Source organism: Staurois parvus, unplaced genomic scaffold, assembly GCF_062004578.1.
Source record: "Staurois parvus isolate SC_StPar_1 unplaced genomic scaffold, SC_StPar_1.0 ptg000415l, whole genome shotgun sequence".
Lineage (NCBI taxonomy): Eukaryota > Metazoa > Chordata > Amphibia > Anura > Ranidae > Staurois > Staurois parvus.
In genome coordinates this window covers 3,533,666-3,598,224 of record NW_028318211.1, presented here as the reverse complement: position 1 = coordinate 3,598,224, position 64,559 = coordinate 3,533,666, and the positions used below count along the sequence as shown (strand labels likewise).

At 41.4% G+C, this 64,559-nt stretch overlaps 1 protein-coding gene across 1 annotated transcript; it reads left to right on the top strand.

The window, feature by feature from the left end:
- Positions 1-7,001: 7,001 nt before the first annotated feature.
- On the top strand, positions 7,002-63,677 carry LOC149454877 (immunoglobulin superfamily member 1-like). Its single transcript, XM_089686955.1, has 9 exons — positions 7,002-7,084; positions 14,891-14,959; positions 21,064-21,099; positions 45,909-46,181; positions 50,613-50,903; positions 52,177-52,458; positions 58,441-58,500; positions 58,780-58,876; positions 63,333-63,677. The coding sequence occupies exons 2-9, from the start codon at positions 14,932-14,934 to the stop codon at positions 63,361-63,363; spliced, it is 1,098 nt and encodes a 365-aa protein (XP_089543081.1). The 5' UTR covers positions 7,002-7,084; positions 14,891-14,931; the 3' UTR covers positions 63,364-63,677.
- The last annotated feature ends 882 nt before the right edge of the window (positions 63,678-64,559 follow it).

Genomic DNA, 64,559 nt, shown 5'->3' with positions numbered 1-64,559 from the left:
GTGCAAAACCTGTCTCTCTGTATACTATGTAATTGCATACAGTGTATAAATTGGGCAGACATATTTACTCATTACATATGGAGATGACAAGGTCAGCCAGGCCATTGAAAACAATTCAGTCATTATCTGGCTTATATCGTATTCCAACAACTGTTGAACAATTAGGTATAGGCATTGTAGTAGCCTTGTCTAGCCAAGTATATCTTGCCTCTATTGACAAATGTACACATCACTAAATTTACAGTGTATGTGTCAGGGAACGAGAAGTTCGCCACGACGCATGACTCTGCACATGCGTAGGATCCCGACAAGACATAGAGGCAGGCGGGCACTAGGACCCAGGCGCGCCTGTCACCAATGACAGTGCTGGCAGGCACTAGGACCCAGGCACGCCTGTCAGTGCCGGGCGGGCTATTTAAACCAGCTCTTGCAATGCTCACATTGCCATATGGTCTTATTCCTGTGTTCCTGTTCCTAGTACCTGAGATTGCCTTTGTTGCCGAACCTGCCTAACCCGGATTATCGTGACTCTCTCCTGCCCTGATCCCTGGCTTGTCTGACCATTCTTCTGCTTTCTCCTGTTTACCTGACCTCCTGTTGCTGAACCTGGCCTGTGACCCGTTTATCCTTTTGCCTGCTGATCTGTACCGTCTGCCTCTGCTGTTACCGACCTGGCCTGTCTGACTACGTTACACACTACCTCTTCGCATCTGGCTCTCACTTGTTACCTACCACTGGCAAATCCACCTCTACCACAGCTGGTTGAACTCGGGGGTCGCGACCTGGTCTCAGGCTGCTTCAAGTCCATCCCCACCATCAGGAGCTCTGGTGAAACAGCAGACTGAGGCTTAGATTCTGCGCCCAGAGGGATTCCGGCCTGTGGGTCGCTAGAGGCTACCGCCAGTCGGTCCATAACAGAATGCCAGAGGAAAATAAAAATATGCCGTACATTTGTTTAATATATGCACATTTCCACATGTATTGTCTCTTTAAAAACTCTGCAAGAACAGAAATTACATGTTGATCGTCCAGAAATTGAGTGTTCCTAACTTACCATATGAGCAGACAACACTTCCTCTACTGTGCAACAAATTCACCCAGAGTTGTCAGCTCTGCCTTATGTTCTTCTCATTGAATAAAAATCTTCTCCATCTCCTCATCTCCATAACATATGGGGAAGTGTTCTGTAATTTAAGGGAAGACGTGGTCAGAAGCAGAGAAAGACAACAGAGAAGAATGATGGAAAGGAACAACTAAGAAGGGTAAAGAGGAGAAAACACAAGATGGACAGTTAAGGAAGTAGGAAAAACAGGTCTGCAAAGAAGAAGAAGAAGGAAGACAAATGACGAGGCATTAGAAAGATTATTGACAAAAATGGAAATACTGTAGTGCTGATCAGAGAACAGGAAAAGCAAGGCAAAAAAAGAGAGAGTAAAAGAGGAATAAAAACGACTACTAACAGGAGGGATAAGAAGAACTACTGACAAAAGGGATAAGAAGAACTGCTGATAGGAAGGAATAAGAAGACCTGCTGACAAGAGGGATAAGAAGAACTACTGACAAGAGGGATAAGAAGGACTACTGACAGGAGGGATAATAACTACTAACAAGAAGGGATAAAAAGAACAACTGACAAGGAAGGATAAGAAGAACTACTGAAAAGAAGAGATAAACAGAACTACTGACAAGAGGGATAAGAAAAACTACTGACAAGAAGGGATAAGAAGAACTATGAAAAGAAGGGATATGAAGAACTACTGACAAGAGGGATAAGAAGAACTACTGATAGGAAGGAATAAGAAGAACTACTGACAAGGAAGGATAAGACGAACTAATGACAAGAATGGATAAGAAGAACTACTGACAAGAGGGATAAGAAGAACTACTGACAGGATGGAATAAGAAGAACTACTGACAGGATGGAATAAGAAGAACTACTGACAAGGAAGGATAAGAAGAACTAATGACAAAAATGGATAAAAAGAACTACTGACAAGAGGGATAAGAAGAACTACTGACAAGGAAGGATAAGAAGAACTAATGACAAGAATGGATAAGAAGAACTACTGACAAGAAGAAATAAGAAGAACTACTGACAAGAGGAATAAGAAGAACTACTGACAAGGAAGGATAAGAAGAACTAATGACAAGGAAGGATAAGAAGAACTAATGACAAGAAGGGATAAGAACTACTGACAAGAAGGGATAAGAAGAACTACTGACAAGAAGGGATAAGAAGAACTACTGACAAGAAGGGATAAGAAGAACTACTGACAAGAAGGGATAAGAAGAACTACTGACAAGAAGGGATAAGAAGAACTACTGACAAGAAGGAATGAGAAGAACTACTGACAAGAAGGAATAAGAAGAACTACTGACAAGAAGGAATAAGAAGAACTACTGACAAGGAAGGAATAAGAAGAACTACTGACAAGGAAGGATAAGAAGAACTAATGACAAGAATGGATAAGAAGAACTACTGACAGGATGGAATAAGAAGAACTACTGACAAGGAAGGATAAGAAGAACTAATGACAAAAATGGTTAAGAAGAACTATTGACAAGAGGGATAAGAAGAACTACTGACAGGATGGAATAAGAAGAACTACTGACAAGGAAGGATAAGAAGAACTAATGACAAGAATGGATAAGAAGAACTACTGACAATAAGGGATAAGAAGAACTACTGACAAGAAGAAATAAGAAGAACTACTGACAAGAAGGAATAAGAAGAACTACTGACAAGGAAGGATAAGAACTAATGACAAGAAGGGATAAGAAGAACTACTGACAAGAAGGAATGAGAAGAACTACTGACAAGAAGGAATAAGAAGAACTAATGACAAGAAGGAATAAGAAGAACCACTGACAAGGAAGGATAAGAAGAACTAATGACAAGAATGGACAAGAAGAACTACTGACAAGGAACGATAAGAACTACTGACAAGAAGGGATAAGAAGAACTACTGACAAACAACAAAGCTATAAATATTAAGAAAAGAGCTTTTATTAAATATAAAAATGAAGGATTGTTATCATCGTTTAAACATTACAAAGAATATAACAGAATATGTAAAAAGAAAAAAAAGGCTGCAAAAATTGAAAATGAGCGACAGATTGCAAAAGAAAGCAGAACAAAGCCCCCAAAATTCTTCAAGTATATTAATAGTAAAAAGGTTCAGTCCAAGCATGTAAGCCCTTTACAAAATAATAGTGGGTGACTGGGGACAAAGAGAAGGCACATTTATTAAATACCTTCTTCAGCTCTGTATATACAAAGGAGCATGGGGGAACTCTTGTCCACAATGGGCATGGTATTGAAACAGCCCCAGATGATCCACATTAGCTCACTATTGATATGATCTAAAAATATTTAGACATAATAAAGGTGAATAAAGCACCTGGACCTGATGGCATACACTCACGGGTCCTTAAGGAATTGAGTTCTGTCCCTTCAAAGCAATTGTTTCTAATTTTTAGGGATGCTTTAATGACTGGCATAGTAGCACTGGATTGGCATAAGGCCAATGTGGTGCCAGTATTTAAAAAGGGATCAAAATCTTTACCAAGTAACAATAGATCAGTTAGTTTAACTTCTTTAGTTGGGAAGATACTGGAGAGTTTAATAAAAGACCACATAGATGAGTTCTTGCTGGAAAAAAATATTTTAAGCAACAGACATCATGAATTCATGAAAGACAGAAGTTGTCAGACAAATCTGATTTCTTTTTATGAAGAGGTGAGAAAACCCTTGGACAGAGGGGTGGCGGTGGACGTGGTATACCTGGATTCTGCTACAGCGTTTGACACAGTTCCTCACACACGGTTAAAGTGTAAGGTAAAGTCTACAGGCTTGGAAAAATCTGTATGTAAATGGATAGAAAACTGGCTAAAAGATCGTATTCAGAGAGTAGTGGTTAATGATTCATACTCTGAATGGTCTAGGGTTGTCAGTGGTGTACCCCGAGGTTCTTCAGTGTTGGGACCCTTATTTTTTAATATATTTATAAATGATATAGAGTCTGGGATTAAAAATCCCATTTCAGTCTTTGCAGATGACACCAAGCTGTGCAGTGGAATAACGTCCTTACAGGATGTCTTCAACTTACAAGCCAACCTCAATGCACTGTTTAATTGGGTAACTATGTGGCAAATGAGGTTTAATGTTGATAAATGTAAGGTTATACACTTGGGGGCTAAGAATATGCATGCATCATACATACTGGGGGGGTACAACTGGGGGAATCAATGGTGGAGAAGGATCTGGGAGTTCTGGTAGATCACAAGCTTAATAATGGCATGCAATGGCAAGCTTCGTTTTCTAAAGCGAGCAAAATCCTCTCTTATATTAAAAGAGGTATAGACTCCAGAGAGAGAGATATCATATTACCCCGGTACAAATCATTAGTAGCACCTCATCTGGAATATGCAGTTCAGTTTTGGGCACCAATTCACAAAAAGAACATTGGGGAACTGGAAAAAGTACAGAGAAGGGCAACCAAACTGATAAGAAGCATGGAGGAGCTCAGCTATGAGGAAAGATTAGAGGAACTGAATTTATTCTCTCTTGAGAAGAGGAGATTAAGGGGGGATATGATCAACATGTATAAACACATCAATGGTTCATATAGTGAACTCGGTGTAGAGGTATTCACCATGAGGTCATCACAGAGGACAAGGGGGCACTCTTTACGTCTGGAGGAAAAAAAATTTAATCTCCAAACATGGAAAGGTTTCTTCACAGTAGGAGCTGTGAAAATGTGGAATAGACTCCCTCAAGAGTTGGTTCTGGCCAGCTCAGTGGATTGCTTAAAAAAAGGCCTGGATTGTTTCCTAGATACACACAATATAACTGGATACTAACATAGGTAAAGTTGATCCAGGGAATATCTGATTGCCTCTTGGGGAATCAGGAAGGATTTTTTTTCCCAGCAGGAGCAAATTGGATCATGTTTTGCTGAGTTCTGGATCAATGGTGGGTATAGGATTATAACTTTTTTTTTTGTTCGAACTGGATGGACTTTTGCAGCCAGACTAACTATGTAACTATGTGACACCGTTAAGCTACAGAGAGGGGCTGCTCTGCCCTGCAGTCCACCCAAATTACCGGATACCAGAGAATGCCACACTATGGACAATGCTTGAGGTGGACTAACATCTTGTAGAGGTATGCCTGCACCATTAGCTTAAAGTGATACTAAACCCAAAACCCTGCATTCACTATATCTTGTCCCTCACACCACACAGAACATTTAAATTCAATTATTGTAGTAAATATAAACTGCTAAATACCTTTTCTCATCAGCAGTTAGAGCAGTCTTGTGACTTCAGCAGAGCACTGGTTAAAGCTTGTAGGAGTTTTTTTTTTCTGCTCTAGGAGGATGTGAAACCTCTGACCCTCTGTCTGGACAGTGCTGATTGGCCCTGTTCTGATCACATGCACCCTCCCAGGAAAAAAAAAAACGCTCTCTAGCAATACACACTAAACTGAGCATGTGCATGTGACCACAGGTTCAGTTTGTATCAGGTGGTCATTTCAACAAGAGGAGGGGCAGAGAAGAAAGGATCAAACAGCCTTTTTACATAATGCAGTGGATTAACCCCTTAGGTTCCACAGTGAGTATAACAAGCATGCTTTACTGCATATACAGACTGATTTTACTGTTGTGGGTTTAGTAACACTTTAATTAATTTAGGGAACATTAACCTTACTGTTGGACTGTGCTGAATTTCGGTATGTAAAAGTTGCATCAACTGCATGCTGGTTTCTGGCGTATAAAAGAACTTGGATGAGTAAAGCACATTGTGATATGAAGCAAGTCCGTTACAGAGGGTTAATTAATTAGACAAGTGGAAGAGGAGTGCAGTTGCTATGAGTATCCTAGTAATGGTGTGAGGTATACAGCAGCCTGTCATGCAGCATGGTACCTGGCAGGGTAGAGGGACTTCCGGTAGCAAGAGGGTTGGTGATCTGGCCAGGGGTGGACTGACAACTCATGGGGCCCCCAGGCAATAGGGGATCATGGGGCCCCTGTGTCCTTGCCCAAACTCAAAAAAGCCTATGAAAAAGGTACCAGGGGCATCTCATGGGGCCCCCTACTGACCCCGGGCCCTCGGGCAGTGCCCGAGTTTCCAAATGGTCAGTCCACCACTGGATCTGGCTTCCTCCTCAGCAGTCAGTATCCCATATCAACCAGGATCGAACTTGCATTACAGAGATCCACAAACAGCCACATGGTACAGGAGAGATTAAAAGAGCTAAGTGAGAGCACTCATGAGGTCTGTGCAGGGGCTTAGCGGGACCCCATTCTGTCACTGGGAACAAGGTGGCAGAGGTACGATGGATGGGTGGAGAAGGCACAGGCTCAGCGGTGTCTCTCCTAAATGTGACATGCTACAAGAAGGTGTGTAATGAAAAGGGATGGTACACGCATATAGGGACTCTAGTAGCCACAGCTGTACACGGTATATGGCTCATCTCTAAGTTGAGTACCACCCTATGGCTGACTTCAGCTGAACACTACCCCTCCTGGTCCCGGGCATTGATGAGCGCGTTCAAATAACCAAAGGTACCCCATGTGCAGAGCGTGCCCACAACCTGGCGAGCCCACCTCAAAAATGGCATAGTCAGATCAGCTCAGCCAGCTATATCCTGGGAGAACAACTGATCTGGGACTATTGTCACGCTGAATCTTTTTCGGCAGCTCTCAAGGTCAGAGACAGATACTGCAAATATGGCTGATCTGAGACATCAGTGTACCATGATATTTAATACATACTGAACATTTGCTGTGAAAAAACATACAGCCATGTTAAAATCTGTTTTAGTGGGGAAAAATATGTCTATTTTTTTTATTAGTGACAATGCCACTGAAGGCTTGATAGCTATATTGCACATCCATGTAAATCTCCCTTTTTTCTTTTATGCTTTGTTTGTCCGGCATTGCACAATGTTGTAAATAGCAGTAGTTTCATCATAGAAAGGCACAAGGAACTTGTAGCAACTGTTCACCTTGCACAAATGTCAGTTTACAAGACAGAAGACGAATCTAGCTGTGAAAACTGGCAAGCAAGATCAAAATCGGTAAGTATGAATAATGCTATCCATTATGAATTTACAAGTATGGTTTTATCTGTTAACTTGTCTGCAAGTATATTGTTAAATGTGATCTGAAAACCTGATCCCTATAAATCATAATATAACCAAACATCATTCTTAATTTATATAGTATATAATGTCACTAGTATTAATGTATTTTGCTTATACTGGTTCTGAATCACATACTTAAAACAATTCATAATTATGTCAATGTTTAAACCCTCGTAAATGTGTTTTATGAAAAAAAAATGTGTGTGTTAATATATTAAATATTGTTTTAGTAATGTGCAAGTTATTTTTAAATAGCTTTTATGGCATTGTACAGAATAAGCAATGTACAGTAATATTCACATATTGAACAACAGGATGCTTTACAATATTTTGGGGCAAAAATGTAGTATATTCTTGCCCTAAAGCCAAATAATCTTGGCAAGTTCTTATCTAATATCAAACCCCAATTTACCGAGGTCAAATTTGCTCTGAACTTGTAATTTAGGCAGTTTATGAAACAAAATAATATTTAGTCTACAAATAACAAAGATGTTACTATGGAATCTTGTGATCACAAAGCTCTGGCACCTCTTTGGAGGGTTGACAACAGGGTTGAATTCCGCAAAAGAGTGACATCACCTGCCAGTGACCATTGCACTAGCTGACACCAGAGGGGGGAGAGTTCCCCCCCAGGAGTGAGATTCGACTTTTGTGATTGCGTGACCACATAAATCTAAAAGGTATTTAAACTACACATGCCAGGTCATGGGGAGAAGAGGGGAGGTAAAATTGAAATGCTTGTTTATTACTTTACCTTTCCTTCTACTTTAGGTTGATATAGAGCAACTCTGTGCAGAGTAGGGTTGCCGCATCATCCCTTTAGGGCTCCATGCACAATAACTCACGTTTTTGCATTAGCGTTTAGCGTTTTTTAGCATTTTTTTAACCAAAAAAATAAACAATTATTGCTAAAGAAACATCCAAATATGCTGGTTTGCCTCATTTTACCACATTTTGTCACATTTTTCAGCATTAGAGTGTTTTTACAGCTAAAAAACTCCTCTAGAAAACCCACTAGTTCTGGGTTTTTTTCCAGCCAAAAAACACCCATGACAAATATAATGATTACAGTCTATGTGTGCATGGACACATAGGATAACATGCTGGGGAGCTTATTGGGTGTAGAAACAAATGCCTAAAGCCAAAAACAGCCGCTGTACAAATGTCCAGTGTGCATGAGGACTTAAACTGAACACATTAATTACACAGGATCTGTGGCTGATTAAGATGGTAATTAAACTCACTTAGTGTCTTATCTGCAATAAATTACAACCTGTGTAATTAATATGCATTCAGTTTTAAAGGGATGAGGTGGCAACCCTAGTGCAGAGCAGCTGGCAGATGCGTGTGCATCCACCTCACAGCAACGTGCAGACAGCCCATAGAAGTGAATGCAAACACATGGCCGACATGGACACAATCACATGTCAACTTCAACATGTACGTGCCACTGCTGAGTGTGCATCCACATCTATGGACTGGCTGCATACAGCTCCGAAGTTAATGCAAATGGATCAGTCAGTGGTTGGGATTAATTATCTATCTAAATGAGCCAATAGTACAACATGTGTACAACAGCTACATGCAGCTAAATACACAGATGACATATAAGGTGTTTTACATATTAGCCACTTGCCTACCGGGCACTTATACCCCCTTCTTTACCAGGACAATTTTCAGCTTTCAGGGCTGTTGCACTTTGATTGACAATTGCGCGGTCATGCAAGATTGTACCCATATGATATTTTTATCATTTTTTTCTCACAAATAGCGCTTTCTTTTGGTGGTATTTAATCACCGCTGGGCGCTTTACTTGTTGCGCTATAAACAAAAAAATTGCAAAAAATTTGAAAAAAAAAAAGTTTCTTTGTTTCTATTATAACATTTTTCAAACAGGTAATTTTTCTCCTTCACTGATGTGCGTTGATGAGGCAGCACTGATGGGCACTGATAGGTGGCACTGATGGGCACTGATAGGCAGCACTGAAGGGCACTGATAGGCAGCACTGATAGGCAGCACTAATGAGGTGGCACGGATAGGCAGCACTGATAAGCGGCACTAATGAGGTGTCACGGATAGGTGGTACTGATAGGCGACACTGATGATGGGTACTGATAGACAGGTTTGATAGGTGGCACTGACTGGCATGACTGCTGGGCACTGACTGGCGGCACTGCTGGGCACTGACTGGCACAACCGCTGGGCACTGACTGGTGCCACTGACTGGCAGCACTGCTGGGCTGCACTGATGGGCACTGGTGGGTGGCACTGGTGGGCACAGGTGGGTGGGCACAGGTGGGTGGCACTGCTGGGCACAGGTAGGTGGCACTTCTGGGCACACTTGTGTGACACTGCTGGGTGGCACAGGTGGGTGCACTGCTGGGCACAGGTGGATGCACTGCTGGGGACAGGTGGGCGGAGTTAGTGGGTGCACTGCTGGGCACAGGTGGGCGGAGTTAGTGGGCGCACTGCTGGGCACAGGTGGGCGGAACTTGTGGGTGGCACTGCTAGGCACCGATCATCAGTTCCCTGCTCTAAAAACTGCCGGTTCTCGGCAGTACTTTCCTCACGATCTGACAGCATGAGGAAAGTGCAGCCGAGAACCGGCAATTGTATTTCCCGGTGATCAGTGTGTCATTGGACATGGCTGATCACGTGGTAAAAGGCCGCTGTGATTGGCCTTTTACCACATCACGTGATCAGCTGTGTCTGTCGGACACAGCGATTACGGAGATCGCCGGGTGCGTGCCCCCAGGGACGCGCAGGAGAGCGCATTCTGGAAGGACGTCATATGACGTCCACCCAGAACTGGCCGGCTGCAGTGCAGCCGTCATTCGGCTATTTGCGGTCGGCAAGTAGTTAAAGGATTTATATCCTTTCTAAGATTTGCACTGCTATGCCACACAGTACAGTCCTGTTTGGCAGGAAAAAAGACCTGATTTTTCTCTGATGTAGTTCAATAACACTTACAGATCTGCTCATTACAACCAGCTTGTGATTGGATAGTCAAAGGAGAAGCATCAGATCTATGAGCTCATCCTTCTTTCACTCTGCACTCTCCTCTTATAAGTCTGCTCCTTGCAGTACAGTACTACAAACTGACTTTTTGTGATGCTTCTTCTTCTCCTAGTCCTCTTCTTTGAGCTTTGTTGTACAGGAACTGTAATTAAATGGCCGTTAAAATGTCAAAATGAGATATTTACACTGCTTCCATTAAATATAGACCTGCATTCATTTGTGTCTTTTATATCACCCTGAAGTTTAGCTGTAAGAATTCCAGAATATTTAATCACTTTCTCGATGTCTTCAAGTGGATGTCACAACTTTAAATGAAAATATCGGGTTATTACCTGTCTAATAAAATTCATCTTCTGCCTTCTTCTGGGTGTAGACCCTAATATACCTGAACAAATAATGCCACCAAAGAGATCTCTCCCTGTATAGCTATGTTTATTTTATTCAGTTGACCGCTTTAAGTTTGTGTGCTACATGGTTGGAGGATATTACTGCATAGGAGGACAATATGGGGCCTCCCATGCGTTTCTTATATGCTAGATGGCTCTGTGTTGGTCTCCCTGAATTCCACCACTTACCCAGATCTGCTAAATCTGAGAAATCACCCCTTCCTTCCACAACATGAGCAGCTTTGGCTTGAACAGTAATAGGAGACATTAAACCTCATGTAACTCTTATCACAGTATATCATTGTGTTGGCATGGGGAAACCACATACTGTCACTTCATTTTGATTACTTGTGTCAAGTATTAACATGATGTTACTGCTTTATGTGTGAATTAGTGCCCCATCATGGCCAGAGCCCAAATTACTTCACTGGGCCACACACTGGAAGGATAACATCTTTTCACCTCCCAGTGACACCTCTCCTAGCACTGACTACAGAGTCATTTTCCTCCACCAGTTCCCTACATACGTTACACTCTAAACTTCAGCCTGAAGGCATTGATGAAAGCTTTTGTATATTTCATAAGGGCTCACACATCTGTGGTCAAGGTCCAGACCATAGGAGGATTCCCATATGCAGGTAGCCCTAACTAAGGGTCAGTTTTTAGGGCTCATACGCTGGGTTAGAACGTGTGCATGTAGCATATCTTTCATGGCACTGATGCACTAATTGGTAAGGTGTGTTGGGGTGCAATTCATGAATTGCAGTGCATGAATGGCACTGCACTGCACCAATGCACATCACCGTGCAATGCGACAACACTCTTGTTATCATAGTGTGATGCTATCAAGCTATTAATGTTATTTTTATCGTGTGTTAGCTACATTTTATATTAGAAATAGACTGGTGCTATTATATGGTGCAGACATGTAACAGTGGAACTGAAACTGTTACAGTTGTAAGGAAACTGGAAAGTTAATCATGTGGTCTGTTGTGGAGGCATCATTACTAACAGTATCCTACAGACTGCAGTAAAACATTGCATCACTTTAACCACTTCCAGACCGGACACTTTTACCCCCTTCCTGACCAGGTCAATTTTCAGCTTTCAGCGCTATCACACTTTAAATGACAATTGCGTGGTCATGCAACACTGTACCCAAATGAATTTTTTACCATTTTTTTGACACAGATAAGCCTTTATTTTGGTGGTATTTATTCACCGCTGGGATTTTTATTTTTTTTGCTATGTAAATGAAAATGTCCAAAAATTTTGAAAAACAGTGTTTTTTTAATACAGTTTTGCAAATAAATAATATTTCATCATAAATCTTTGCCAAAATTTATTCCGTTATCTTTTTAGTAAAAAAAAAAAAATCCAAATTAGTTTATAACCAAAAATTATAATTTTTAAACTTTTTTTTACATTTTTATTTTAATTTTTTATATTATTTTTTTATTTTTTTTTTTAACATACTGCCACCCTAGCAGTACAGTGTCACCATGGTGACACTGTACTACTTGTGGGGGGTGATGAAGATTTTTTATTTTTTTTTTACACTGATTGCTTTTACACCCATATAGGATGTAAAAGCAATCATTTCTCCTTCTCTCTGTCTGCATTCTTGCACTCATTGAGAAGTACTGAGTGAGCTTTGATTGGTCAGAGCTTGTCACATGGTACAAGGCTGTTGTGAATAGCCTTGTACCATGTGACCTCTGTGATCATTCACAGATTTCACACGTAGTAAGCAATGATGTCACAAGTGACATCTTGCTTACTACTTTGCATGTGATCACTGATTGGCCAATCAGTGATCACATGATCGGGACCTCGTACAGAGCTCCCGTCCGACGATCAGTGTTTCACTGTGTCCGGAGGACACAGCGGGCACCGGATCGCGGTACTGCGCGCTCCCAGGGAGCGTGCACATGCAGGGTGCGTGGAGGCCGTTTATAAACGGCTACCCGACCCTGCACTGCCACCGTCCGGCCGTTTATATACAACGGCCGGTCGGGAAGTGGTTAAACAAACATTGCATCACATCCTTAACTGCTTCACGACTGCCCTATAGCAGAAATACAGCTAGAGGGCGGCAAGGTTGTGCAAAGTCATGTGATTTTGCATTTCCGGGTATGGGGCACACGCGCGACCTGCCCGCCCCGCCATTTGCGGCCGTGGCTGTCAATCACTGGGTCCCGTCTGGTTATTACTCGCCTGTGCCTGGAGATTTCCGAGCATCTCCGACGAGGAGTAAAACTGTTTTGTTTACTAACAGTTCTCCCTGTCTGCTTGGGCACACTGCTTTGGATGGCTATACCTCCATTTGTAAACACTATAACTTTCATGTAAACCAATTAATTTACACGTATTGGAATTTTTATTTCGCAAAGACCTGTAGCAGAATGCATTTTTGCCTAAATTTATGCCGAAATTTGATTTTTTAATTTTTTTTTACTGGACATGTTTAATAGCGAAAAGTCCAAAATATTGTTTTTTTCTCAAAATTGACGTTTTTTTTTTAATAGCACAAAAAATAAAAAATGCATAGGCAATCAAATATCAATAGATCAAATAATCAAAAGAAACCTTAATTAATGGGAAAAAAAGAATGTAAATTTAATTTGGGTGCAGCGCTGCATGACCACGCAATTGTCAGTTAAAATAACGCAGCGCCGTAACGCCAAAAATGGCCTGGTCAGGAAGGGGGGTAAATCCTCAGGAGGGCAAGTGGTTAAATGACACAAATATTACAAAAAACATAATTTTTAGTCTCTACATAAAAAAAGCATTAAAAAAAGTTTATCCATTGTCTTTTAAGGTTCTCATTTGTCCAAGGCATGGTACTTCAATAGCTAGTCACATTTAACTAGACTTGTTGCTCAAATTTAGAAGGCATTTCAAAGCTTATTCAAGTTGCTTCTTCAGTTCTAATGAGTGTCAGGAAAGTACCCAAGCTCTAATACCCACACCATTTGTTAACATATGAAGCCTTTCTGACACCATAGATAGTATTGTGTATCTAGAACTGGGTGGTTCCATGACCTTCACGCCTGTCATCTTTAATTTTTGAACAATAATATCTGCCTTTTCATGGTGACTGTTCATGACAAGGTGTTTCTGCTACTCATTAGAAGTGAAGAAATGGCTGGGATAAGCTTTGAAACATCTCCAACAAATCCAGTTGAATGTTACTAACTACCACTAGAGATTGTGCAATGAAAATTTTAAAGGAAATTTGTACTAAGGCTATGTTCACACTAGCCTTGTTTGCAAGCGGCAGACAGGCGTTTGAGAAGCGTTTTTACTGTTTCCCAAACGCCTGTAAAAATTCTGCACGTTGCAGCGTTAGCGCCGCGTTACGTCGCGGCAAAACGGATGCCTCTGGTCAAGTCAGGAGAAGTTGAAGCCTATTCAAGTCTATGGTGCCGCTCCGCAAACGCCCGGCCGGCGTTTGCGGTGCGGTTGTGACGCGTTTGCGACGCGTTTGCGGGGCGTTTGCGGAGCGTTAACACCATTCAAACTTCATTATAGGCGTCTGTGGGGCGTTTTGTAATGCTTGGCAAACACCTAGCAACCGCCGCTAAACAGCACATGCGGCCTTTGCAGTGAGGTTGCGACGCGATTGCGGGGTGTTTGCAGAGCGTTAACACCATTCAAACTTTATTATAGGCGTTTGTGGGGCATTTTTAACGCTCGGCAAACGCCTAGCAACCTCTGCTAAACCACGCATGTGGCGTTTGCGGAGTGTTAAAAAACGCTCTGCAAACGCCGAACCAACACTTGTCAAACGCTATAGGGGCGTTTGGCAAGTGCTGGAAAAACAGTCAAGTGTGAACGAGCCCTAAGAGATATATGGAGCCTCCTATTGCTGACCTCCTTTTGAGAATGTTAGTTATGTGTACAAGATCAAAATTTTCAACGTCACAGACCGAAAACAAACATTCAGCAGGTGAAGTCAGTTAGACTCCTAATCATTATAGCCATTCAGGTAAATGATTTCATGACATTGCTTTAGCATTACCACCAGGAAATTAGCACATTTAGAAGGAGAAGTTAGCAGTGGTAACCTGCATACTTTCCTCAGTGCCAATCTCATGTAGCTATCTTTTTGTTGGGATGTAATTTGTATATGGCTAAGGTTTGATACCCTGGCCATCATGCAATGGTGGTACAATTCAATGAAAGTGTTATAAATTCTATAAAAGTCTATAAATGTAAACAGTGAACTAATAAACGAAAACTGAATGGACTGAATGCATCTTTAAAACTGTAACAAAGGGGGAAACTAACTTGAAAACAATATAATTTTAGTTACTGAACTCTTTCTTACAGGGTAAGGTCTTCAACTGAAGATTCCACTAACTTCAGCTGACATGCCTGGAACCAGAAATTATTTAACGTGTAAGTTGATTTTTATGTTCTATCTTCGACTAGTGGAGATATTAACTAACATTTTTATTCCCAAATGTTCTTTTACTCTGATAATACTTCCACCAAGCACACTACTGATTTAAACCCATAGAGTGGGAACAAACAATGGCAAAATATTATTTTATTATTATTACTATAATTATAGTCATATTATTATTAAATATTATTTCCATTCATTTAATCCATATTATTGATATAATTTATCTATATTATAAGTTCCATGTTTATCTATTTATAGATTTATTTTTAGCATGATTTACATTGAATATAATTCATAGTTTTTATTCAGTTATCATCCTTTTATACAGATATTTTTTTTATACTTATTAAATTTATCATTATTTCTCTTACTTCATATACAGTATACATTACATCATAGTTGTCACCATGCTGCTACTAACACAATTATAATAGTATTACTGATAATATCTATATTTTATTATTATCATTATTTTATGTACACAATTATCACTGTTAAAACACAATCAAAACACTATTATTATGATTAATATTATTAACCAGTATTACAATCTAGTATTCACATTTTTTTTAAATACACTCTTAATGAGTCTGTGCCAATTTTAAATTTATGCACAAAAGATACACTTTAAGTTTCCATACTCTATATTATATCTTTGATATAAAAAAAGATAATACCCACTCTGTGCCAAATGAATTATATATATATATATCCCCACAACCTCACTAACACCCCATTCCCTCTCTCTGACCACAACCTGATTACCTTCTCTATCTCCTCATCCTCCAACGCCTACCCCTCCAAATGTCACACTACTACCAGCCGTAACCTCCGCAACCTCAACCCTGCCCCCCTCCACTCTGCAGCTGATCAACTCCATGACAGCATCCTCCCCCTGTCCTGCCCTGACTTGGCTATGACTGCCTACAACAACACGCTGTCAACAGCCCTTGACTCACTAGCGCCTTTAACCACACACAACATCAGACCCCGACCGCTCCAGCCCTGGCAGACTGATCACACCAAAACCCTCAAACGACACAGTCGTGCCCTGGAGCAACTATGGCGCAAAACAAAATCCCAACAAGCCTTCACCCACTACAAATCTGCCTTCCACACCTACACCTCTTCCCTCCACGCAGCCAAACAAGCCTACTTCCTGACCCTCATCAAGACCCTCTCCTCCAATCCTCGCCGACTCTTCTCCACCTTCAACTCTCTACTCTCGCCACCCCCACCTCCCCCCAGCACCTCACTCACCGCCCTTGAGATTGCCAATCACTTCAAAAACAAGATTGACACAATTCGCAAGGACATCGCCGCAACTCACACGCCCTCTCAACCCGTCCCCTCTCACACAGCTACCCCCTCATCCCCCCTCCCCCTCGACATAACCTGCAGGGACTTCGTCGCTGCTCAAACTCCCTCCAACCCCGTTCCCCCTCACTCAGCTACCCCCTCATCACCCCTCTCCCACGGCCCCACCGCTGCTCTGACCTCCACTTCCACCCCACCCTACATTCCTCATACTGAAGCTCCCCCAACACTCCGCACCTTTGACCTTACTACCATCGAGGAAGTCTCCAAGATCCTCTCGGATGCCCGCCTCACCACCTGCCCCCTCGACCCTATCCCCTCACAACTCCTACGACCTCCCTCCCCCTCCATCCTACTCTCCCTCACCCACATCTTCAATCTCTCCCTCTCCTCTGGCACTTTCCCCTCCCCTCTGAAACATGCACACATCACCCCCATACTTAAAAATCCCTCCCTGGACCCCAATGACCCGAACAACCTCAGACCCATCTCCCTGCTCCCATTTACATCTAAACTCCTCGAGTGCCTCGTCTACACCCACCTATGCTCTCACCTCAACGACAACCACCTCCTCGATCCCCTACAGTCTGGCTTCCATCCCCTACACTCCACCGAAACCGCCTTACTCAAACTCTCCAACGACCTTCTAACCGCCAAAGCTAATGGCCACTATTCAGTGCTCCTACTCCTTGACCTCTCTGCGGCCTTCGACACAGTCGACCACCCCCTCCTCCTCAAAAAACTACACTCCCTCGGACTCAGAGATTCTGCTCTCTCCTGGCTCTCATCCTACCTGTCACAACGCTCCTTCAGCGTTACCTATAATGCTACCACCTCCCCCTCACTCCCCCTCTCTGTTAGGGTCCCTCAAGGCTCTGTCCTTGGGCCCCTTCTCTTCTCCATCTACACCTCCTCCCTTGGCCAACTCATACACTCTCACGGCTTCAACTACCACCTCTATGCCGACGACACACAAATCTATCTCTCAACTCCCCACCTCATCCCCTCGGTCTCTGCCCGAATCACACACCTACTGAGCGACATATCAGATTGAATGTCGCTCCACTTCCTTAAACTGAACCTCTCCAAAACCGAGTTTCTTGTCTTCCCCCCAGCCCGGACCCCACCCCCCATTGACTTCTCCATCACATCCAACAACGCCAATATCAAACCCGCCCTGCAGGCCAGAGTACTTGGTGTCATTCTGGACTCCAACCTATCTTTCCAGCCCCAAGTCCAATCTTTAACAAACTTATGTAGACTCCACCTCCGCAACATTGCCAAAATACACACGTTCCTAACCCCAGAAACCACTAAACAGCTCATCCACTCCCTCATCATATCACGACTCGACTACTGCAACTCCCTCCTCACTGGCCTGCCTCGCCACTGGCTATCCCCGCTTCAGTCGATCCTGAATACGGCTGCCAGACTCATTCACCTTTCCAACCGCTCCGTTTCCGCCACCCCCCTCTGCCAATCCCTCCACTGGCTTCCGCAACGGATCAAATTCAAAATCCTAACTCTGACGTACAAAGCCGTCCACCACACTGCCCCGAACTACATCACTGACCTAATATCAAAGTACCGCCCAGCACGCACACTCCGCTCCTCACAAGACCTCCTTCTCTCTAGTTCCCTGGTCTCCTCCTCCCATGCCCACCTCCAGGACTTCTCCAGGGTGTCACCCATCCTCTGGAACTCCCTGCCCCAACCCATCAGATTATCACCTACTCTTCTCTCCTTTAGGCGCACCCTGAAAACCCATCTCTTCAGGGAAGCCTACCCCACCCCCTGCTAACCGACCTCCTCCACTCTTCCTACCACTCCATCCCCCACAGCTATCTCCTCCTGTGCCAACATCCCCTCCCTCCTAGATTGTAAACTCGAAAGAGCAGGGCCCTCAATACCCTCATGTTTTGCATTGTATTGGTATTCTGTTCTGTCCCCCTTTGTAATGTACAGCGCTGAGCGAACTATTGGCGCTTTATAAATACTGTATAATAATAATAATATACCCTTAATGAATCAAATGATAAAAATATGTAAAACACTATTAACCAAACTTGCTGCTTTACTTAATAAACTCTAACAAATATAAAATAGATTACGTCTTTAAGTCTACAATACCTCATATAGTACAGCATAGTGATATACCTCACAATAAAAACATTTAAAGTGGTCTTAATAACATTAAAGTCAATGAATATGTAAACAAAGATAAAATTACAATGGTCTCCTGAGCTTACATACAAAATGAATCCAATAGTGATACAAAATGTTCAATAAATAGATGTGCACAGAAACAAAGGGGTTGATTTACTAGAGAGTGCAAAATCTGGTGCAGCTCTGCATGGAAACTAATCAGCTTCTAGCATCAGCTTGTTCAGTTACTAACTTGTCCTCCAGAGGATTTACCCCCCTTCCTGACCAGGCCATTTTTTGCAATACGGCGCTACGTTACTTTAACTGACAATTAGGCGGTCATGCAGCGCTGCAAAAAAATGAAATTTTCGTCCTTTTTTCCCACAAATAGAGCTTTCCTTCAGTGGTAATTAATTGCCTGTGCGATTTAAATTTTTGCGCTATAAACAAAAAAAGACCGACAATTTTGAAAAGAAAACAATATTTTTGACTTTTTGCTATAAAACATATCCAGTAAAAAAAATGAAAAAAATCGAATTTTATCTTAAATTTAGGTCAAAATGTATTCTGCTACATGTCTAAAAAAAATCCCAATACATGTAAATTAAATGGTGTACGTGAAAGTTACAGCGACTACAAATGGTGGTAAATACACTGGAATTTTTTTTTTATATATATGCTAGTAATGGTGCCGATCAGTGACTTATAGCAGGAATGCGGCGGGCACTCTAACACTGGGGAGGAACTAACTGCCACTGATATCCCCAGTGATCAGTGCTAATAAAAAGCAGTGACACTGTACTAATGACACTGGGCAGGAAGGAGTTAACATCTGGGGTGGTCAAAGGGTAAACTTTGTGCTGTATGCTGTTTCACAGTATGCTGTGTGTGTGCTTTACACTGTAAGCACACTGCTTTGTATTTCTCTGCTATACAGAGCCATACAAAGCAGTGTGCAAGAGCTCACGGGAGAGAACTGTATTGTTTACATACAGTTCTTTCCCCCCGTCGGTAATACTCGGCAATCACAGGTAGCCGGCGAGTAATCACCGGCCAGGACCCAATGATTGACAGCTGAGGCCGCGAATGGCAGCACGGCTAGGGTGCGGGTAGGGCACATGCATGGCTCATGTGCACACCCAGGGGTGGACTGACAACTCATGGGGCTCCCGGGCAATAGAGGATTATGGGGCCCCTTTGTCCTTGCCCAAACTCAAAAAAGCCTATGAAAAAGGTACCAGGGGCCCTCGGTCAGTGCCCGAGTCTCAAAGGTCTCATGGGGCCCCCTACTGACCCCGAGCCCTCGGGCAGTGCCCGAGTTTCCAAATGGTCAGTCTGCCCCTGTGCACACCCTACCCGGAACTGCAAAGTCTTGTATATATACATGATTTTACGCACCCCTGCCGCCCTGTAGCAGTATTTCTGCTATAGGGCGGAGGGGAAGCAGTTAAGCAGTTAAAAAAAATGGAAACTGATTGGTTTCTGTGCAGAGCTGCAGCACATTTTGCGCACTCCAGTTTTAGTAAATCAACCACAAAGTGTCCAGTTCATTTTTTTATTGCTCTCTTCTGTGAACAAATATCATGCATCTTGCAACAAAAAGACTTTCCACACTGTGATAAATGTCCTCCTCTGCACTGCCCCAAAACATTCCACAGTGGTCCCTTTCACCACAATAATCAGATCCGCACTCACCAGACTAAAATACCTCTCTTTCTCAAAAAAAGGCACACAAGCTCAAACTGTCTCACAAGGAATCAAGGAATCCTCCGCTGTCAGCATGGATGGCTTCTCAGGACTCCAGACCGCAGTGTCTCCCCTCCTCAATAGAGTGAAAACAAGCTTAAGCTGTTTCTCGTGGAATCCATCTCTGCCTATGATATTATATTTGTTCACAGAAGAGAGCAATGAAAGACTGAAGTGGACACTGCTTCTGTTCACATCTGTGTATTGAACATTTTGTATAACTATTGGATTTGTTTTGCATGTAAGCTCAGAACACCATTGCAATTGTATCTTTATTTAGGTTTTCATTGACACTATGCTATTAGGATCACTTTATGTGTTTTTTAATGTGAGGTATATATCACTGCGCTGTATTATATGAAGTAATATAGACTTTTTATAGTATAAGTTTTTTTTTATTTTAGAACTGTGATGCATATAAAAGTTATTTATTAGTGTGATATTTATTTTTTAGTTTCAGTCCTGACGAAGGGGCAGAATGTAGCCTTTGAAATGCGTTGGAATTTATACACAATTTATGTGTAAAGTAAAGCTACCTTTTGGGCTCAATGCATCGATATGGCGCTTCAGTTCTAGGTTTACCTGTCTAAATTATTATCTTATGGTATTATTACATTCAAATTGATAAGTGCTACTAACATAATATGTGAGATGTTCTGTGTAAAGCACACATTAGTGTTTTCATGATGGGCAAAAAAAGTTGTAGTACAACTACTATATCATTTAAGAGCTAACTAATTTGCTAAGAACTGCAAGTATTCAGGTCACAGAAACCAATTCAGATTCTAGCCCATGAATGCCTAGGCAAATTTACTTACATAATTCACAACCACAGGCTTGTCCTTTTTGTTGAAGACCTTTAAGTTTCCTGTTTTATCTCTTGCAGTGCTTTTATTGTGGAGTTTGACTACCTGGTACATAGGTAATGTATGAATGCATTCATAATGAAATAAGGCCCTTTTTTTGCCTTGCTTTCCTTAAAAACAAACAATGGTCTAAATGGGCAAGATATCCACAATTGTGCTTTTTTTTCTTTTCTTCAGTCTTAACAAATCAACTTCTTTGACCATGTAATAAATGATGGATACCATTCAAATTAAAGTGATTCTAAAGGCATATATATTTTTCTAAATAACAAACATGTCTATACTTGCTCTATGTAGTTGTTTTGCACAGAGCAGTCTGGATCCTCCTCTTCTTGGGTCCCCTGCTGACTCTCCTAGCTCCTCCCTCCTGTCAGGTGCCCCCACAGCAAGGAGCTTGCTATGGAGGCACCCGCTGCTCTGTGTGTCCATTCACACACAAAGCCATGGCTCAGCCCCACCCCACCCTCTCTTTCCACATTGGCTCAGTTGCTGTGATTGAAGCCAATGAGATGAAGGAGTCCTAGGATAGCCGAGACTCCAGTGCACATCGCTGGATCGAGAAGGGCCTTAGGTGAGTATTAGTGGGGGCTGGGGAGGATACTGCACACAGAAGGTTTTTTACCTTCATGCATAGAATGCATGAAAGCAAAAAACCTTCAGCCTTTACAACCGCTTTAAGAAAGTCACCTTTCTCTAATACAATTAATTTAAATCAATAAAATTAATAAAATCTCTTCCCTTAATAAAATTGGTAATAAGCTTAATATTATACTTGCAAGGCCTATAAAAAAAAGGGCCAAGAGGTAACCCCAGCAAAAATAGGCATTGCAGCATCAAATTATCAGGATGTTATTTAATATGTGCCAACCTAAAATGTGTTTTCTGTGACTTACATGTTATCAGGTACCTGTGGTGGGCTCAGCCAGCAGGGCACTCAACCTAGGGCTGGGGCTACTCAGGTAATTCAATTTATTTTCTACTGAAAGATTAAACCTCTCATTGACAGTCATCTCACTTAAAACAAACATAAATGGGTAACTTCACTTTCGTGGGGAAAAAAATGTAGCAAAAAAAAAAAATAATAATATAACATATACAGTTGCTACATAAGCCATATTGAAATGTAAGAATTGCCTTTCCTTTTCAATCAGCATTGTTGAATTTTCTGTAAAGTTCAATATCAATGCAATATGCAATATGTCAGCCTGGATGCCTTCTGTACCCAGTTGGTGTACAGATCTTCCTCATAAATGTAATTTTCTGCTTGTGTGATTGGCTCACTGATTTTGCCAGATCTCTGCACTAAGATACAAGTCAGATGTTAGGTATCCTCTGTACCACAAATTTAATTTTTGGTGAGATACTCCCAAAGGATTAATACATTTTAAAGGGATGCCGACACGGTAACTTTTCTCATTTGAGCACTGCAAGTGCATCCCTAGGTTGGGAAGAGCAGTGAGGCAATAACACGCAGGAAAAAATAAATATTATGGGGTAATTGTGCACACATACAGGTTTCCAAGTTGCAAGGAAGAGACATTAATATTGGGCCAGCCTTGTTGCCTGGAATGATTCATATGTAACATCTAGAGCAGGGGTGTCAAACTGGCGACCCTCCAGCTGTTGTGAAACTACAAGTGCCATCATGCCTCTGCCTTTGGGAGTCATGCTTGTAACTGTCAATCTTGCAGTACCTCATGGGACTTGTAGTTTGGCAACAGCTGGAGGGCCACTAGTTTGGATGCTCCAGGAAGAGAAAGACAGAAATGTGTATTTGCTAACTACTCCAGCTAAACTATTTATGATCGGTGATTAGCTAGGATTATCTGTATAATGTTATAATTACCTAGCCTAGGCTTGAAGGTTTAATGATGGCTATTAAAGTGAGACAGGGATGCGTAATGTGTTAATCTCTGCTAAAAGAGAAGTATGGGAAACACTTTTTTTAAAAATCATACTTACCTAGGTGGATGCAGCATTGGTCTGATGCTGCATCTGTCCCCTGACAGCTCTAAGGATGAGAACTCAGCTCATCGGTGAGTTCTCACTGCCTCAGTGAGCAGAGAGCGGTGACTGTCTGCTCTGCCCCCTCCCCATGCTCACTGGAGTGCCGGGCTATGGAGGGGGCGAAAGCGGCTCACTGAGAGGCTGAGAGCCAGGTGCTGCTTCAGACTCTGGGGTGGATACCGACCATATGGTCGCAATTCTTCCCAAGTCTGGACCGGCTCTGCGACATCAGCCTACAGCAAGCTTCAGCCCACTGTCAGCTTAAAACGGGTCACAGGAGTGCAGAACTGCACTCCTGTGCTTCATAGGAGAAGTACTGCCAAAAGAGCTTTGGTTGTACTTCTCCTTTAAGGGGGTTTATGTTGGCTGATCCAAAATTGCTCAGTGAGAATTGTAGATCAATATAGATGTTTGTTAACAGACATGAGCATGACAAGCATATACTGGCATACTATAGTGTTCCATTAACCATAAAACATCAGAGTGCAGCGCTTAGAAAAATAAATATGTGGTTCAAAATAGTAAAGAGTCAATAAAGTATCAATAAAGTATCCACAGTGTTTCACTGGAGAAATGCGAACTTCCATAGGTTAGTAGACTCCTAGTAGACTAACCTATGATTGAAACTGATGATGACTTTGTTGACTTGCCTCGGGGCTACAACTACTTGGTAGATTTCTCAGACCTTTCTTTTCCTACTGAAAGACCAAACCGTGACCATCCTTATGAAGAAGGCTCCTATGTGGAGCTATCATCCCCACAGAGAAAGCACTTTGCCACCCTGAGAGGAGGTTTTTGTGTGGAGCACCTGGCTGACCTTAAGGGGACCCCTGGACCTGACTAAAGAGTCTGTGATGACCCACCGTGAGGGAAATGCCTGCTGCCTAACCTCTGATGTACCCATTACCTGGGATGCTTGATCATACATGCGCATAACCCATGCGTTTCCGGTGAGTACGCATTTCTGTTATTTGAAAGAGTAAAGGCCGTGGAAGTTCGCATTTCTCCAGTGAAACACTGTGGATACTTTATTGATACTTTATTGACTCTTTACTATTTTGAACCACATATTTATTTTTCTAAGCGCTGCACTCTGATGTTTTATGGTTATATTGTTATTTTGGAGGCATTGTGGTTGCCTGAAGTGTTCTAGCTGCTGTTATTTATAAGAGCGCTCACTATCCTTTATGCTGAATTTATAGTGTTCCATTCCAGACCTCCTGTTAAGGCATTTTAATTAGATATTTACAGATTTAGCAAATCCCTGTCTATTAGTTATCTGCTAAGTAGTGGTAAGCAGAATAGTTGATGCTATTCTGAACGTCTTTTGAAGTCTCCAGTCCCTTCGCACCCCATTTTACCAAGTTAAATGACTATGGAAATGCAATCTTGGGATTATATTCTGAAAGAGGAGGTCACAGATGCTCTGTCTCCTATTCTAAAAAATGTCATGGCTGACCTGTGTCCTCTCACCCAGTTTTTGGGGTGCCCAGTTGGCATTATCATCACACCAAATGCTTATGGTTAAGTACAAGCCTAGTCAAAACCTAGCTAAACTTAAGCCTAGGCTAACTACCCTGTAATGGAAAAATGTGTATACTTACTTAATCTTAGTGCGCTCTGGTCCAGTCATGTGATTGGGTCCCAGCACTGGCTTCAATGTGGAGGAGGCACAGCAGCATAATAAGTAGGGGTGACATCACTGCCCAGGCTTTGCAGCCATCGTCACTACCCTCTCCTCTCCCTTGAAGCCGGTCACTGAGGAAACCATGTGACCAGACGTAGATTAGGTAAGTATAGACATCTTTCCTTTACAGGGTAGTTAGCACAGGACTTAGAATGAGGGTGGGACTAGGCTTAGTGGGGTTAAGCATAGTTAGGTTTTGACCAAACTTCTATTTTAATGTTATATGCTGATTGCAGCAGTTTCTCTGCTTTCAATTACTTTTTGAGATTACTGGTTAATTTTCCAGGAAGGGAAAATGGTAGAAAGAAGCGGCAGCGCTGGAATGGAGTGAAGGTAGCAAAAATGGTCTGATTGGGAGTATAGAAAAGTGCTCTTCTCTTGAAGTCACCTTTATTTGAACTTTGCTTTGACTTTAAGACAAGATAAGGGGTTCTTTAAATTTAGAGTGGTGCATGGATTCTTCTCCATGTTTTAAATATGCCCCTATCATAAATGTTAGCAGATCTTTTTCTTACATGGCAAATACTTTGCTGTAAACCAGTTGGATATTCAGCCACTCAAGGATCTAGGTCTTTTTACCACTTTCTAGGAGACTCTGCTGGATACATGGCCTAAATTTACAGGTGCATTGCCTCCTCCATCAGGTTTTGTGTTTTCTTTAACTTCAGCAAGGTTTTGTGAGGTTTGTCAGATATTTTAGGTAAAAAAAAACTGTCATTTTATATAAGCACTTCTTAACCCCTTCACGCCTAAGGGTAAAACAAATCTTAATGCTTAACCACTTGCTGACCACAGATAGCCGAATGACGACTTCACTGCGGCCGGCCACTTCTGGGAGGGCATTATATGACGTTCTCCCAGAACGCGCCCTCCTGCGCGCCCCTGGCGATCTCCGTGATCGTTGTGTCCTACGGACACAGCTGATCACATGAGGTGGTAAAAGGCCAATCACAGCGGCCTTTTACAACGTGATCAGCCATGTCCTTTGACACAGCAGATCACCGGTAAATGCAGTTGCCGGTTATCGACTGCACTTTTTTCATGCTGTCACAGTGTGAGGAAAGTACTGCCAATAACCGGCAATTGTCAGAGGAGGGATGGGGATCGATCATCAGGGCTCTGATGATCAGTGCCCTGATGATTGGTGCCCAGCAGTGCCACCCTCCAGTGCCGCCCACCTGTGCCCAGCAGTGCCACCCACCTGTGCCACCCATCAGTGCTGCCCAGCAGTGCCGCCAGTCAGTGCCCAGCAGTGCTGCCAGTCAGTGCCACCCATCTGTACCCATCAGTGCCGCTTATCAGTGCCCATCATTGTTGCATATCAGTGGCAGCTCATCAGTGCCGCCCATCAGTGCCAGCTCATCAGTGCCAGCTAATCAGTGCTGCCTGTCAGTGCCCATCAGTGCTGCCTATCAGTGCCCATCAGTGCTGCCTATCAGTGCAGCCTCATCAACGCACATCAGTGAAGGAGAAAAATTACCTGTTTGCAAAATGTTATAATAGAAACAAAGAAAAAAATTTTTTTTACAAATGTTTGCTCTTTTTATCTATTTGCAAAAAGTGTTGCATGACTGTGCAATTGTCACTCAAAGTGCAACAGCGCTGAAAGCTGAAAATTGGCCTGGGCAGGAAGGGGGTATAAGTGTCTGGTAGGCAAGTGGTTAAGTAACATTTTGCAACGTTGACATGTGTTAGTAAAACCGTACATATTATCACAACTACTTTGTACATCCAGGTGAATTATACCTTGTTTTTTTCAGGACAAATTGGGCTTTCATTTGGTGGTAAATAATAATGGAGATCTCCTGAACTGGCCCAAAATAGTAAAAAAATATATATATTTGCTTTAATTTAGCTATGTGGTTTTTTTTTTACTACCATAATCTACCACCAAAGAACAACCTGATATAAATTCTCCAGATCCTAGATTGTGCATTGGAATGTGAGAATACAGTGCTAGAGGGAACAAGTTGAATTCCTCATGAGGATGCAAAATATATCTATATTGGAGAAAGTCATGTTTCTAAAATTACCCTTCAAAGAATAACCTACAACTTTATACTAAATAGAACTAAAATTTTAAATAATTGTGTGAAATATTTAATTCGGTAGTATTGGAACTTCTGAGTATTTTGAACAGCCCAAAATCAGCACTAAAATGATTGTAAACCCTTACCTTAAACAACCCATTCAGTTTAAAATGGAAATGAAAGCAACACATATAACATTATGGGGGAGGGGGGGTCAGCAGAAGTCTGATCATCAGAGGAGAGCACACTGAGTTCCCAGCACAGCTAGAGAACTGACCACCCAACACCAGGGATTTCATACAAAGGAAGCAATACATCTTTGAACAGGATACTTTTTCATACATGAAGTGTTGGGATTACATATTCTTTAACCACTTCCTGTCCAGCCCATGTACATAAACGGCCGGATGGGAGCGGTGCAGGAGCGGGTGGCTGTTTATAAATGTCCTCCCCACTTCCCTGCCTGTGCACGCTCCCTGGGAGCGCCCAGCACCGCGATCCAGTGCCCGCTGTGTTCGCTGTACGGGACCTCTGTGTGAGGTCCCGATCATGTGATCACTGATTGGCCAATCAGTGATCACATGAATAGTAGTAAGCAAGATGTCACTTCTGACATCATTTCTTACTACTATTGAAATCTGTGAATGATCACAGAGGTCACATGGTACAAGGCTATTCACAACAGCCTTGTACCATGTGACAAGCTGTGACCAATCAATAGGCAGACTGATTCAAGATGATAGAAAGGCATTAGTAACTCAAATAACCACGTGTTACAAAAAAAGGTATGCAGAATACCATTTCTGAATGCACAAGTCGAACCTTAAAGCAGATGGGCTACAGCAGCAGAAGACCACACCAGGTGCCATTCCTGCCAGCTAAGAACAGGAAACAGAGGCTGCAATTCGCACAGGCTCACCAAAATTGGAAGATTGGAAAATGGTGCCTGTCTGATGAGTCTCGATTTCAGCTGCGACATTTAGATGGTAGGGTCAAAATTTGGAGTAAACAACATGAAAACATGCATCCATCTTGCCTTGCATCAACAGCTGTGGCTGGTGGTGGTGTAATGTTGTGGGGGATATTTTCTTGGCACACTTTGGGTCCCTTAGTTTCAATTGAGCATCGTTTAAAAGCCACGGCCTACCTGAGTATTGTTGCTAACCACATCCATCCATTTATGACCAGAGTGTACCCATCTTCTGATGGCTACTTCCAGCAGGACAATGCACCCTGTCACAAAGCTCTGATCATCTGAAACTGGTTTCTTGAACCTGACAATGACTTCACTGTACTCCAATGGCCTCCACAATCAGGCAACATTATTCTTTCTCTTCAATAGTTCAGATCTTCATCTTTAGAGCTTTGGTTCTAATTGCTGATAAAACAAGATTATTGAAAATCAATATCAGAATTACAATAAGCTGAGAGGCAGTATTTTTTTTAAGTGAGTTATTTTTTTTATACAATACATTATCTGCATGCAAACTGATATTCTGCTTTATTTCCTCCTTTAAAGTTTTGTAACAGCTCACGACTTTATATGGTAGACTGCATAGTGTTAACCGCTTTCTTACTAAAAATGTATTTATACGTCAGCTGCTTTGGAGAGTGTCTCTACATATTCAGTGAATATCTGTTTGCCAAGGCAAAAACCAAGTCATATTTTTGTAGCTGCAGTGGTCTTACCAGAGCAGGTCTTGACAAAACCTCTGTAACACGGATCCAACCCACACGCACACGCCCACAGCGACTAGCTAACCAAGGTACGCACGTGCGTCCGTGACTTGGGGTAAAAGGGAATAAGGGGGACTTAATCTGAATATATATAAGACCAGCTGTGATATACTTTCACAGCCCACACTACCTCTGGCCACCACTAGAGGGAGACTCCACTCCAATCCAGCTGGCCGACCACACACAGGCAGATACGAATCTTATATACAATCTGGTGCACGCTAAGGGTTAAGGAGCAGCCTAGCAATTGGCACACCCTTATAGGATTCCTCCAGCTATCCCACAAGCTAGAACCCCGGTGTTAATCACTCTTCCACTGTCCGCACACCCTCTCACCAGACACACCACAAATGGTAGCTTGCCACCACCCAACAGTTGTATCTGCAGACTGGTCTGCTGGGCCACCACACACACACAGATCTCCATCTTGCAGATCTGTTACCTTTACAATCTGCAAGCAATCTGCCAACACGCAGTGCAATTGCATACAGATTGGCAATGAACTTGACCAAGCATATAAAGACACTGCAATACAATACAATCTAATTTCTCTGGAGATATGAGCCCGAGCTTAAGTACCCAGAAGTCACTTATTAATTTTATGATTTAGTATCCTGAAAGTGGGCAGTGCATAAAATATGTACAAAGTATAAAAAGTTACAGAAAATACAAAAAATACAAGAAGACACACAATTGGCTATTGATTATAAAATAAAAGGGAATAAAAAACAGAAATAAAACTTTTACCAAGAGTTATCCTGCGACTGGAGCAAGTCAGAGAAAGTCCGCGATCCGCCAGTCGATAGAACTGGCTCCGTACGAATCACACCGTCCATATCCCAGGTCCTCAATTTATGCGAATATGGACGTAGGCTGGACATTAGCCCTTGGCCAATCGACTGTGGGGGGTGTTCCTGTACCAGCCCACAGGACGTTCTGGGTACTGAAATGCCCAAAGTTGATTGGAACAGGAACAGTTTGAATCACCAAGTCAGGGATTGAATTTCCGACACCAGTGCATCAGTCCGATTCCGACAGTACCAATCACTGTTCAGCTGTCGCAATCAGGTGCCATATAACCATTTTCTGCATTTCTTTGGATTCTTCATAGGCTACAAATACAGTTTTACATGCAGGTGTAGCCTACACTGTGTCCAATCAGAAGGAAGTATTTTCATCTCTCTGCAACTAATATTTTAGCTTTTATGAGACATGAAATATATTCCTTTGATCTGCTGATATACTTTAGAGCTCCTAGGCAGATCGGAGTCCTCTCTTGGTCTCCCACTGCCTCTGAAGCCGAAATGTCTAGAAGTAGGTGACAAGTCTTATTGGCATCTAGGTGTCACCTCTAGTCTAGAGGAAGCTCTGTCCCTTCAGATGCTAATTGTTGACCATATGTCTCTGACTTAATTCTGAACACATCTTATTATTAACATGGAATGAGCTAAATCTACATTGTCATATGTCTACAGATCACATCTCAGCTACTCAAATCTTTACATTTACGTCACACTCTGACAGTGGTTTTAAGCCAGTTTACGTTTGTACATTGGCTTCATATAGGTACTAGTGTAATTTCTTTATGCAGCACAATTGTTCTGCTTGTGATAACTCATAAGGTGGGGTTGTGAGGGCAATGAAAATCTAGAACACAAAACAGGTGCTTTTGTAATACTACATGCTCTAGCAGAAGTTAACGAATAAGTATTAGAACTACATGAAAAACATTTCTAAATTTTTTTTTTGTTTGCGCTGTGTTGTAGGTCCACTCCAGACAGAGCCCAATTTATGGGAATTCCTATGGGCCAGCAACAGCACAGCCTTAGGCATCACCCACTGACTGATCATTTAATATTGTGATTGCAGCACTTCAGGGTTGTGTGATAGATCTGCTAGCTGCTAGTAAACCAACAGTGCACTGGTAGGTCACAAGCTGATTGTTCATTCAAAATTGTGTAACACCCTGATGCAAGTTGATGCTGGATGTGAAAACAAACACATGATGGCAGTGTCCTGCAGAACAGTGACATTCACACTCTGTAGAACAGCCCCATGGAACCGCATGGACTTTGCTAAGGAACAGTGTAGTAAAGAACTACATTTCCCAGAGGAGCTGGTGTGTGGGTGGAGGTGTGTGTATGTATATATATATATATATATATATATATATATATATATATATATATATATATATATAATATTTGTGTGTGTGTGTGTGTAAGCCTGGGAGATGAGACAGGAAGTGAGAGGGGAGAGATCTGGAAAGAGGAGTGCACTGACTGTGGGAGGACTGGACCAGGTCGTGGACAAAGAGAAAGAGAGGAGGTACAGAGAGTCTGCTGATCGCTGACCTTGCTGCAATGTGGAGAAAGCTAATCTGCCAATAGCAGGACAGTCGGTCCAAAGGCGGAACCACCTTCATTATCATTTTCAATTCACTCAGCTTAGGAGGCCTTTCCCTATTGTGCCAAAATCTTTTGGCCAAAGCAGAGTTACCCTGTGCCAACAATCACTTTTACCAGATTGGCCACTTGTTGCTTTAGATTTGCTAGTGACTAGTGCTTTAAACGAATATTACATCTGTAAAATTGGGGAGTTTTATTCTTCCCTCTCTTTATTACACAGTTTCTCAGTCCCCACTTCTCTTTACCGTACACCAACTGGGCCCCATCAAGCGCACAGAAGTCTCTTCATTGCCTTTAAAGAACATTGGTTGTTTTGGGGTAGAGAGCTCTTTTCTTTATCTCCTTGCCATCAGGTCCTGAAGACCCAAAGTGAGCTAGTCTACCTGTTTGATAGTCCTAGCTGCTCACTGGGGACTGTAAGACCACCTCAGGTTGAAGGTATTGGGTTAGTTTCTGAAAAGCAAGCCTGCTAATACTAATTGAGATTCTGTGATAAGAGTTGTATTTTCTTTCATTTCAAATTGACTCAAGTAACAATTGATTTTACACATTTGAATTTTGTTTATGCTGTGTAACCAAGCCATATTGAACTTTTAGTATAAACCTGTTACTGGTTTACTTCAATCCGTGTGTGAATTCACTTTCTGGTGGTTATTTATTTCAGTTAAGAGTGTACTGCAGTGTTAGCAGGGGTTGGGCTTTCAGAGTGGGGTTCACATCCACAGGGAGCCCGAAAACAATCCAGCAACTTTTAAAGGGGTCCTGCTACAATTGTAAAAGATAAGTCATGCTGCATGGTTGACTGATCTCCGTATGGAAACAGTGGGCTGTCTGCAGATGTCTGACACAGCTCCTGCTGAGTCAGACCTATAACTCTTTAATCAGCAAAGCTCATACTTCTTGCTGATTGGAGAGCTCTAAATCTGACTCAGCAGGAGGCATGTTGAACCTCTGCACAGAGACCACTGCTTCCACACAGAATAAGGGTCAGTCTCTATAGCATGCTGGTAGGGGTCGTGCTTTTTGACTCAGGCTGCTTGTTGGAAAATTAACTTTGCATATATCTTGTACTGATGCACCTAGAATTTATTTAACCTCAGTTTAGCTGGACTTTAAGAATTAACGCTTATAATTAACTCTTTATTCAATAAGGCCTTATAGGGTTACTGGACTTTACTTGGCTATCATTCTATGGCATATTAACAACATAACAAGAAAAGAAACAGTGCTACTAATCATGAAACCACCAGTAAAGCTGACGAGTGCACAATCTTCAGTCACTCATTTGAAAACAATATATCCTTTTAGTTGATCCGCACGGCCATTGTTGCTTATAAAACCTTGAAATTTATTCAGAAAACCACAGTGTACAGTACGCAAAAGCACAGTTTAGTTGATGTGTTTCAGCCTACACAGCTTTCATCATAACTATAAATGAAACATGAAACTGTGGAATATATAGTAGTAAGAATTAAAGGCTCCACCTATCAATCAGTTCAATTAGCAAAAGTAATTGTAAACAAAACAAACAGATTTATGCAATTACAGAGGAGCCCAGAAATAAACCACCAAGAATACCACAAACAAACTTCACACAATAAAATACATATTACTAAATAAAAAGAAAAAATAGAGAAATAAGAGCATGTATATGATTAAATAGCTGTGATAAAGGGAGATGAGAAAGGGAGAAAGAAAAAAAAGAAAGCAGGGGGAGTGAGGCTTAGATAGTTAGTAGATCCAGATCCCACCTCAGGTTTAATTCCCGAATGGTTCTTGTCTGCAGTCTAAAAATCCATCATGCCTCCCTTCCCAGAAGCTTTCTCTCCCTATCACCTCCCTTCAGCAAGTATGAAAGCCTTTGTATTCCCTTGAATCTGAAAGAGGAGAGATCACTACCATGACAGTTTCTGAAATGACAGTGGCTAAATGGTTAGCACTTCTGCCTGGTAATACTAGGGTCATTGGTTTGAATCCCAACCACAGTACCACCTGCCTGGAGTTTGCATTTTCTCCCTGTGCCCCCTTCACACAACAAAGTACATATTATCCGCACAGCGCTGGACTGCAGGCCATCAGGTATTACCTTCAATGATATAGCTCCTATTCATTAGAACTTCAGGAGTTTATTATAACCAGTGTTGAATTTTTATTGACACAATTATTTTTATTTGATGTGCCTTTTTTGTCCAGCACTGTGGGCCATTGAGCAAGATTTTACCCGTCAATTACGAATCTGTATGAGGGTTAGTAGGAGAAACAATTTTTGTTCTCCGCCAATAATCCTTTTGCTAGTCACATTGTTTGGTATGGTCGCTATATCGATGACCTCCTGATGGTGTGGGATGGGGACGTTTCTGGTCTGCATAATTTTATGGAATATATTAATGATAATCGTTAAAATCTATACTTCTCCATTGAGCACAATAATGCAAGTATAAATTTTTTGGACATTACTCTGCAAGGTGATTCGATTACAGGTAATGTCTCTACCAACACCTACAGGAAGTCGTGTTCTTATAATACTACTCTTTTTGAGGCCAGTTGCCACCGATCTTACACCATCAATGCTATTCCTTATGGGGAATTTGTTCGTGCTAGACGGAATTGTTCTATGGATCTTGCTTTTGACACAGAGTGCCAGGTGATTTCTCAATGTTTTCAGGAGAGGGGCTATGATAGCTCTGTGATACAACGGAGTTGGGTGAGAGCCAGAATGAAGAATAGGGAGGAGCTAATGACTGATGTCCCTAAAAATAGAGGGCATACTAAAAACTCTGAATGTACAAAGGGGGCACTCCTGTCATTTTTGTCACTACTTATTCTAAGGCATACCATCAGGTTATTAAGCTAATAAAAAGGAATTTGTCAATATTGTATACAGATAGAAGTTTACATGGTATACTAGAAACTGGTTGCTGTTTTTCTGAGTCGTTGAGCACCAACGTTAGGCAGTCTCTTATCACCAAGTCTTTTTTCCTCATCTAGAAAATGTCAATCCACCTGGCTGTCATACCCACAGAGTTATCCCTATAATACAAAAACCTGTAGGTACTGTCATCTTAGCATGTCAGGTAATTCATTTTCCTCCTTACAAACCGGAGAGGAATTTTTGATGCAGCAGTATATTAATATGTGGTTTACCTAATTACATGTGCTTCCCAACACTTGCAATATGTAGGATGTACCACACGAGCTCTAAGAACACATATAGGAGAGCACTATTGCAATATTTATTATTATTACAGGTACCTATATAGCGCTGTCAATTTATGCAGCGCTTTACATATATATATATATATATATATATATTGTACATTCACATCAGTCCGTAACCCACAAGGGGCGTACAATCTAAGGTCCCTAACTAACATTCATACATACACATATTAGGGGCAATTTAGACAGGAGCCAATTCACCTACCAGCATGTCTTTGGAGTGTGGGAGGAAACCGGAGTACCCGGAGGAAACCCATGCAGGAAAAGAGAGAAAATGCAAACTCCAAGCAGGTGGTGCTGTGGTTGGGATTCAAACTAATGACCCTAGTACTACCAGGCAGAAGTGCTAACCATTTAGCCACTGTGCTGCCCTGTCATTTCAGAGACTGTCACTGTAGTGATCTCTCCTCTTTCAGATTCAAGGGAATAGAAAGGCTTTCTCACTTGCTGAAGGGAGGTGATAGGGAGAGAAAGCTTCTGGGAAGGGAGGTATGGTGGATTTTTAGATTGCAGACAAGACCCATTTGGGGGTTAAACCTGAGGTGGGATCTGGATCTACATTTAAACTAAGCCTCACTCCCCCTGCTTTCTCTTGGTTTTATCTTTCACAATTTCTCATCTCCCTTATCACAGCTTTTTAATCATATACTGTATTTGTTTTATTTCTCCATTTTTTTTTTTATTTGGTAATGTTTTGTTGTGTGAAGTTTGTTTGTGGTATTATTGGTGGCTTATTTCTGGGTTCCTCAGTAATTGCATAAATCTGTTTGTTTTATTTGTAATTACTTTTGCTAATTGAACTGATTGATAGGTGAAGCATTTAATTTTTACCACTATATATTCCACAGTTTCACGTTTCATTTATAGCTATGATTAAAGCCGTGTAGGCTGAAACGCGTCAACTAAACTGTACTTTTTTTTGTTTCCTCTTGCACCAAATTGTATTGTAACTGTAATGTCTACCTTCATTTTGTAAAGCGCTGTGCAAACTGTTGGCGCTATATAAATCCTGTATAATAATAATAATAATACTTTTGTGTACTGTTCACTGTTTTTTTCTGAATAAATTTCAAGATTTTATAAGCAACAATGGCTGTGCAGACAAACTACATGGATATATTATTAACAACATAACAAATGAGTATTAAAAATAACTATTTTTATTTGTTATCTCCTTTCAGTACTTTAGCAAGTCACAATAAAAGTGGCAGAACCAATCATTCCAGTTATTTTTTTTCCCTATGTCCTTCCTTCATCACAATCCTGTATCATAAAGCATAAAAATCAGAACTATCATTAAATATTTTGTTGATTATATATAGTATTTAATACATAATTTATTTTATTTATTTATTTTATTTAATTTCATTAAAAAGTGCTTGAGAGGCAAGAGAGAGATAAAGAAAAGACAAGATAGAGGATGTAATATATTACAATTAAACTGCTTTAGTCCTACTCAGTGTTTTATATATTTTCACTGACTGTGCTGGTAAAACAACTCATACATACTTTACAATACCAGCATGTGTCATCTTTTCCTGTGTGAAACTACTGTATATTGCTAATGCTACAGGGTACAATCTGGTGGTTTTCTGTATTTGGTTTCCACATAATATGAACTGCGTGCTTTACTAGACATACTGACCACTCAGAGTCCTGTGGTGTATGTAATGGTGCAATGTTTAAGCAACAAGTAACATCTTATTCTCATGTTTCCAGCATTAAAAACAGGAACAATGTCTAATTATTATGAAATATCTAAACCTTTGTGATGAATGTATTTGAATTCCTCATTTCCATACAGCAACACATATTACAAAACTTTAAAAAGAGAGCAGCACCTCTCCTTCCACATCCGGCTCATAATAAATAGCCATGGACTGTTTCCTATATAAGCTAGGCAAAATCTGTCCCTTCGGGTTCAGAAACTGCCCTTCTAGTAATATCCCTTTTTTCGTTCTTTGTGGAAATGTACGCTTTGAAATCTTTATAATTGACATTCTTGGATTTGTCCCCTGCTGTGCCCTCTCCAGCTTTGCTCATCTGCTGCATTTGTATCTCTTAATATGCAGATTAAGTCTGCAAAGGAGAATTCACAAAGGTAGAGCAAGTCAAATTATATGCAGTCTCTCAGTGTGTTCACCTCTTTATGGCGCTGGATAATCAAACCTGCCCCACCAAAACGTTCTAGCTGTACTTGGTCTTTAACTGCTTCCCGACCGCCCTATAGCAGAAGTACTGCTACAGGGCAGCAGGGCTGCGCAAAATCATACACATATATGTATATACTGTATATATATATATATATATATTTATACACTGTATATATAGTGATTTTGTATTTCCGGGTAGGGGGCTGCAGCTGTCGATCACGGGGTCCTGGCCAGAGATTCCCCGCCGGCACCCGATGATCGCCAAGGAACACTGACAGAGGAGAGGTCTGTATGTAAACGTTACAGATCTCTCCCCTGTCAGCACCAGCATACTGCTTTGTATTGCTCTGCATAGCAGAGCAATACAAAGCAGTGTGCTTACACAGTAAAGCACACACAGACAACACAGTTAAACAGCACACAGTTAACCCTTTGATTGGCCCAGATGTTAACCCTTCCTGCCCAGTGTCATTAGTACAGTGTCAGTGCTTTTTATTAGCACTGATCACTGTATTAGGGTCACTGGGGATGTCAGTGGCAGTTAGTTCCCCTACAGAGTCAAAATGCCCGCCGCAGTCCTGCTATAAGTCGCTGATCGCCACCATTACTAGTATTAAAATTCCAGTGTATTTACCACCATTTGTAGTCGCTGTAACTTTTACGTAAACCAATTCATTTACATGTATTGGGATGTTTTTAGCAAAGACATGTAGCAGAATACATTTTGACCTAAATGTAAGATAAAATTCGATTTTTTTCAATATTTTTACTGGATATGTTTTATAGCAAAAAGTCAAAAAAATTGTTTTCTTTTCAAAATTGTCAGTCTTTTTATGTTTATAGCACAAAAAATAAACACCGCACAGGCAATCAAATACCAACAAAAGAAAGCTCCATTTGTGGGGAAAAAAGGACATAGATTTAATTTGGGTGCAGCGTTGCATGACCGCGCAATTGTTAAAGTAACAGTGTTGTATTGCAAAAAATGGCCTGGTCAGGAAGGGGGGGGGGGGTAAATCCACTGGAAGGCAAGTGGTTAAACCTGACATCTAGACATAAAATACATAAAGTATGCAGCTCTGTAAACATTAATGCATCAGTGATGCATTTTTATTTGCAAGCAAGGTAAGTACCAGAATTTGACCTGGTATTAGCCTCCTGCAGTCCCTGTACAGTGGAGCTGAAGTGTAAGAGGAAGGTGCTGATAGGTCCAGCAGTTGTTGTAATATAGCCGACAACTCAGTCACTTCTTCATAAATAATCTAAATTATAAGAAATTTAAGATCCATAAAAACCAATTCGTTTCGGCAAAGCGTTCCTCATAGAATACAAAAAAGTATTTAATGACCAGGCCTCTTTTTGCTAGTCGGCGCTGCACTAATTCAACTGATAATTGCGCGGTCATGCAATGCTGCACCCAAACGCAATTTACATCCCTTTTTTCACACAAATAGAGCTTTCTTTCGATGTAATTTGATCACCTGTGCGCTTTTTATTTTTCACGCTATAAACAAAAAAAGGCCAAAAATTTTGAAGAAAAACAATATTTTTTACTTTCAGCAAACTTTTTTTTACTTTTAGTAAACTCAAAGTTGGTTATAAATTTAGGCCAAAATGTATTCTGCTACATGTTTTTGGTAAAAAAAATCCCAATAAGTGTATATTGATTGCTTTGTGTGAAAGTTATCTACAAACTATGGTATAAATACTGCAATTTACGCCATTTTTCTGCTATACAGCGCTGCGCTAGTTTAACGGACAATTGCGCGGTCATGCAATATGGTACATAAATGAATACATTTTATTTTTTGCGCTATAAAAAAAAAAGGCTGACAATTTTGAGGAAAAAAAAACAATATTTTGGACTTTTTGCTATAAAACATGTCTAGTAAAAAAAATGCAAAAATCAAATTTAGTCATAAATTTCTGCCAAAATGTATTCTGCGACATGTCTTTGCTAAAAAAAAAACCCAATACGTGCAAATTAATTGGTTTACGTGAAAGTTATAGCGTTTACAAATGGCGGGAAAGATACTGGGATTTTTAGGGTTTTTTTTATACTAATAATGGCGGCGATCAGCGAATTATGGCGGCGATCAGGGACTTATGGCAGCAACCAGCGACTTATGGCGGGACTGCGGCGGACATTCTGACATTGGGGGGTACTGACTTGGGGTCACTGACATCCCCAAAAACACTAATACAGTGATCAGTGCAAAAAAAAAAACACTGACACTGTACTAATGGCAATGGGGAGGAAGGGGTTAACTTTATTTTGCAGGGAAGGGTTATAGGAGTGAGGGGAGTGTTTTACTAGGGGGCGGAGGTGTGTGCTGCACGGGACAAGGCTGATCGAGAAAGAGAAACTGTTCTTTCTCGATCAGCTCATCCTCGAGCTGACAGGGAAGTGACAGACAGCACAGCTACTGCAGCTGTGCTCTCTGTCACTGTTTGCCACCGATTGCCGGGACATAGCTGCTAAGGAGCGGCTGTGACCCGGCGACTGACATCTGCGGCGGTGATCCGCATGAGGAAAGTGCAGTCAATAACCGGCAACTGTATTTACATTGTGAATCAGCTGTGGCATTGGATACAGCTGATCACATGGTAAAAGGGTGCTATGATTGGCCCTTTACCATGCCACATGACCAGCTGTGTCCAAAGCAATCACAGAGTTCACCGGGTGCGCACCCTAGGTGGAGCAATTTTTGGAAGAAGTCATATGATGCCCTCCCAGAACTAGACAGCCGCACTGTAGTAGTCATTCAGCAATAGCCTGGTCATCAAGTGGTTAATCATTCTGACAATCTGATCATAATGCATAGCATATGTGGTCACAAAATGAACTTTGTTGTTTGATGTAGATTTTTTATATTATTTTATTATGATGACCTAACAATCCATTGATCAGATTGTCCCGATCCTTCTCCATGGCAGCACTTCTCTCTTGATCCACCAGTTGTTCACTGTAACCCCGCACCCTTAATCTGTCAGAAACAATACTAACCTCCCTAAGAAAATCAGATTGTGTAGAGCAATTTCTCTTTGCCCTGACAAATTCACCTATGGGTAGCACTTTGATGGTATGTATGGGGCGACAGCTAGAGGCAAGTAGCAGGGAGTTGCCCGCACATTGTTTTCTGTATGTTTTAGGAGTGATGTTGTCACTCTCTACGTGTCCTGTTAAAGTGTTAATAAACCCACAGCAGTAAAATCAGTCTGTATATGCAATAAAGCATGCTTGTTATACTCACTGTGGGACCTAAGGGGTTAATCCTCTGCATTGTGTTAAAATGCTGTTTCATCCTGACTTCTCTGATCCTCCCCTTCTTCTAGTGTCCCTCTCTTATTTCCTGATAAAACATATCATGTGGAGAAACTCTGCATATGCTCAGTTTGGTGTGTATTGCTAGAGAGGTTTTTTGTTTTTCTTGAGAGAGTGCATGTGATCAGCACAGGGCCAATCAGCACTGTCCAGACAGAGTTCAGGGTTCAACCTCCTAGAGCAGAAAGAAAACTACTCCTAGACGTTTTAATATGTGCTCTGCTGAACACTGATAGAAGTCACAAGACTGCTCTAATGCTGATGAGAAAAGATATTTAACAGTTTATATTTACTAAAATAATGGCACTTTCATGTTCTGTGTACTGTGAGAGACCAGATATAGTGAATGCAGAGTCCTGGGTTTAGTAACACTTTAATGTCAAATCTAGATAGTCTATGCTTTCCGAATGATGATTGTATGTAAATTCGAGGCTTAGATGATTGTTATTTAAACACAAAATAAACTTTTCTGTCTCAGGAACAGAGCCTGTCCACACCAGAATCAAGTCATCAATGAAATGACAGTACCAAGCAATATCGGTATAAAAAGATCTAGTTCAAACAAAAAAAAAAGTTCATTTTGTGACATCATTCCATGCAGTATAATCAGATTTTCAGCATTATTAAACAGTGTTTACCAATCTGAATGCAGATAGAGCTTTATATGATATCTCAAAGCTAGGTTGCAGTTTCTCCAGTAGAAAAGCTCCCACCCTAGGTGCTACTTTATCACCTAATTTATTTTGCTCTAAACACTAAACCTAACCATAAAGCAAAAAGTAAACAGCTGACAGAGCCCCTAACTAAGGTGATATTAGTGCATACCTAGAGAATAACCAAACACAAGTGAATGAAAATATCCAAACAGACTAGATGCCCTGCTGGGCAATACCAAATATGAACAAATCAATAAGTGAAACTTTAACATATGTACAAATAAATAATAATAATAATAATAATGATAAATATAAATACAGGTGAAACTCGAAAAATTAGAATATCGTGCAAAAGTTCATTTATTTCAGTAATGCAACTTAAAAGGTGAAACTAATATATGAGATAGACTCATTACATGCAAAGCAAGATAGTTCAAGCTGTGATTTGTCATAATTGTGATGATTATGGCTTACAGCTCATGAAAACCCCAAATCCACAATCTCAGAAAATTAGAATATTACATACAATCAATAAAACAAGGATTGTACATAGAACAATATCGGACCTCTGAAAAGTATAAGCATGCATATGTACTCAGTACTTGGTTTGGGCCCCTTTTGTGAAAAGGTGCAATATTCTAGGCTCAAAGTGTCCCACTCTAATCAGCTAATTAAGCCATAACACCTGCAACCCAGTGACAGTTTGTGAATCTAGGTATGCACTTATATCACCTTAGTAGGGGGCTCTGTCAGGTGTTTACTTTTTTGCTTTATGGTTAGGTTTAGTGAATAGTGCAGCACTATTTATCTATTCATTTATTTCTTAGTGTTGTAGGAACGCAATTTGGTGTTTGCAACCACTCTTAGTTTATCCTATTAAGTTTGGCACCGCAAGCATTTTTTTATTTTGCTCTAAATCTCCCCGCTGTTCTAGTGAGTGGTTGAGAACTACTGAATCTTATCTGTGCAGTGCCAATATGTGCAAACAGTGCAAAAGGCATAAGAAAAACACTACAGACACCTCTTTTTTTTCATGGAAAAATGTGTCCTTTGAAGTGTTACATCAATTGCAACTCAAAATCAGTTATTTACATTGTTGAGTGTAGTGCCTGTTGTATCCAGTAGGTGGGGTGCACTATTCGCCTCTTATGTATTAGAATATCAGAACACTACAATGACACCAACAGTTTGCATGTACAAAATATCTCAAAATGTTTCTAAACATTTTAGAGAGGAAATCTTGAATCTTTCTTTCCTATTTTGGTCTTGAAAAGATAGAAAAGCCAATAAGAGGGCATGACACATACCACATCCTACTCCATTGCAAGGTGTGATGGATCCACATGCTCAACACGAGGCTTACCCATGGCTTTAATAGAATGGATGTTAACTTTTTTTAGATAAATGAGAAATGCTCTTTGTATCAGTTAACATATCTTGATTTGCTTGCCTGTTGTTTTGTTTGATGACATGTCCACATACATAGCTAGCAAAATATTATTGTAATATTTTATAAGGTTGCTATGTATGTGCTTGATGTTTTTTTGATTAGGATACTTATTAATGTTCATATCCAGACCCATGTCATTTATTTTTGTGGATCAGGATTGCTTTCCTGACCTCTATTGATTAATTCTTACCTATTACTTATTAATTGATGTTTTTAATTACGCTAACAGCGCCCCTCACATTAAGGGGGTTGTTATGTTATATATATATCTAGATGTTTTACTTTTGTGTCTGCTACGAGGAAGGCTTTGGCCGAAACGCATTAGCTTTTATGGATCTTACATTTCCTATTGTGTGCTAATAAAGATTAGTTATGAAGAAGTGACCGTGTTGCCGACTATATTACTACATATTCTGAAGTGGACTCTCCAGGCTGAACATTGGCTTCTCACTCCCATCTGTCTCTCACAGCAGTAGAGCTTGGATGAGTATTTTCCATTCTGGTGGGTCCAGCACTGAGCTCAGATGAAGTGGTTTGAATTATGCTGGCCACCAGACTGATAATATCTACTAGCAGAATAAAGCCCTACAAAGGAATTCTCCGAATTGAACCTTAACCACTTGCCTACCGGGCACTTTTACCTCGTTCCTGCCCAGGCCACTTTTCAGCTTTCAGCGCTGTCGCACTTTGAATGATAATTGCGCTGTCATTGAACACTGTACCCATATGAAATTTTTATAATTTTTGTTTTAGACAGAGCTTTCTTTTGGTGGTATTTAATCACCATTGGGTTTTTTTTTTGCTAAACAAACTAAGACTGAAAATCTTGAAAAAAAAAGTTTTTTCTTAGTTTCTGTTATAAAATTTAGTAAATAAGTAATTTTTCTCCTTCTCTGATGTGCGCTAATGAGGCTACAGTGATGGGCATTGACAGGCATCACTGATGGGCACTGAAAGGCAGCACTTATATATGACACTGATAGGCGGCACTGATCAGCACTTATAGGCAGCAGTGACTGGTACTGATCGGTGGCACTGAAAGGCAGCACTCATATATGGCACTGATAGGCGGCACTGATGGGCACTGATAGGTGGCACTGATTGGCAGTAATAGGTGGCATTGAAAGGCAGCACTCGTATATGGCACTGATAGGCGGCACTGACAGGTGGCACTGAAAGGCAGCACTCATATATGGCACTGATAGGTGGCACTGACGGGGACTGATAGGTGGCACTGACTGGCACTGATAGGTGGCACTGATAGGCGTCACTGACTGGCACTGATAGGTGGCACTGACTGGCACTGATAGTTGGCACTGAAAGCAGCTCTGATGGGCACTGATATGTGGCATTGATGTGCACTGGTAGGCACTGCTATGTGGCATTGATGTGCACTGATGAGCACTGACAGGTGGCATTGATGGGCACTGACAGGTGGCACTGATAGGGCTACACTGATCATCAGGGCATTGATGATCATTGACCTGTTGATCAGTGTAGATGTCCCCTCTGAGGAATGCCGTTTACTGTCTCTCCTTTCCTCACGCGCTGTCAATGTTACATGTGAGTGGTTAGCGCAGTATGTGACCCTGCCTGGAGAAGGAGCCAGTATTGGAGTTCTGATCCCCAGAGGGAGATCTGCACATAGTGGGACCTGTCGTTTGAAGTGATACTAACCTGGAGGATCTGTGAGAGGGATCCTATTAAAACGCTGTGACTCGCAAGGGTCGAGTCTGTAAGGTGAGAGGCTAATCCAGCCGGTGATCGGATGATTTTTTGTATAGTCATCAAACCACGTTTTAACACAGATATCAGCACGAGTGGTTTTGTTCACTGGAGTGTGATTATTGAAAGATTGGACTCTAAAAACGCATGAAAATAGATTATTGTGTGCATACTATGTCACTAATCAGAGTTCACTTTTGCACATGAGGTTGTTTTATCCACTTTATGGGATTTGTGTAGGTGTGTATATATATATATATATTAGTGCACATTGTGTGTTTATGTATATTTGTTCAAATATGCACTGTTATGTCAGTCAATAAGACTGGTTTTTCACCATCACTATAGGAATTTTTTGTGTTTCTTTGTAAGCACGAGGTTATGTATAATAGCACGTTTATTCACTTATAATTGAGGGGATTTTATTTGCACATTGATTTATTTGAACATTAAGCGATTAGCGCTACATTTGTTTCACATTTTAATTTTTGAGGATCATTGGATACATGATTTAATGTTGGCAGCTTTTCGCTATTAATATTATCGTTTAAAATCAGTCTGAGTGCAGGAGGTTCACACCACTAATGTGAGGAGAGGACTGCCGATAACCAACAGTTCCATGTTTACATGCGATCAGCTGTGATTGGACACAGCTGATCACATGATAAGCCTGTCATCGGCTCTTTACTGTGATCAGTGATCTACTGTGTTCCAGGGACACAGAGCACCACCGATCGTCGCACACCCCCAGGGGAGCATGCCCAATTAGAGTGCAAGGATGTCATATGACATCCTCCCAGAACGAGAGTACTGCTGCCGTCCATCATTTCCTTATATGGTGGTTGGGACACGGTTAATATTTCAGCAAAGCAGCAAAAGCTTGTTGTGTTATTTTATCTCTAAAGTATAACTGAAGGCTAAATCTTTTTATTTAGTTTTAGATAAAGTGGTGAGGGATTGGAACACCTATCTGGTCAGTATTGCTGTCCCTGTTAGGGAGATTCACCTTCTTGATTTGACCGTTATCACCAAGACAGTCAAAACGTAAAAGACAATCCCAAATTCTGAGTGATCACTAGAACAGGAGTAGAGGGCAAATCTTCCAGTGTGACTACCAAGGATTTCCCTTGCTTTGAAGGAATTTCCTCTCACTTCCTGAGGTGACTATGGGGCAGGAAGTGAAGGAAAATCTCCCCCATGGGACAAAGAGTTATAACCCTCCCTCACTCTATCCCAAATGAAACAGTTCAGTTTTGCTTTAAATTGGCCCTTAATCTTTACCTTATTTGTAGCCAAGGGTGGACTGAACATTTGGAAACTCGGGCACTGCCCGAGGGTCCGGGGTCAGTAGGGGGCCCCATGAGATGCCCCTGGTACCTTTTTCATAGGCTTTTTTGAGTTTGGGCAAGGACACAGGGGCCCCATGTTCCCCTATTGCCCAGGGGCCCCATGAGTTGTCAGTCCGCCCCTGTTTGTAGCACTCTGGTTTAAGTTTCAATATGGCTATAAAGATTTTTATTTCTCAAAGCTAAGAGAAAGGTAGATATTTCCTCCCAGACCAATGCAACAAGCTTCTAATAATCAAGTATAGATATATACTAAAAGATCAGTTTTCCACACAAACTCAATCCTAGGAATTAACTAAACTTCCTGCACTACTATAATGGCACAGGAAACTGTCACAAGTGGCATGCACCACATCAACTAAGCAGGTGGACCAGTTACAGGTCTACCTGTGCCACCTGTGACAGTTTATATTTCAGAGCGAAACATAAACTCGTGCAGGTCTGCCCTTAATTAGCAAAAGGAATTGATTAGACTGGTTGTAGAACTTGAAAAGGAAAAATGAACAAAGCATATTCCTATATAGTGTGTACTTGCTTCAAACCATAGCACCTTGTGTGGATTCTGGCTGCTCTCACCATCCCCTGCAATCTTCATGAATCACATCTGACAGGTTTCTTTGACACCAGGCAATCCATGGTTAACCCCCCTCCCCCTTTTCCTGCACACAAGAGGTGATTGACAGGCTCAGATAAGCATGTTTCTCAGTAAAGCTGTGTGTGTGGTGGGGGGGGAGTCCAATCCCTCCACTCAGATGTCAGATTACACTCAGCTCTCTTCTCTGCTCTGTGCTATGCCGTGTGTGTCATTAGGTCCCCACCCTTGCCTCCTGGAAGCTGAGAAATACCATCGGTGTACTTTGGAAGACTCTGGAAGAGAGAGGGCTGCAGATAAATAGGCATAGCTTATGTGGGAGGATTTGCTTCTTCACTGTCAATCAACCGAGGCTAGTTACTTCAGTGGGTTTATGTAAAGGGGTGTTTTAATCACTTTAAATGTACCTATCAATGAATTCGGAATGATCTCAGAAGCTTCTCAGTCTAATGCTATCAACACAAGCATTGCTGACCTGGGTCCTATTGTTTTTTTTTTTTACTATAATTGTTACTTTCTTTGCCTTCTAGAAGCACTCGCCAATCCAGTTCTTCAGTTTCAACCCGAGCAAGCGGTATACATAGTGGGAGAACGTCTCACAATTAGATGTGTGGCTAACAATCCATCCACTGTTACTGGATACATTTTCTACAAAGACTCAGCAGTAACCTCTAATAGTACTTCAAGTAATGTACTGAACTTTTACCTTAAACCAAGTGATTATGGACGTTATTTCTGCATCTATTACATAGAAAATGGAAGTAAATCATCAGAGAGCAACTTTGTAGCTCTTATAGTATTGGGTAGGTGGAAAAAGTCTGTTACTGTTTTGAACTTTATTGTAATTAGTTGCACTTATGCTATGCTATGCTATGCTATGCAGGCTTTCTGACAGCCTTAGCTGACAACTCTGCCTACCCTTGCTTCATCTCATCCAGAATTATACTGGTTCCCCCTTTACAATAATGGATGACACCAGATGGTCTTTGGTCAGGACAAGATTTCAGTTTTGGAATCATCAAAGCCACTTTTTTGCATGCTGTTATCATACATACTATAATTATGGCTGCACAGTCATTAATACTTTGCATACACATGTCAAAATGAAATGCATTTAAATCTAGTGTTGAATCTTGCATAGAACATAAGATGTAACTCAGGCCACAACCTTTTTATATTTGAATATACCTGTTTGGAGTTAACAGCCACCATGTTTTTATTGCTTTAGTAAACAAACCTACCCATTTCACCAGAATTCATAATGGGTACAAGGCCCTTCATCAATTCAATCAAAAGTTTTACTCTTTGCATCTTGTTAAGCCAAAATACAGCATATCAAGTTGTAAGCTGGTGTTGGGGGGTAGGAGGGTGGTACTTACTCCAGGTTCCCCTTCAAGTGTAGATCACATAGGAGGCCTGCCCTGAGGTGGGTTCTTCTGGGCTATGATGAGCACCTAGGACAGGATCACTCACCTTACACATGGGGTAACTTTACAGGTTCCTTGCTCACCAATGCCGAGACAAGGCGGAGGCCACTTTCATGGATCTCAACCTTAAGGTGGACCTCCAACTCAGAGATGGCCATGCACCATGTCCACTTGAGCAATGAACTGAACTCCGGTTAACTCTTAGACCCTGTGTCAATGTACACCGCTACAGTCACTTGTTTCATTTAGGAGGAACATAGTGAGGCAATGCCCACTCCACCTGTCCAGCATATCTCCACTACCTCACTTCCAGTAATGGAATGGAGTCCTGCCATGTACCTAGCGTGGACTCCATGTAAGCACTCACTTAACTTTTCTTCCACCATACCTCTGCATTGACCGGGGCCCTCCGAGCGTTAATCTGCTCCTGTTGCTAAGGGAGACAAACAGCCAAGGGAGACAATGCCGACAACAACTCTCTTGTTGCAAGAGGATGCCCCATATTTCACAGGTACATGCTTCATGACAGGCTGCTTGTTAGACCTCTGTTACCCTTTAGTAACCACTTGCCTTTTTCATACCCCAATGTACATACTGATTGAGACTGGAAGCCACATGTGTACCAGTTACTTGCTTACACCCCTTTTGAATAACTTCAGACCAGACATAGGCAAAGTTTCAAAAGCTTTACTCAAATACATTACAGTCAAAAAGGCAACAGTTTTCCTCTAAACTAGTTCCTAACTCAGACTTGGCTGCCCCAGCATACCTGCTTAGGTGAAGTCCATGAAAAGGTAAGTCCACAATGGCAGATCTCCAGAACTGGCATCTTCAAGGCAGACTGCAAGTCCAGCAGTTCCCCCATTTGTGGAAGGTCTCAGGACATAGGTCTCCGGTAGAATGTAATTGACTCTAACAGGTAACAGCCAGAGGGAATTCCAGCTCTATGAAGCGTGCTCTGATCCCAGTCCCTTTTTATAACAACACAGGACCAGTGGGTCAGACCCAGAAAACCCACAAAGACAACTCCAGGAGCAGTGATATAAGGAATTAACCCTCTCCCTCCTGGCCGGGGCAGCCACTCACTAACTACCAGTAGATGTCCTACCTACAAGATCAAAATGATTGCTGGTGTATTGTTGTTTCCTATTTGCCCCTGGGGAGATTCACCCCATACCCCAACCCCCCTGAAAGTGAGGGAAAGTTTTGAGTTGCCACCAGAACAGAAATACAGGGAAAATGTTCCAATGGAATCACTCCATCTGGCAATGGTTATCTAAGAGGGTATTTTTCTCTTACCTCCTGTTGTGCGTATAGGACAAGAAGTTAATGAAAATTTCCCAGATTGGACAAATATGACAAACACAAAATCCTGACAGGATTTATCCCACTCTACTCTATCTAAAATGAAAGAAAAAAATGTTGGCCTTAGTTATACTTTAAAGGGTCTATGTATTTAATGTTTACTGTGCAGATGTTTTAAGCATTCGTATGGGCATCACAAAAGTATGCCATTTTTTTTCTAAAGCATTTATCTCCTAGAGAATGTCCAGCTCCATCTAGTGACCGTAATGCAGTATTTTATATTGGGGTATTTCAAGAAGACTGTATTTTGTACACTGGCTGCAACTAGAGATCACAGTAGATAAACATTTTACAAGCAATACTGCAAACATTTATGGTGCCTATGCAAATGCTTGACACCTGCCCAGCAGATAATTTATACATGTGTAAAGATGATAAAATAAAGGACAGCTTGCTCCTCCCCCTTGCCCCTTGCTATATCAAGGCCTCTTTAGCTGTTTCATAAATCTTGTCTTTCTTTGAAACTATTCATTATTGGTATAAAGACTTTTGTAACTTGAAAGTGATATTAAATGCAGCTTTTTTTGTTTAAAAATAACAAACATAGTCTTGGCAATTCCCGCACCTGTCCTGGATTGGACGGGTTAATTCGGTGAAAATGACTTTCCTGCCTAAATTGTTGCATTATTTTTGCACCCTCCCAATGCGGGTTCCTTCTCATTTTCTCCAGTTACTTTAGGCGAGGATTATGCGATTTATCTGGGCTGACAGATGCCCCAGAGTCTCTAGAAACACATTTTTTACTCATAGACTGCAGGGAGGTCTTTGGGTGCCTAATGTAGCTAAGTATTACCAGGCAAGCCAGAAATCCCCCCTGACTATGTTGCACACTTCCTCTGATGTACCTCTCTGGGTCCTTTTGGACCTGCCTAACTGTGCCCCCGTTGCACCGTCGACGCTTTTATGGCTCCACCCAGCCCAACGCCTCAGGACATTGAGTCCCATCTTGCTCCATGGCCTATGAGTGTGATATTCGGGCTGCTACTCTAGTGGCTTGATGTCGCCCTTTCTGCCCTAGCATCTGATTATCAATAATCCTCTTTTTCTGCCGGGTTTGGATCAGCCATGGGCGTTCTCTTGGTGGGTGACCAACGGTTTTTCACAGGTGCGACACTTTTTGACCTCTCAATCCTTCCCCACCTGGAACTCTCTTTGGAAATCACGGGATATCCCTCAGGCAGAATTTTTACATTACCTTCAATTGCAGCACTGTTTGACCTTGCTGCATGGCAATTCCGCCTTTCCATATCAGAAATCAGCCTTTGAACAGCTTTGCCACCAGTCTCCGGATGCCTTGGGTCTTGTTTACCTACTCTATGCATCCTTGCATAGATGCCCAATGTGTAATTCTCTATCATATGTTGTCCAGTGGGAGTGTCATGGATCTGGAGGACTAGAATAAGGCCTGGTCATTTGCAGCTAAATGTTCATTTAATATGGCCATGCTGGAGGCAGCATACAAAGTACTGTTTCATTGGTATTGGGTCCTGGTTCGTATAGCCCATGAGAACCCTGCCTATAGAGATCGCTGCTTTCAGGGTTGTGACCATCAAGGAAATGTGTTGCATATAGGGTTGTAATGTCCGAGACTGCTTAGTTTTTGGTCTCGTGTCTTTGACCTTCTTTATACCTTGCTCTGTCTCCTGGCTCGCTATGCTTTGCTTCATTGCCCCATCCTGGGCCTGTTGACTCATCAGCAGAAGTTGGCTTCCTATCTGTTTTTGTCGGCCACTAGAACAATTGCCCAGGCATGGAAGAGCCCGTCTGTACCTCTTCAGGGGGTGCAAGACTGTATGACCACTCTGATGCTCAATGAACAGATGTCGAGTATCCATAATGACTCCCAATTAAAATTTTTGAAAATATGGGAGCCGTGGTTGGCATATGCTTTTCCCACGCTCCCCCCGGCTAGTCTGTGTTTATAGCGCTGTATGGTGGTGGCGTTCCTGGATCCCTGTTTCTGGTCTTGTTTTCTTCTTCCTTCTTTACTCCTTTTTTCTCTTTCTTTTCTGTTTGATTACGTGAGGCGACCGATATTTGCCTTTGACTGGAAATTTTTGGTGGTGTTATATCACTGTTTCTGTATTTTATGTGCTATTGATTGCCTCTACGTGGGCATGCCTCTTGCACTGTTGGAGTTTCAATACTGATTTCTATATTTTTTATGTACCATTGATAGCCCCAGTGTGGGCGTTTCTTTTGCTCTAATCCTTCTTGTAAATTGTTTACAAAAGTTAATAAAAACAATTGAAATACAAAAATAACAAACATGTCATACTTACCTGCTCTATGCATTTGCTTTGCACAGAGAAGCTCCTGCATGAAGGTAAAAGATCTAGAGCCGTTACAACCACTTTAAGACATATAGTATAACATCTAGAAATCTTAAGTCACAAACTGTGAAGCAAAACAATCTAATGAATGTATTGGTTTCTTTTCCAGAGAAACCACCCGCACCATCACTCTTTGTGACACCCCAGAGACATGTCTTTATAACAAATCAGTCAGCAGTCCTTCAATGTCAACTACCCAAAGGACAGTCTTCAGCAGTAACTGGAATCACACTTTATCAAAACGGAAGAGAAACATATGAATCTAATGACTTTGGAGTTCTGCAATATACAGGACTACAGATACAGAACACTGGAAATTACTCCTGCGGGTATACTGTTAATCTGTCAGGAAGAAACATCCAGTCTAACCTTTCCAGAGAAGAAACTTTGATTGTGATAGGTAAGATTTTGACGTAACAATGACAAGAGAGCCAATAATAACATATAAATAGTTAGTTCTGGTAGTGAATTTGCCCATATTGGAGTGAGCCTTGTGGAGCTTTCAAAATGATGGATACGTTTAGATGTCTACCAGACATTCCCCATAGGCTGTGCAGTGGGGTACTGGGAGTGGGTTTTGGTGTATACGGTGAATCCAGAGAGTGTAGACCTCCAAATAGGTACTTAAAGCGGAGTTCCACTCGACTTATCAAAAAATAAAAGTCAGCAGCTACAGAAACTGTAGCTGCTGACTTTTAAAAAACAGCCACTTACCTGTTCTTCGGTCCCGTGGTGTGTCCCCCGCAGCTCATTTCTCTGGCCATCCTGTATTCCAAGAGGCCGGCATCTTCACTGTGGACACCCGACTGTGATAGCTTGTGGCTTCACAGCTGGGTACCCACTGCACATGTGCGAGTAACGCTGCACTTCATGAATGGTCTTGTAGTCTTCTGGGACCTGTCACATGTCCCAAAAGACTACAGGGAGGGAGGGAGGGAGGACACCTTCCGTTTCCAATCACCTAGGCGATCGGACCGGAAGTGGGAGCGGGTACCTGTCAAATTGGGGTACCCACTCCCCAAAGGTGCCAATCCTTAATGGGGAGCAGGGGAGCAGTCCTTAAAGCAGAACTTACCCTTTTGGGTGGAGCTCCGCTTTAAGAATTATATAAGCTGACAACTGTATGTCTTCCAGGTCCCAGCCCACAATATGTTGGGAGTTGGGAAGTAAGGACATATAAGCTGGGACTGGTATCTAAAAGACCATCTAAATATTTTGAACGTGGATAATTTTGGGTGTTTGGTAGGTTTCCAAAGGGATATGCTTGGGTGTTTTTCTCTCTGAATCAGGTCATGGAATAGGGTGTTACTTTTGGAAAGGTTATATGTAGGATCCGTATTTTAGAATTATGCAATATGTAAAGTACCTGAGTCATCCACTAGAGAGATTTTAACAAGGCTAGTGTCATGTGCACTTGCGCCCTTGCAGGATTTAACTAATTCTTCTGTAACCTTACCATTAGCTTTAAACTAACCATTAACATTCACTCCTAGCTTTTCTGGACTGTATGTTTTTCCTTCGAAGTATTCTTTCCCCCAGCTCATCTCACCTGTACTTTTACCATTTACACATAACCAGAGCCTGTGATAAAACTCACATTCTACTAAGGATATAGGATTATTTGTTTTAATATGTGTCATCACCACTATATCATGCAATAAATTGTGTTTCAGAGCAGCCTCCAATACCAAGGTTGCGTTATGCCTACAGGCTTCAAAACCAAAATCGGCAAGTAGAACTGGTATGTGAAGTACTGAATCCTTCCTTTTCCCAAATCCATGGATATCGGTTTTATCGATATGGAGCAGAAATAGAATCAAGTGATCAGGTTAATTCTTTTGTCTTCAATTACATGCTGATTGTTGATGGATGCTACTCCTGTCGGACATTTCAAACAATATTAGGAGAAGAGATCCTATCACAAAGCAGTTCTGAACAATTCTTGTCAGCAGAAGGTAGGTTTTGTTTTAGCTAAAAGACAGTTGAATGTTAAAAATATTAGCCAAATGTATTGACAACACAACAAAATCATTATAGTGTAGTATATAGGTAGCTAAGTTCAATTTTAAAGTGCACCTGTGCATTGACTATGGACATAGCTAAAGGCAATACTTTTTTTTTTGTTATAGATACAGTGGAGAGGGATTAGAACACCTGCTAGATTTTTTTGCTGTCTGTGTCCCTTTAGCCAGATTCACCCTTTCAATATGTCCTGTTTATTATATTATTATTATACAGGATTTATATAGCGCCAACAGTTTGCGCAGCTCTTTACAAAATGAAGGTAGACATTACAGTTACAATACAATTTGGTACAAGAGGAAACAGAGGGCCCTGCTTGTTAGAGCTTACAATCTAGGAGGAGGGGTTGAGTGATACAAAAGGTAATAGCTGTGGGGGGGATGAGCTGATGGAGGAAATAAATGGTGGTTTACTAGGTAGAAGCAGGATAGACTAGTTTAAAGAGAAAGGTTTTCAGGGATCGTCTAAAGGTGGATAGATTAGGAGACAGCCGGACAGATTGGTGTAGAGAGTTCCATAGGATGGGAGAAGTTCGGGAGAAGTCCTGGAGGCGAGCATTGGGGGAGGTGACACGGGAACTAGAGAGCAGAAGGTCTTGGGAGGATTCAAGAGAGCGGTTTGGTTGATATTTTGAGACCAGGTTGGTGATGTAGTTGGGGGCAGAGTTGTGGATAGCCTTGTAAGTTGTTGTTAGTATTTTGAATTTTATTCGTTGAGTGAGTGGAAGCCAGTGGAGGGATTGACAGAGAGGGGTAGCAGACACTGAACGGTTGGTAAGGTGGATGAGCCTGGCAGCAGTATTCATGATGGACTGGAGGGGGGATAGCCTATGTAAAGGTAAACCAATTAGGAGGGAGTTGCAGTAATCGAGTCGAGAGATTACCAGGGAGTGAATTAGGAGCTTTGTGGCATCATTGGTTAAAAAGGGGCGTATTCTGGAGATGTTTCGAAGTTTGAGGCAGCATGATTTGGACAGGGATTGGATGTGGGCCTGAAAGGATAGTTCAGAATCCAGGGTTACACCTAGCACCTTGGTATGCAGGGATGGATTGATAGTGGTACTATTGATCCTTCTTGAGGACGCCCTGTGGGTGGGGTGAAACGCGTCGACGCTCTTCCGGTTGGCTGTCTGTATGTCCTGTGTCATTTCCGGTGAGTGGAACGCACGCCGAGCGGTGCGTTCCAAGCGGCCATTTTGGTTCATTGTTGAATGGTGTATCCTGTATCCTGTCATCCTGCTGTTGGATCAGGCTGTGAGGTCTCGGCTTCAAATTATGTGGAAACCCATGATTCTGTGGCAGCTCTAATAGCAATTAAACGCTGTTTATGATCATGATAAATGAGTAGTCTGGTAAACGTTTTTTGGTATAACACAGTTTATTAGCAGTATTACACTATTGGTATTTCTTTTCCCTGCACTGCTGTGGAGTTGGAGAGAGGAAAAGGCAGGAGAGAGTGGAGGAATATCTTATACTTTGTGGTGGAAAGGAACCCTGGAGGTCTTAAAGGGGGTCTAGGAGCCCTTAACTATCCTAAAAGACGCAACACTCACCAACATCTGGTGAGTGCGGTAGAAGTTGGTTTTTCACTGGTGGATAGTGGAAGTATTTTTGGCACTGGGATATAAGTTTTCATTTCATTTGGACTTTATATATCTTGTGGACACTTTATTATGATTAAGACTTCACTATGGTTAACACAATAATTATTTAATTGTTTTGGAATATTCACATATTTAATATTTTTTGTCACTAATTAATTTAGGTATAATTTTGTTAAGGTGGTGATCTGCGCTGAATATTGTTTTTATCTGTTTTGGTTTGTTTGACCTGTGTGCAGCAGCAATTCACAACCTTGGTTCATGACTGTTTTTTAAGGGTTGGTCTTGTGCGCTGGGGTTTTTTTATATTGATATTCACTACTGATCCTGACTGAGAAATCAGGGGAAGAGGCACGTGGGGGAGGAAATATTATGAGCTCAGTATTGGATAGATTGAGTTTTAGGAAGTGGAGTGACATCCAGTCCGATATGTCTGTTAGTAAATCGGTGATACGTGTGGAAACTGATGGGGTGAGCTGAGGAGTAGAGAGATAGATTTAGGTGTCATCAGCATATAAATGGTATTGGAAACCATGGGAAGCTATCAGCTGACCCAAGGAAGAAGTGTAGATCGAGAACAGGAGAGGTCCAAGGACAGAAACTTGAGGGACCCCGACAGTAAGAGGAGTAGGAGAGGAGGAAGTAGAGTTGTAAGTGACACTGAAGGTGCAGTGAGATAGGTAAGATTCAAACCAACGGAGATATATTGTCATGGAGACCAAGTAAATAGAGTTTTTTGAGGATGAGGGGGAGTTTACAGCTATCCCCTAGAGTGAAAGTGAAAGAAAATTCCAAATTGTGGGTTGTCACCACAATAAGCACAGAGGTGAAATCTTCCAATGGAGACACAGGTTTTGGTAACCCTGTTGTCAACCAGAGTTTCTCTCACTTTGAAGGGGTTTCCTCTCACTTACGGTTTTGGCTATGGGACCAAAAGTAAAAGTAGATCTTCCCAATGGGACACAGATGGCAAAAAAAATACACTGGTTATACCCTCCTCTACATTATCCAAAGTGAAAAAAAAAACAGTTTTGCCTCTAGATCCTCTTTAAAACAACTCATCCCTGACCTCTCTAGCTGCTTGTACTGTGAAGTAATTAATTCTCAAATATTGCCACAAAGACTTTAAAGACAGGTTTTAGTTTATATCTAACAGCATAGAAACCCCTCCTGTGTGTTTACTGGCAGAGAACTGGCAGCCTGCATTAGAAAGTAATAAGAAAAAAAGCTACAATTTCAGTGCTTACAGTATGTCATAAAATTTGAAGATTAATTTCCCTACAAAGCCTATACCTACATAGGTAAATGGGGCTTGTTTTGAGTGCTTTTACTGCTTGTTCACAGTAGGTAAATTCTTTAGTGTGCAAAGCCTAGGCATGGATTCAGTTTAAATACAACCCCATTATTGATGCCTATGCAATTCTTATACACTTATGCACTTCTTTATGGCCACTCCTATTTTTACTTATAGCACCTTATGCTGGAATTCTCCTTCATAGCCTCCATGATGTCATCTCAGGGGCTGGTCTACCACACTCTTCTCACCATTGCGGTTGAGAGGAGGGATTGAAGAAACCCCCCCCCCCCCCACACACACATCATTTCTAATGGCCTCCTCTCCAAGTAATGTGGACAGTGCTATGTTGTCAAACATAACACCTTTGGGGGAAGATAAAGATGGCCAAAACTGACTACCTTTAAGAAGGAGGGTTCCCAGTGGAAACTACACATTATTTCACTGCATTGAATTCTGCACTGCCTCCCTTTTGCATTGCATTGGCAGGATCCCTAGGTAGTTTTATACAGAAAGAAAAGGCAAATTGTCTTTAACTTTATGGAGTTTGCCTTGGTAAATGTTTACAAATGGGACTTTAGTTCTGCTTTACTATACTTCCTAGAAATCAGACAAGCACATGTATAGCTTAAATGTCTATCAAATGCTTAAAGTATAACTAAAGGTGTGACAGGAGTGACTTTTGGGGGTGGGGGGACCCCTGTCTCAGCCCCCCATGTTCCCACCATTATGTGTAAGGCACCCTGTGCCTGTTAGAGGTACAGGGTGATCTGTCCTAGTATTGTGTGAAATGTTCTAATATTGGTGTGGGGATTGTTCATTGTTCTCTGCCAGGCAGCTGCACCCCATTGTTCTAGCAAACTATTATGGGATGTAATGTTTGTGTATTGGTGTGTCCATTGTTCACTTCCAGGTGCTGCATCCCATTGTTCCATTGTGTGTCTTGGTTTGGTGGGGGGTGTTTCCGGCAGCCCTTCCCCCTGATGGGATGGCCTGCTGATGTGTTTCCTGTACTGGTTGTATTTCCCCACCCTGTGTATATATCTTGTGTTCGTGTTAAAATAAAGCAGTTTTACTTCCTATCTTAAGAAGCCTGGTGCTGTCTCGTCTTGTATGGTCAGCAGTGGTGTCCGTGGATCTGTGTTCGGTCAGGGAAGCGGGAGCAGGGGCGGACTGACCATTTGGAAACTCGGGCACTGCCCGAGGGCCTGGGGTCAGTAGGGGGCCCCATGAGATGCCCCTGGTACCCTGGTACCTTTTTCATAGGCTTTTTTGAGTTTGGGCAAGGACACAGGGGCCCCATGATCCCCTATTGCCCGGGGGCCCCATGAGTTGTCAGTCTGCCCCTGAGCGGGAGTCTAACGGAAATACCGTAGTGAAGTCGGGTCCGGTTCCGTTACATTCAGACAAGCACATGTATACCTTAAATGTCTAAACTTTTTTTTTTAGTTTTGAATAGAGTGGAGAGGAATTAGAACCCCTGATAGTTTTTTATTGCTGTCGGTGCCCTCCGTTAAGGAGATTCACCCTTTCTATTTATCCTGTACATCATTATCATTGAAATTGATTATTCTGACTCAACTATAGGACGATAAACTTTTATCTCCAGTGATGTATACAGCTATACCACGTGGTGTTGAATTTATCCCTTGCATTGGGTCAGATAGTTTAACTAAATGAATAAACTCACATGTTGAGGAAATTAGATGAGGAAATCCATTTGAATGTTCCATTTAATGGAGAATATCATAGGTAGAAAAACGTTAATGTTGTACCCTCATGGAAGATACATTCAGGAAGATAGGATACAGTGGAATGATTACCAGTGAGGCAGGGGGGAGGGATATACACAAGTATGGTGAGAGAAACAGCTCAGCTTAGACAGGAGAAGACAGCTTAAAGACACAGAGCAATAATAAACAAGTAATGGTCACATAGAAATAATAATAAATCAAATAGTGTAACACAACAGTGAAAGTAAAGAAAATCCCACATTTTGGGTTGTCCCCAGAAAAGTAATAGTTGGGAAATCTTCCAATGGGTACACTAGTTCTGGTGACATGGGGCTCCCCAAGGAATTCCCTTCCTTGCAGGGATTTCTTTTCACTTCCTGTTTGGCTATGGGACAGGAAGTGAAGGAATATCTCTGAAATGGGAAACAGATGGCGAAAAAAACAGGGATTATAACCCCCCTTACTCAAATCAAAATGAATAAAAAAGTTTTTCCTATAGTTCTACTTTAAGGATAGTAAAAGGCCGGGGTGGAAGTTGTGATTGTGATTGTTTGTGATCTCACAGGACTGAGATTGAGCTCTGCAGTCACTTTTGCAGCAATTTTCTTATTCCGGGTCACAATCCTGTGCAATGTCCTTTTGTCTCTTTTTCTTGTCGGCTGTGCTTATGCTTATGAGATGACGTTTTCCCAGAAACTATATATGCCATCATGACCTTTGATACTGTAGTTTGCAACACGGTAAATAAATTGGTAACTTCAGTCACAGAGGCACCAGCTAAGTGGCACCAACAATTTGCCCTCTTTGAAGCTCAGTAAGCTCTGACATAGTATTACTAGCAGACAGTGAATGACAAAAAGTGAGGCTTCCCAACTGTTAGCTAGGTGTCTCATCACACAGCGGAAGTAGAAGAATGTTACATCACTTGATTGATTTGATTGATTTCAGGTACTTATATAGTGCCGTCAATTTACGCAGTGCTTTACATATATACAGTATTGTACATTCACATCAATCACTTCCGCTTTCAACTGGAAACATGTCGTCACTTTCACATCTGCAAATTATGTAATATTTCCATTTTTTTGTCTAACCCTGTATATACTGTATATATACCTATATTGTATATACAGGGCCTTATCTCATCACAATGGAGAGGCCAGCTCTTGGCAAGGTAAGCTAAATGTAATATTTAAGCCCAAAGTATGGATATTTATCTATAATTTAGCAAATAGTGTTTTTTTTTATCACTAATTCTGATTACAATATAATTATGTCCTTGTTTTAGGAGGAGACCAAAGAATTTGCCAGGAGCAAATCTTCAAAGACAATATCTTTTCAAAACCAGGTATAGCTCGCAAATATTTATCCCAGTAGATATGTTTAAGAGTTCTTCCATTTTATTATCTCTTATAAAAGAAAACTTTATCAAACAAGGTATGCTTACGTTTTCAACCACATAGAAGTAAAACTAAGCAGGAATGTTAAAGGAAGTTAATTGTTAATAACAATTTGTTTTCACATTTTTACATTGGTCCACAAGGCATTATGATTATGAGGCATGATATCAAAAAGTGAATAAAATATTATAAATTCTTTGTAATACACATTTCTGTTTCATTTACAGGTTTAAAGTTCTATGGAAGCCTACTTGCTGGAAAACTTCTAGTCTTGATATTTGTACTCGCCATCTTCGGTGTCTACCTACTTGTAATTCAACAAAGGTATACCCAGCATTTCCAGAATTTAAGATTAACTCAGTATATATATATATATATATATATATATATTTACTTACTTGTTTTATTTTATTTTTTGGGGGCCTTACCATTTCACCCTCCACAGTAGGACATCTAGTCTCAGCTGTTTTATATATGACACCTCCAACAAATGCATGGATTACTGTTGCAAATGTTAATTAATAAGTGTGGTAACTGAGGCATAGTATATGAATAATCTGTCCCATTCTTTAACTCTGTGGGTGTCAGGGATTTTTTATGTGTCTAACAGATGGTGGAGGGTGCTGGATGCACCCATTTTCGTGCGGACGAAAATTTGGCCGATAAACGACCCATCTATGGCCTGCATAATGCAATGGGGTGCAAACCACTAAATCAATTGGATCTTAGATTACCATAAATCACCATAGATGGATACAATAATCCTGACTGGCTGCTAATAATTTACAGCATTGTGTACATAATCATTGCACTTTGTGCTGACTTATTGAATTAGCACATATGTGGTAAGAATGGTAAGAATGGTGACCAATTCCAAACACACATAATTAATCTTTTCACTGAATTCTGATTATTATAGTTAGCTAAAGCTTTTCCTTAAACTGACCTTTTTCATATAAAGGGTGACTGCACTTTTAGTGCACATACCCTTGGTGAACCCACAGCCTTCCCTCAGTATCCCTGGAAAGCAACAAACCTAAAAGTCCCCACTCTTCTGAGATCTATACTGTGTGACCTGCTCAGTGTCTCACAACCTCCTTCTTCAAAAACCTCCAAGATAGGGCTATGCATGCTGTGATCTCCAGTCATCCCAATAGAATTTAACATACTAATAATAATAGAAAAAGAGTTGTATAAACTTACCATTAAAATGAACAGTGTCTTGGTGGGAAGATTAGGAACTAACTGGTAGGGTGTCCCCACTCAAAAGAATGAGGACAATATGACTTGCTAGGGATGCTGTACTATTCACTATACATACAGTGGGGCAAAAAAATATTTAGTCAGCCACCAATTGTGCAAGTTCTCCCACTTAAAAAGATGAGAGAGGCCTGTAATTGGCATCATAGGTAGACCTCAACTATGAGAGACAAAATGAGAAAAAAAAATCCAGACAATCACATTGGCTGATTTGGAAAGAATTTATTTGTAAATTATGGTGGAAAATAAGTATATGGTCACCTACAAACAAGCAAGATTTCTGGCTCTCACAGACCTGTACCTTCTTCTTTAAAAATGCTCCTCTGTCCTGCACTCATTACCTATATCAATGGCACCTGTTTGAACTTGTTATCAGTATAAAAGACACCTATCCACAACCTCAAACAGTCACACTCCAAACTCCAATATGGTGAAGACCACAGAGCTGTTGAAGGACACCAGAAACAAAATTGTAGACCTGCACCAGGCTGGGAAGACTGAATCTGCAATAGGCAAGCAGCTTGATGTGAACAAATCAACTGTGGGAGCAATAATTAGAAAATGGAAGACATACAAGACCACTGATAATCTCCCTCGATCTGGGGCTCCACGCAAGATCTCACCCCGTGGGGTCAAAATGATCACAAGAACGGTGAGCAAAAATCCCAGGACCACACGGGGGGACCTAGTGAATGACCTGCAGAGAGCTGGGACCAATGTAACAAAGGCTACCATCAGTAACACACTACGCCGCCAGGGACTCAGATCCTGCAGTGTCAGACATGTCCCCCTGCTTAAGCCAGTACATGTCCGGGCCCGTCTGAAGTTTGCTAGAGAGCATTTGGATGATCCAGAAGAGGATTGGAAGAATGTCATATGGTCAGATGAAACCAAAATAGAACGGTTTGGTAGAAACACAACTCGTCGTGTTTGGAGGAGAGAGAATGCTGATTTGCATCTAAAGAACACCATACCTACTGTGAAGTAGGGGGGTGGCAACATTATGCTTTGGGGCTGTTTCTCCGCAAAGGGACCAGGACGACTGATCCATGTACAGAACAGAATGAATGGGGCCATGTATCGTGAGATTTTGAGTGCAAACCTCCTTCCATCAGCAAGGGCATTGAAGATGAAACGTGGCTGGGTCTTCCAACATGACAATGATCCCAAACATACCGCCCGGGCAACGAAGGAGTGGCTTCGTAAAAAGCATTTTAAGGTCCTGGAGTGGCCTAGCCAGTCTCCAGATCTCAACCCCATAGAAAACCTTTGGAGGGAGTTGAAAGTCCGTGTTGCCCAGCGACAGCCCCAAAACATCACTGCTCTAGAGGAGATCTGCATGGAGGAATGGGCCAACATACCAGCAACAGTGTGTGACAACCTTGTGAAGACTTACAGGAAACGTTTGACCTCTGTCATTGCCAACAAAGGATATATAACAAAGTATTGAGATGAACTTTTGATATTGACCAAATACTTATTTTCCACCATAATTTGCAAATAAATTCTTTCCAAATCAGCCAATGTGATTGTCTGAATTTTTTTTCTCATTTTGTCTCTCATAGTTGAGGTCTACCTATGATGCCAATTACAGGCCTCTCTCATCTTTTTAAGTGGGAGAACTTGCACAATTGGTGGCTGACTAAATACTTTTTTGCCCCACTGTATCTAAAGGTGACCATAGACCTGACTGCCAATCAATAGTTCTTTAGAACAGTCATGGATATACAGGTGAAACTCGAAAAATTAGAATATCGTGCAAAAGTTCATTTATTTCAGTAATACAACTTAAAAGGTGAAACTAATATATGAGATAGACTCATTACATGCAAAGCAAGATAGTTCAAGCCGTGATTTGTCATAATTGTGATGATTATGGCTTACAGCTCATGAAAACCCCAAATCCACAATCTCAGAAAATGAGAATATTACATGCAATCAATAAAACAAGGATTGTACATAGAACAATATCGGACCTCTGAAAAGTATAAGCATGCATATGTACTCAGTACTTGGTTTGGGCCCCTTTTGCAGAAATTACTGCCTCAATGCGGCGTGGCATGGAAGCTATCAGCCTGTGGCACTGCTGAGGTGTTATGGAAGACCAGGATGCTTCAATAGCGGCCTTCAGCTCTTCTGAATTGTTCGGTCTCATGTCTCTCATCTTTCTCTTGGCAAGGCCCCATAGATTCTCTATGGGGTTCAGGTCAGGCGAGTTTGCTGGCCAATCAAGCACAGTAATCCCACAGTCATTGAACCAGGTTTTGGTGCTTTTGGCAGTGTGGGCAGGTGCCAAGTCCTGCTGGAAAATGAAGTCAGCATCCCCATAAAGCTCGTCTGCGGAAGGAAGCATGAAGTGCTCCAAAATTTCCTGGTAGACAGCTGCGTTGACCCTGGACTTAATGAAGCACAGTGGACCAACACCAGCAGATGACATGGCTCCCCAAATCAACACAGACTGTGGAAACTTCACACTGGACTTCAAGCATCTTGCAGTGTGTGCCTCTCCATTCTTCCTCCATACTCTGGGTCCTTGGTTTCCAAATGAGATGCAAAAGTTGTTCTCATCAGAAAAGAGGACTTTGGACCACTGAGCAACAGACCAGGTCTGTTTTTCTTTAGCCCAGGTAAGACGCTTCTGACGTTGTTTGTTGTTCTGGAGTGGCTTGACAAGAGGAATACGACATTTGAAGCCCATGTCCAGGATCCGCCTGTGTGTGGTGGCTCTTGATGCACTGACTCCAGCCTCAGTCCACTCCTTGTGAAAGTCCCCAACACTTTTGAATGGCCTTTTCCTGACAATCCTCTCCAGGCTGCAGTCATCCCTGCTGCTTGTGTACCTTTTTCTTCCACACTTTTCCCTTCTAAATAACTTTCTATTAATGTGCTTTGATACAGCACTTTGGGAACATCCAACTTCTTTTTCAATTACCTTTTGAGGCTTTCCCTCCTTATGGAGGGTGTCAGTGATGGTTTTCTGCACAACTGTCAGGTCAGCAGTCTTTCCCATGATTGTGATTCCTACTGAACCAGACTGAGAGACCATTTAAAGGCTCAGGAACCCTTTGCAGGTGTTATGGCTTAATTAGCTGATTAGAGTGGGACACTTTGAGCCGGGAATATTGCACCTTTTCACAATATTCTAATTTTCTGAGATTGTGGATTTGGGGTTTTCATGAGCTGTAAGCCATAATCATCACAATTATGACAAATCACAGCTTGAACTATCTTGCTTTGCATGTAATGAGTCTATCTCATATATTAGTTTCACCTTTTAAGTTGCATTACTGAAATAAATTAACTTTTGCACGATATTCTAATATTTCGAGTTTTACCTGTATATGTCAAGTTTTGCACTGACCAAACACCAGCCGTATTAGAATAAAAATAGCCAGTCAATTGTGACAATTAGATTGAGGATATATAATAAATACAAATATAAATGAAAATACATTTTTATTTGGGAACATTGCCTGCTGTATTTGTGAGTTTCTTGTTTGACATTTTTTTTTCATTTCAGAATTAAGAAGTTTGAGGCAGAGGCACAGTGATACAACTGAAAAGGAACAAATTCTGCTGCCTTCCTTTACAAGAACGTGTAATGTTATTCGCCATGCATGCCTTTTGTTCCCTTGCAGAACAGACGTTATTATTCTGACTTATTAGCAATTTGTCTGATATGAACATATGTTACAAATAGATGAAATAGAGATGAACATCTACCGTTAACTAGTCCAGCCTATATTTTTATGGTCTAACAACCTATCTAAGTTATAATACCAAAGCTGAATAAGTTAAAGTGTTACTAAACCCACAACCGTAAAATCAGTCTGTATATGCAGTAAAGCATGCTTGTTATACTCACTGTGGAACCTAAGCGGTCAATTCTCTGCATTATGTAAAAAGACTGTTTGATCCTGATTTCTCTGTTCCTCCCCTTTTTCAAGCGACCAACTCTTATCTCCTGATAAGACAGACAGGCACTTTACACATGCTCAGTTTGGTGTGTATACTTAGAGAGGTTTTTTTTTTTTTTCTCGGGAGAGTGCATGTGATCAGCACATGGCCAATCAGCACTGTCCAGACAGATGTCAGGGGTTCTACATCCTCTTGAGCAGAAAGAAAACTACTCCTATAAACTGTAACCAGAGCTTGGCTGGACACTGATAGAAGCCACAAGACTACTCTAACTTCTGATGAGAAAAGGTGTTCAGCAGTTTATATGTAATAAAATAATTACATTTCCATATTCTGTGTACTGTGGGGGACCAGATATAGTGAATGCAGGAGCCTGGGTTTAGTAACACTATTAGTGAGTTAAGCTCTTTAAAACTGTGTGATTTTGTCAGCAATTGCCTGGTTTTGCTAAGCAGACACAACTCACCAATGAAACACTAAAAAGATGCAACCATACAGATTAAAGTGGCTCTCCAAGAAAATAGATAATTTCTTTCAACTTCAGAGGGTGCTGTTAACTTGTTTAAAGCCTTCAACTCATTAAAGCAAACCTATCATCAAGACTTGAAAATTGCACAGCAGCCACCTTTGGATCTGATCCGCTGATGCAATTCGCTAAGGAATCTTTTACAATTGTAGTTGGAGAGCAGTACAACATGCAGTTGAGCGCCACCTCAGAGGCAGGGGACAGGGGTGTATGTTTCATGTACAGGAATGCAGACAACACAAGATGCTGGTGTGAGGAATCATGTTGTACACAGAACTACATCCAGGTCAGCATAGAACAGGA

Coding starts and splice junctions, on each gene's coding strand:
- LOC149454877 (XM_089686955.1), top strand. CDS start 14,932: ATGCCTGGAACCAGAAATTATTTAACGT. Junction 46,182..50,612: donor TGTAGCTCTTATAGTATTGG/GTAGGTGGAAAA, acceptor TTTCTTTTCCAG/AGAAACCACCCGCACCATCA. Junction 52,459..58,440: donor ACAATTCTTGTCAGCAGAAG/GTAGGTTTTGTT, acceptor TCCTTGTTTTAG/GAGGAGACCAAAGAATTTGC.